Consider the following 72,089-nt stretch of genomic DNA (forward strand, 5'->3'; position numbering starts at 1 on the left):
AAATCTCGGGTTGTCACAGTTTGAGACCGCGACAACTCGACAACATGACAAGGCGACAACACAACAACACGAGATGGCCGTAATCAGCCACCATTGTCGCCTTGTCGAGTTGTCGCGGTCTCAAACTGCGACAACCCGAGATTTAACAGTTAAAATGTCGACTTGTCGCGTTTTCGAACCGCGACAAGTCGACAAGACGACAAGACGACAAGTCGACAACACGACAAGTCGACATTTCAAACACGCTAATTAGCGCGTACAGAATATCGTGTTGTCGCGGTAAAATGTCGACTTGTCGTGTTGTCGAGTTGTCGTGTTGTCGACTTGTCGTGTTGTCGAGTTGTCGACTTGTCGCCTTCCTGTTACTCATGCGCAAATCATTTGAAATAGCCACTATCTTTGAATATAGAAAACTGAAGTCAGTGCTTGTACTATAGACCATATTGGTGGCATATTTCTGCCATCGAGTTACCGACTTACGACTTAATGATGTCGACATAATTAAGGCATTAAGTCGACATCATATCGGAAGATGTCGACATAAACAGAAGAATATGTCGACTTACCACATGAACCTGCCCACATAATGATTCCAAGATAATTATGTAGAAAGTCGGTAACTCGGCGATTAATCGTGTTTATGCTCGGGTGTGACACCGACTTGTCAGTTATTGATGTCGACATCTAAACTAAAAGATGTCGACATCTGGTCATGAAAGTGGAATTCAAAGGCCATCCTTTCATAGGGCACTGTGTATATGCAGCAAGGCGCCATACTATACAGCAGAGTTCGACGTTGATTTTGTTAATTCAGAAACGTTTTTATATATTTGATTACAAAACTAAAAATTGTGATCCTGCATATCCCGGCCATGCAGCTGTAGCCTGCGTGTACGTACACATTGTAGCTGTTAATCCGAGCTGAGGAAGTTAGAGTGCAAAAGGGCTCTGCTTTGTACAACGAATTTCCATCCTCTTGGCCATAATCATTTATCAATATATACATGTATAACCGTGGGTTGAAAATTCGTTTAAAAGCTGTGTGTGTGCTTTGTGGATTAGCATTCGTATTAATTAAGTCCATGTGGTACATACCGTACTATACTATATTACAATTATTTTTTCAAGATTTCATTTTTTTGAATCACGAAAAATATCAGTTACGTAATTTAAAAGCCAAAAAGGTCACAGTACAGATACGCAATACCCATTTGGAAACCAGCTTTACTTGTTAGCTTGCCCTGTCCATATATATACATAAATATTTACATCCCTCGATACACTTATATAAAGGCACAACGAATTTTTGTTACGGTCTTAATGGCCAGATTCAACCTTTGGGCTAAAAATTCTCCCGCGGGACGCGGTTTTAGCTCCAAACTCGGGATATATCTGCATCTATTTTTTTTTTGTAGTAAAAACGTAGTAAAAATGTCACGTGTTTATACCTCATTCATGCCATTGGCCGGAATATAAAATTGTATTATGGGTAACTAGTGATCACGTGATTGTGTGTTTACTTCCAAATATGGTGATAGTTTGCTTGCCATTTCTTCGGAGAAATTGATTTATTTGAAAATATTTAGACTCCAAAATGTTATTAATATTGCATGCATATCATTTTGACTTGCACATATGTATTATTTTACTATAAATAATGATCTGAAATGAGTTATAAAACTGTCATTTTCACGTTTTGTAAATAAATGATTTAATGCGAATTGACCAATTCAATAGGTCTAACCGTCTAATCTAGGATCAGCGAAGATCGGCTACTCCCGGCTAAATTCGTAGAATTCTAAATTTATATTTATATATATTATTACCTGCTTTAGGTTTCAGAACATATACAGGTACATATAACACAGAGAAAATAAGATCTTCTTCAAAAGGCCTAATTATGTATAAATACCAGGTCAGAGAAATCACTCTATTTGGAAGTAAACACACACTCATGTGACCACTAGTTACCCACTAATACAATTCCATATTTATTTCGGCCAATGGCATGAATGATGTATAATCACGTGACTTGTTTTACTACGTTTGACTACAAAGAACGCGTGTTTTGTGCCATTATTGGGAAAATCCCCCGCGGATCGTGGTTTCATTTCCACCATTTGAAACAGAAGGCTTAGAGTAGACTTTGATTGTGAAACATTGATAAATTGAAGATTACATGTTGTGCCATGGCAGATGTCAAAGTTCATGTATATATACTCGACAATTACTTGAAATATCATCTAATAAATTTGTGTTGAAATTATAATTGATGTTGACCAGGAAATGTACCAGTCTAAATTTTGGTTGAATAATGCATGGAAAGTGAATTATTCAAACACTCTGGATATCGAATTTTTAATCATTAATTTCTTTTGAACTCGGGACTTTTTGGGTGTGTAATTAGGGGAAAGTTGATAACTTTTTTATAATATATGTACCCTAATTTTCTTTTGTTGATTTACGGACCCTGAAAGATACGGATTATGCGGCTTTAACTTTTCCACTTTGTGGAAAATCCTTCAAATCGGATTTATCTCCCTTGATTAAAATGACAAACCATGTACCTTTGCTATGTTATAAAGTTTTTTTTATTTTTTTTTTAAATTCAATAATGAATGCAGATCAAATATATTAATCAAATATGTGTATTAATTTAATTTGAAACATGTTTGTTTTGCTGAAAATTTGCAAAAAAAAAAAAAAAAAAAAAAATATCAATACAAAATATTCATGATTGTAATTTGTTGTTGTTTTTGTACTTGCTGTAAAATGAGAAAAACCGTGTTGTGGAGAAGAAGTTTGTTAAAATTTGAATTTTTTACAAATGGATGAGAGTTGAGAATGTCTAACAGTCACCTGAATTCCGATATGCACAGTTATGAATAATGTTTTGCTTTTAAACAAACAAATAAATATGTCTCCTATATAAACTACATTGTATGGTAAAGACCCTATCCCCTGGGGAAAATTCCGAGACCCCAGGGCCATGAAATTCACAATATTGGTAGAGGGCCTAGAGCCCTGCCATGTAAGCACATAAGCCCGTGTTTCTTAGTATATGTGTACATACATGTATGTATTAGATTCCCAAAAAACTAAGTGGGCTATGCGGAAGCTTATAACTATTTGTTTGGAAATAATATGGAAAATAAACTGTGTTATGATAGTATTGCTAACAATTTCAAATGGTGGAAATGAAACCACGATCCGCGGAGGATTTTCCCCATAATTGTACAAAACACGCGTTCTTTGTAGTAAAACGTAGTAAAACAAGTCACGTGATTATACCTCATTCATGCCATTGGCCGAAATAAATATGGAATTGTATTAGTGGGTAACTAGTGATCACATGAGTGTGTGTTTACTTCCAAATAGAGTGATTTCTCTGACCTGGTATTTATACATACTTTAGCCTTATTTTCTCTGTGTTATATGTATATGTTCTGAGCCCTAAAGCAGGTAATAATATATATAAATATAAATTTAGAATTCTACGAATTTAGCCGGGAGTAGCCGATCTTCGCTGATTTTAGATTAGACGGTTAGACCTATTGAATTGGTCAATTCGTATTATATCATTTATTTACAAAACGTGAAAATGGCAGTTTTACAACTCATTTCAGTTCATTATTTATAGTAAAACAGTGCATATGTGCAAGTCAAATGATAAGCATGCAATATTAATAATATTTTGGAGTCTAAATATTTTCAAATAAATCAATTTCTCCGAAGAAATGGCAAGCAAACTATCACCATATTTGGAAGTAAACACAAAATCACGTGATCACTAGTTACCCATAATACAATTGTATATTCCGGCCAATGGCATGAATGAGGTATAAGCAAGTGACTTTTTTTTACTACGTTTGACTACAAAGAACGCATGTTTTTACTACGAAAAATAGATGCAGATGTATCGCGAGTTGGGAGTTTAAAACCGCGTCCCTGGAGGATTTTTAGCCCAAAGTTTGAATCTGACCATTAAGACCGTAACAAAAATTCGTTGTGCCTTTATATAAGTGTATCGAGGCAGAGGTTTACATTTAAATCTCTGATCGAGGGATGTAAATATTTATGTAGGCCAAGCTAACAAGTAAAGCTGGTTTCCCAACGTGTATTGTGTACCTGTACTGTGACCTTTATGGCTTTTAAATTACGAAACTGGTTTTTTTCGGGATTCACAAGAAAATACAATATAATTTTATTTTTTTTTTATCTTTTTTTATTTTTATTTTCATTCATTCTTTTAATATAGTATAGTACGGTATGTACTACATGGACTTGGTACGAATGCCAATCAACAAAACACACACACAGCTTTGAAACGAATTTTCAACCCACGGTTATATATATTTATAATTCGTTGTACACTTCCTTAGCTCGGGCTAACAACTACGTACACGCAGGCTACAGTTTCATGGCCGGGATGTGCATTTTTTTGAAATCAAATGAATAAAAACTTGAAATAACAAAATCAACGTCGATCTCTGCTGTATGGCTTTTGCTGCATATACACAGTGCTCTATGAAAAGGTGGCCTTTGATTTCCACTTTCAAGACCAGATGTCGACATCTTTTAGTTTAGATGTCGACATCAATAACTGACAAGTCGGTGTCACACCCGAGCATAAACACATTAATCGCCAAGTTACCGACTGTCTACATAAATATCTTGGATTCATTATGTGGGCATGTACATAGTGTACATGTGGTAAGTCGACATATTCTTCTGTTTATGTCGACATATTCCGATATGATTTCGACTTAATGCCTTAACGATGCCAACATTATTAAGTCGTAAGTCGGCAAATCGATGGCAGACATATGCCACCATAAAATTGCAATATTTTCTAATTTTCGGATTAACGGGCCTTCGAACTATTAGGCCTTAGCGGTTCAAGTGAACTTAAAATTAACAGATGACGATTAATGCGTACTAATCAGACGGCGTGACCAGACCATTATTACACGATTATCATATGTAATAAACAAATTATTGAAATTCATAGTTCAGAGAAAAATACTTTGACTACTCTCGGTAAAGAAATTGCTATCAAATTTCTTCATCTAGGTACAAACACATGCACACAATTATTTTCATTAGCAATCCAATATGGCGAGTGATATCCATTGTTTGCGCATGTGTACAGGAAGGCGACAAGTCGACAACTCGACAACACGACAACACGATAAGGCGACAACACGACAAGTCGACAACTCGACAACACGACAAGTCGACATTTTACCGCGACAACACGATATTCTGTACGCGCTAATTGTCGTGTTGTCGACTTGTCGTCTTGTCGTGTTGTCGACTTGTCGTGTTGTCGCCTTGTCGTGTTGTCGTGTTGTCGCCTTGTCGTGTTGTCGACTTGTCGCCTTCCTGTTACACATGCGCAAATTATATGAAATAACCACTATCTTTGAATATAGAAAATATAGACATTTTAACTGTTAAATCTTGGGTTGTCGCAGTTTGAGACCGCGACAACTCGACAAGGCGACAACACGACAAGGCGACAACACAACAACACGAGATGGCCGTAATCAGCCACCATAGTGTAACAGTTGTCGTTCAAATGCAAGAGACGAAATCGAACACGTCTGCTGTTACCATGGAGACATAAGGCGAGAGGTTCAGAAAACGAGGCATGGAAATTGGGTCTTGATTATCACAGGTAAATGTGAGTATAAGGTTCAGTAATATAATGTGAGCGTCTTCCTATCTTAGCCTTATCAGGCCTAACCTTGGCAATGACAAAAGGTCTCGGAAACACCTTCAACTTTACGGAGTACAACAAATATCATCTGTCCTTTCAATCAAGTAATTTTTTTACTAAACCATTTAACATACCCAATAACTCACAATATCCTCCATGAAGATTAACCTTTATAACGGTTTTAACACAATGCGTATTTCGTATGTCCATTAACGTGTCCCAGTTAAGATGACACCAGTTTTCTTTTTATCTAACCCTTCTCAGTCGCGTGTATTGACAGTAGTCAGTTGAGATTTCTGTGGAATGGTAGACTACCAAACAGGATGAAGTTCTCCTTCACGGCTGGCCGGATACTGCTACTTGTATCGGTAGGTTGGAGCTGCGGCGAAAGCGTGATTGGTGAAAATTCTATCGGTAACAACCAATCAAAAATAACCACACGTTTTGGTGATATACTGACCAATCAGAACTATCGTTATGGACGGGGAGGATCCAGGCATGGCCGTAAGTACTCCAGTACTGTGTCATCGTCACGGTTGATCGCACTGTACGCCCCACAACAACGGTAGTGGGACTATTTCACAGGATTATGCGTCATCAGTTCATGTCTTATTTGCTACGTCACATCCTTTTTTAAAATTACATGACGTAATTCTCATCTATAGAGTTTAATACAGAGTTATTTCTTTCTTGCTTCTGCCTCTGCCAATATCTGAAGAAATTTCAACAATGACCGAACCGCAATATAAACAAATAAAATAGGAATAAGTTTAACTTAATTACATTAATGCCTGTTAACCTCAAAAAAGAATGACGATCAATATTTGAATATAAAAGAAGTGTGGTTATTCATGTCATATGATAGCTGAATGCTGAGCAGGATTATATCATACCATTTTTATAAACTTTATATGGTGTCTCAACCAGGGGAAAAGTATATCGACATATTACCACATGCTGTCGCGAGTTCGAATCCCATGTGGGGCAGTTGCCGGGTACTGATCGCTGATCGGTGGTTTTTCTTCGGGTACTCCGGCTTTCCTCCACCAACAAACCTGGCACGTCCTTAACTGACCCTGGCTGTTAATAGGACGTTAAACTAATCAAACAAATAAACAAGTATACCTTTCAAAATATGTAATTGTAACGACTATCTTTATTGCATGATCGTAAATGCAGACTAAATTTTACATCTTTCCTCTCGTTTCTAAACGATTTGATTCTTCTAACGTCTTCATTAACACCGCCTCGCGTGTGACCTTCAGTTGAGGAAGGCTCTGGAATCTGTCACTCAATGATGACCCTGTAGGTAGAGTTTATAATTGTACCTGCTGCCATATTGCATGATCGTAATGGGCGACTAAATTAAGTAAGCTTAACTTTCTATTCTTTCTAACCGAATTTCTTCTTCCTGTCGTCTCTCTTGACACCGTCTCAGGTTTGGCCTTGAGTTGAACGTTAGTACCTGTGATGAAGGCTAAGTGTTCCTTAAGGGATCCCTTAACTTAAAAAAATCGCCATATGAAAGTATTACAGATTTTAGGGAAGGCTCCTTAACTTAAGATTTTCCCTTAACTTCTGTAATGCTTTTCTAGGGGGAGATATAAGTTAAGGAATTTGTTAAAGTAAAGGAATGTTCGTGAAACTGGGCCCTGGAAGAGACACACCATATGTAGTCTATAAAAGTGGTAGTTTCTGCTCTCAATGCATCCTTTGATCTAGAAAGAGAGGGCGTGTATAAACATGTTGCCTGTTTCCCAATTCCTAATGTCTTTAACATCCGACAATAAAATATTCTGAAATGAAATCTAGACACCGCCTAATATAAACTAAGATATTTCCCTTGCAGCTTACGTTGCAACATAATTCCGGAATGATTGTTTATGTTTTGTTTTTAGAATGTCATTTATCAAAGGCCGATATCTTCTTTTTGGTGGATTCTTCCGGAAGCGTTGGATCACAAAATTTCCAACTACAGAAGGATTTCATCGTTGACTTTATCAACAAGATGACAATAAGCCTAAACGATGTAATGGTTGGAGTTTTCACTTTTTCCACGTCGCCGACTCGTGAGATCAAACTTCTTCAGAACCGCAACAAGGCGTCCCTGATAGCGGGTGTTAAAGCCATCCCGTACAGAAGCGGGTCTACACACACCGGAACAGCTATTGAAAAGGTCATACAGCAAGCGTTGACCGGAACTTCCGACAACAGAGCTGGTGTTCCGGACACTTTGATCGTGATGACCGATGGTCAGTCTAACAACAAGGCTGAGACGTTTAATGCTGCCAGGCACCTGCACGCGACAGGGACAGCCACCTACGCCATTGGTATTGGGAGCGGGGTCAATAGGGATGAAATCGTCGCCATAGCATCCGATGCAAGCAAGGTCAAGGTCATTTCCAGTTTCAACGACCTCAGGGGAATCACTAACACATTATTCAGAGACGCATGTCAATGTGAGTAATGTTCGAAAGGATTTTTTTCAATGAACAATGAACAAACCTTAGAATATAAAGCAAAGTCAATTTCACCTGTCTTGTTTCAATTTCTGTTTGCACGACAATTGAACTTAATTTGATTTTGCCCTAGCAAACAATCAGCGCATCGTAACAACTACCACTCCAACGACTACAACTACCACTCCAACAACCACTCCTACCACTCCAAAAACCACAACTACCATTCCAACAACTACAACTACCACTCCAACAACCACAACTACCACTCCAACAACTACAACCACCACTCCAACGACAACAACTACCACTCCAACGACAACAACTACCACTCCAACGACAACAACTACCACTCCAACAACTACCACTACCACTCCAACGACGACAACTTCTACTCGATTACCCACGACAACACCTACAGGTATTTGATTTCGGTTTACACAAGTTTTGCTGAACTCAAAATTAAAAAAGTCCTTCAGTATTATTGTGCGAAACCAGATAATTTCTGACAAAAATGGAAATCTTTCGAAGTACTATCTTCATTCTTAAAGAATCGCCAATCTAATCGTCTTCCTTAGTCTGTTTGATAATATCTCCTTATTGTAAGCATCTGATGGACAACAATGACTTGCCAAATCCGGATATTAATTGATTACTCCATGCAACTACCAGTTGGTGAATCTGCCTTCAAAGTTCAGAAATATGTACTATTTTTTTCTGGCTATTGGACTTTTGAAACGTTTGAAGAACAAACCGTCACTGTTACGCCATTCAACTACCAGTTAGTGAATATGCCTTGAAACTTCAAAAGATTTTACTATTTGCCTGGCTATTGGACATATACAGACCGACCTTATTGAATTTTTTCTTGTTCAGTTTGATTTGCATAAATTTCCGAGAGCGTCTTACGCAAAAAAGGTAGGTTATTGGTTTTTTAATTAAGGTATGTTTTGTAATCTATTTCTAGTGTGTAGTTTATCAAAGGCCGATATCTTCTTCCTCGTGGATTCCTCCGGAAGTGTTGGATCGTCGAATTTCCAGTTACAGAAGGATTTCATTGTTAACTTCATCAACAAGATGACAATTAGCGTCACTGATGTGTTGGTTGGTGTTGTCACGTTTTCCACCTTGCCGACCTATGTGATACCACTCATGAAAAATCGGGATAAGGCCTCACTATTAGCCAATGTTGGCGCCATCCGATACATTCGTGGATCGACTAATACCGGAATAGCTATTGAATACGTCATACAGCATGCGCTGTCCGGCACTTCCGGTAACAGACTTGACGTCCCGGACACTTTGATTGTGATGACCGATGGTCAGTCTAACAATAAGAGTTTAACGCTCACTGCTGCCAGACACCTGCACGCGACTGGGACGGATATATATGCCATCGGTATCGGGGACGGGGTCAATAAGGATGAGATCGGCGCCATAGCTTCAGATCCGACAAAGGTCAAGGTCGTATCCAGTTTCCAAGGTCTCGGGACAATTTCTGATACCTTGTTCAGAGAAACGTGTCAATGTGAGTAATATAAAATTATCAACATGTCATATAATAATTTTCAAAATGTTTCAAAGTGGAACACATGCACAGATATTTTCATTGAAGCATTTACTTTTTTTATAATTCACTTACGTTACTGTAGAATAAGTATATGAAAATAGAAGTCATCAACAATTCAACAAATATATCAAATGCAATATAAAAATACAATTCTACGTTTTGTTGGAAATATAGTTTTGAAAAAAATCTAAATCTTCTCAGCAAACAATCAACGTACTGTGAAAACTCCAACCTCAACAACTACAACAACGACTACTACAACTCCAACTCCATCCACTACTACAACAACTCCATCCACTACAACTCCAACCAACTCCATCCACTACAACTCCAACGACATCCCCCACAGGTACTGTAAACATACATATTTTAGCGGTGATCACTTTTTTCGCTCCAACAATATGCGCTAAAATATTATTGCGTTCACTGTAGTTCCTACGAAAGCCCAGTGGTGCTAAACTAGACATCAATGTGTTTCTGTAGTTTTCTGTAGACACCAATGTGTTTCTGTAGTTTTCTGTAGACCTCAATGTGTTTCCATAGATTTCTGTAGACACTTATGTGATTCTGTAGTTTTCTGTAAACACCAATGTGTCTCCGTAGTTTTCTGCGGGCACTAATGAGTTTCCGTAATTTTCTGTAGACACCAATGTGTTTCTGTAGTTTTCTGTGCATCTTTTTACTATATATAGCTATTATTGACGTCGCGAATTCATCATTGCGCTAAGATGTCCTTGATTACAGAACGATCTCAGCCTCTGGAATAACTAAAATATCTCTTCACGCAAAATAATCCAACCACGTTTGTTTTGCTGTCCTAAGTTAAAAAAACGACTAGAGTGAGGAAAAGCTACGTCACATATAACGTAATGTAAAGTCTCACGTGAACTATTCTAATCACATTTTGTACGTCGTCGTCCGCCATCCGTCCGTAAATGATTTTTATACATCGAAAAATCGAAACATTGTTTGGCGCAAGGGCAACAAAAAGCGAGGTAGCCCATGATGTTATGTGACACTTTCGGCACCTTTTGGGTGTCCTCGTTACAGCGAGAGGAAGTCAGTCTGAGAACTACAAAGATATCGTACAGTGTACTAGCCCGAGATACTCTGGCCCTGACACCAGACTTAGACATTATGATAGATAGATGTCCGGTTTAACCATCTATCTGTCATTATATCTAAGTCTGGTGTCAAACCAGACATCTATCTGTCATAATGTCAAAGTCTGGTATCAGGGCCTGAGTATCTCGGGCTAACAGTGTACTTGCAACACACAAAACTATGGCTTATGGGTCCTTCTGTCAATAGTTTTTATTTCTCATTATCTATTGAAGGAAAGACTAAAGTAAACTTTTATTTCTCATTATCTATTGAAGGAAATACTAAAGTAAACAGTAGAACTCTAATATATTTTAAGGCGATAAAAATAACCCACATCATGCTCATTTAGTAACTGTCGGTGGTTGATCTGCATACTGTATGTATTTGTAAGTTCGCTTAAATATCAAGATGAGCGAAACAAAATGTCTTTTAGTGAAAGAATGGGTCTTTTAACCATTTGATGGGATAGAAGCAAAAAGCCAACATATTAATGATGTATGTAGATCTGCAACCACCAGTCTACACGATGCATTATGATGATCTATCAGAGTTGCGTCCCTTCTTTTCACTCCGAATGAATTGAAGGGAAGTAACTCTTATAGATTGCTCTTTTTGTGTCAATATAATGTGAGACTTGTGTGCTATTTTTTCAGGATGTACAGCACCTATGGTGGATATCGTGTTTATACTGGATTCTTCGGGCAGCGTCGGAGAGACTGATTTCCGGAAGTTGCTAAATTTCGTGTCGGATTTTGCGCAATACGCTATAGTTGGTCCAAACAACATACAAATGAGTGTGCTGACGTTCGCTTCTGACGTCACTGCGAACTTTGAATTAAACACATATGACAGAAGCGATTCCATTATAAATGCAGTTCTCAACATCCCTTATGAAGATGGCGGAACACACACGGAAAAGGCCCTGCAGATGGCGCTGTATCACAGCTTCACGCGACAGACCGGGGACCGCCCTAACGCTAAGAACGTCCTGGTGATCGTTACGGATGGCTATTCATATGACCACCAGGCCACACAGTATGCGGCTGATATGTTACATCTGTACCAGATAGAGACCATCGCCGTGGGGGTGGGGGAGGGGGTGGACGATTCGGAACTACAAGGGATAGCTACAGACAGTCGACACATCCTCAAGACACCCAGCTTCGACTCTCTTAACAGTCTCAGGTCAAAAATCCAACTTTTCTTGTGCTAATAGAATTAAAGACTTGGTTTTCCTATATATTTGGCGTTTTCGTTGATAGAGGGGAGTTCGTATAGTGCTTTACCTACATGTACGACTCTTTTATTTCTTCTTTATGTGTAGCATGATCTTTTACACAGAAAAATCACGTGATCGACTGGTTTATAGACAGAGAGGTCTATGATTATCTATTATGGCCTAGGCCTAGTTGAGAGGGCACTTTTGCCTCATAGTATTGTCGAGGGATGTGCCCGAGCCGAAGGCAAGGGCACTATCTTATCACGAGACAATACTATGAGGCAATAGTGCCCTCTCAAACAGGCCATAATGGGTTTAGTACATCACCCTCACATGAGACCCGTTTTCATGTCATCGTAACAAAACCACGTCAAACGACGCCTCGCAACGCTATCTCCATTTCCACACCACGTTGTTACATTAAAAGTACAACATATGAATTGTTGCAAAAATATGTGTTTCTTTAAAACGGGATGATTCAGCTTCATGAAGATTAAAAGTAGGTTAATATTGAACATAAGTGAACTGTTTTCTGTAGAAAAGCAGCATTTGCTTCCATCCCCGCACACAACAGCCTGTCCGCCATTTTGACGTCTTGGTCGAAGCGCAACCCTATAATGACGTCATGTAATGGTGACGTCACAATACATTCGCGTTCAATTTCGCGCCACTTCAATAGTGCCCGCTTGCCCGGGCACTATTGCAAATAGTACCCATCTGTGTAGCCAATCAGAATCCAGCATTCTGTCACGTGATGTACTAATATTCTATTATGGCCCTTTTCCTCGGGAACTGTTCTGCTATAGTGTTGTCTGGCGAGGTATAGTCCCCGAGTCGAAGACGAGGGGACTATACCTCGCCAGGCAACACTATAGGAGAACTGTTTTCGAGGGAAAGGGCCATAATAGATTTAGTACATCACATGACATTCATTATGACGTCATATATTTGATCGCGTGCTCATTCCCGGGGGACTATACTTTGGTTTAGTTCCCGTAGTCAGGTATAGTCTCCCGTAGTCAAGAAAGACAGGTAACTGTCGCAAAATAGACCATGGCTGTTATCCAATCGCATTCCTAGTAATTATCATGTGATGTACTAATCTCTTCTGTACTGGTGTGAGATTTTTTTTCTATCTCACCCTAGGGTAAAGACAAGCTTCATTCAGAGATCTTTGCACGTGCTCACGTAGGGTAAGAGAAAAAGAATCATTCACCCTCTATGGGGTGTGATAGGAGATCTCAGCCCTCGGGATAAGATTATTAAGCTGCATGCAAAGCCTTGTGTTTTACAACTTATAAGAATCTTACTCCTCGAGTTGAGATTTTGAGAAAATTGAACCCCGGCCGATGGAACAAGAATTTTGAAACATACCACTACACCGCATTTCTTTTATTACTGCTTCATTTCCGGTTTTTAAATACTAAATCCCGCCCGGGCATCATTCATGTTTGAACTGTCAATGCCAGGCACTCCAAAACGTCGAACTTAACATAGCCTGATCGTGGATCGTCAGTGTCCTTTGTGTGACATTTATTTCAAAGTTATTTTTTCATGTGATAATCTTCACACATATTTATCATTTATATAAATAAAGTCATCGCTCATAATCTGTAGAAAACTTAAAGCATTGAATCCATATTTGCTATGTTTGGAGGTGTTAAAAACAAAGTTCAAATTGAATCATCATGATATAAAAGAACTACAGCTCTTTTTTTTAAATCCATCAAGTAAAAAGAGTAGAGAATTTTTTTTATTACAATTCAATTTTAGAAGCATTTGTATTTTGAGGGCAACTGATAGGTGTATATGTACATGGATTGACTGAGTGCGTGCCCAGTGGTCGGTGAGCGCGCCGGAATACAGATAGAGAGAAAAATAAAAATGGCTGACCTCGACAGGGGGATGTCTCATAAACGATTCTTGAAATACAAGTGTACTTTTTTTCTAATCTCAATCAAACATTTTTTTAACTTGCATTGTCAGCTTTAATTCCAATAATGCCACTATCAACCACGTCAACATGCACAAACATCGTGTCATATCCATTCAGTATCTGGCAATTTATGCTGGCAGTTGCATATATCTGATATTGTAGCAAAGGCTGATAAATTATTAATAATATAACAATTGTAATCTACATTATGCTATGTAGTGACCTTAAAAAAACTTCATATAAATCCACGGTAAGATCTATTCTGGAATATGGCTGTATTCTGTATCGATAATTGCAATTGCCATGAGTCTGACCTTTCTGAAAGTGTCCAGCGAAGGCTGCTAGCTCTAATATGCACAAAGTGTATAAGATATCGAATCATTTATACATCGTATAACAACAGTAAGTAGAGCTACAAACAATTTAAAAAATGTCCGTTTTTTCATGTTGTGAATTTATATCATTCCTCGAACGTGTACAATGTCTTCCAAGCGTGATTTTTTATTTTCGGATGCCATATTAGCAATTTTAAAATGTACTTTGATAAAATGAAATGTTAATAAATTGAGGAATTTCTTGTGAAAGCAGTAAGATGTAAGATAGATAAAAATTGCACAACCTTTATCGAGTGTGATTTTTTTTGTTTTTATATTGTATTTTCGCATTTTTTTAAAAATGTTTCTTTTCTTTTGCTAGAGTCTGTCATGAATTTCATTGGCTTGATAAAATAACCCACAAACTCAGACTTGTTAATTTAAGCTTTGTGTAAAAAATTGCAAGTTGTTCAAATAGAAAATAGCAGTGTGTATAAAGCATGGGCCTTTTTTTCTGAAATTTAACAAATCTACAGTACACTGCTACCGTCCTTAGACTGTTCCCTTCCCTTATTTCTCTACTCTCCGCCAGGCTGCGCTCCGCTCACTAGGGACCGGTAGCGGGTAACATGATGAATTTTTTTGTGGTCTTTCGTCCCGATCAACCAGACGCTTAGCGTAATATGCGTAGTCAATAAGAGTTTGATTGATTGAGAACATCCGGAAGTCAAAATCGGGAAATTTCTAGTTTCTGGATTCATCCGCTCACAATAATATCTGCATTTAATATGTAGGTAGCTCATTAATTTCTTGTACAGAAAAAAAAAAACAAATTAAAATTTTTAAACAAAACCAATTGACGAGTAAATTATGCTTTAAATTTTTTCCTTAATCTCTGAGATTTTTAGGATTAATTTTTAACCGGAAGTCGGATGAAATATAGCAAATGTATGTTGTTTGGCCTTTGATGGCACCAATTTCAAAGATGGTTCTCCAGATCGTTCCAAAATGCAGTTTGATGACACTTATCGATCATGAGCACAATATCTCCTGCCGGAAAAACATATGACTTTGATTAAGCTGTTGGTAGGTTGAACTATTTTGAAACTGTTTAAAATATAGAAAGCCGTTTTTGCCATTTTAATTTCCTGACATGTCCGTACTCGATCGTCGTGTATGTAAACAAACCACCTGCCATAATAACACGATAATCCGGATTTAGGTAGTTTTAAAAAAGCTTCCTAACATATTCTACAAATTATAAAATTTATATAATTTATATTGTAATAAAAACATATACAGTACAGTACGTGCATATAGATATACGATCCCATCTTATTCTTTAATTATGAAAGCTGTACATGTACTATATTCTGATATTTGTAAAATGTTCTTCTGTCCAGTCGGTATGTAGAACCTGTTTCAATTTCTGGTTAGGTTCAGTGCTTAAAATAAAACGGAAAGGTTGTCTCTACGCAAAATATGTTGACTTTTTTACACAAATACCTTAAATCACATGTGTGAGCTGAGTATAGCTTCTTTTTATAATTTAATAATATATAATACCATATCCTGGATTTTCCCATGTATTATATTAGTAATTAAATTAATCAGTTCATTAAAATAATGATATCATCACTTTTTAGATACATTTTTTGCTTCCTTCAAGTGATATCCTGTTGTAGTAGTTCACTTAGAGATCCAGATATGTTCCTTTTAAACAGTCAAAATAAGAAATTAGTCTGCCATTAAGTTGGTGTTTGTTTCCTTACTGATATCGTTTGGAACTTGATTTACGGCTTACTTTGAAGAAAGATTTTATGAAAGGCTAATCCAAATTTGTTTCTATTAAGCGCCTCTTATTTGCTTAAAATTTTTAAGCATCCGAGGTGCTTATTGGGTCGAATATGGTAGTTCATGTATACAAAATTGCATATGCAATTTTTGTGTGGGATTTTTGATACATGCTTATCTTTATGTAATTTACGATTTAACCTAATCATTTGGTGTTTCACAGATACAAGAGTTCAAAGTTATGTGTCGTTAACATCATTTAAATCTGCTAACATCTCAAATCAAATATGGAGAAGAAAAACCAATCAAAGGTGACGAAGAAGACTATTCTTTCACAGAAACCAAAGGTAATCAAACAAATAGATCAATAAAAAATGCCACACATGGTAACAAACTTTACCATCTTTGCATATTACAGAGTTAGCTCCATTGCAGGTAAGTATTCATTGTGACATCATTATTTTGTGTGCTCAATTCATGTCGTTTTCTCCGAAACATATGATGTCACAAACATAACCTACCTGTAAGGGCAGATAACTCTGTAATATGCAAATACCCAATACTTTGACTGGAAATTGTTAAAAGTACTTACAATTATTTTTGTGGTATTGTAACTAATTAAGATTTATAATTATTTATAATTTAACACAAGAGAAAATTCGGGTTAATTGTAATAAACTGAAGTCAGGAATAACATATATAACATTAAAGGTTATATCCATTTTACTAAACTGTTGTAGTAAATTGATTATCTCTGCTGGACTATATACTCCATGTTCTCAGTGATTCATAAAAGTGTACACTACAGTATATCTTATGTACAGAAAAGAATAAGATAATTACAATTGAATGATTTTATCTTCATATTTTATCTTTAAAACCTGGTGTGTGTTAAAGGTTGGCCGGCCTAAGGTAACTGGAGTGAAATCTCGTGTCAAAGCTGCTCCATTGAAGTAAGTATTTACTGTAATTATAGGATGGTCAATGTTTATGGTGTCCATAGAATTCATGATTTGCTAGACTTTGGCCTCCAACTTTTGGATATATATACGAGGGGCCCGTGTGTGTATCAAATTGTTATTTACGATAGAAGAGGAATGACAGAAACCTAATTGAAAAACGTTTTGGCAATTGAATAATCAGTGACACTCAGCCAAAATCTGGTCTACCGTGTTAAATTTACTATAAAGATGTCCACAATATTTTTTCAATCAAAAGTTAAACTAAACTGTGTAGAAATAAGGCTATAGCTATTTTGACATCATTTTCACTCATCGCAAAGTTAATATACACAATGTTATTTTAAAAAAAGTTAAACTAAACTTTGGAGAAATCACTCTATTTTCACTCATCGTAAAGGTTATGTTACCGCATGTACAGAACTCCACCAATGAACCTTAGCCTGTCCAATGACTTCCTTCTTAACACTATGATATTCAGATACACACGTCCTCGTATATTGTGACAGCCACCTGTGGAATTATATTAGGTAATGGTCTCTCCCTAATGACCTATTTACCGTAACCGCTGTTGTAAGTTCAGGTGAAATCATTGAGTCATCTCTCATTTATGCAACAAAGTTTTCAGTATTGATATTTATTTGAAATAAAAAATACATATTTTTATTTCAGACAAAAAACAGCTGTGGCTATCTTAAAAAACCAGGGGAAGACCCGACCTGCTCCGATCCCGGAGCCGGGTTTCGCCATGTACTCTACTGATTCTGAAGATGCATTTTCTTTCTGTAATGAAAAAAATACATGTGCTCAGGTTCTCACCATGCTGCGAAATAAGCATAAAGGTATTGATTGTGCTAATTCAAAATCTCACCAGAAAATTAACCGTAGTAGTGTGTAGTTCTCTCCCTTGTTATTGATTTTTATATATAACTCAAAATTTCACAAATTAATGATAGTGTGTGTAGTTTACTTTTTTGTTGGCTTAATAGCTTGTGTCCATCCTTCCATCTGGCGGTCTGCTCACGCTTCAACTGCTCAGCTATCTTGAAATTTTTTTAGTTTTTTTTTTAAAAAGTTTTTCGTGATTCTTTTATATATTATATTAAGAATATGTTTATTATCTTACAGAATTCACTTAATTGAATGTTTTTGTATCTAAATTAAATTGATAATATCAAAACTAATTACTGTAAATGTTAATATTTCAGTAGTCTCTCTACATGTATTTCCAAAATAATACTGAAAAAATGAAATGTTCCATTGTCAAAAAGCAAAAAAAAAATAAGCTACAGGTATTGGACATGCAACTTTAAGTATTTAGTAATTTCCTTAATAAAACACAAAATTAATTACAAATGTCAATTTTGCAATTTCAAAAGAATAGTTCTAAAATGTTTTCATTTTTTGTTACCTGTGTGATTACTAATATGTACACTTTGTGCCCTTTGTGTGTTTCCTTGTCACCTTCTGTTTTCTTTTCTGTCCTTCACACACTTTAGTCAACCCTAGTAACAGAAAAACTGTGACATGCTCCAGCGACGTGAAAGAGAAGTCAGCCGACTCTACTGAAGGTCCAAACCAACCAGCACCACCGCCTATAGTCATTCCTTGTGTAACTAACGATGGTGTGATTTTTTTCTTTTTTATTTTACTCATATATTTTTAAAATAACACATAACATATTTGATCATTTTATTGATACTAATGCATTTGCTATAGATAGTGCCCAAGATGTAAACAAATTGGTTCTGAAATCATAGCAAAATCTTGTAAAAAAAATTGTTTTACATTGTGAATATTTATATTGTAAAGTGTATGTGTCATGAAACATTAACAATTTCAATGTGTCAGAAGAATTCTGTCTTTACAAAATACACAGTTATCTCCCTTTTGTGATGGTATCCATTGTGATGTCATTATTTTGTGATCAAAGAGACGAAAAATATCTCCAAAAAAATATTATTGTTTGCTCAAAAACCATGATATAACAGTAGTACCTACCTAGAAGGGCAAATAACTAAAATAAATTATGTAATATGTAAATGCAGGATATGGGAAAATTGCTGAAATTAAAAAAAAAAAGGCTACCTATTTATACGATACACTAACCATCTTTTTTAATCCATTGTTGAGGTTGGTAATGCTGGCAAATATTTCAAAATAAAAAAATTATGTTTAGTGTCCACATTTTTTTTATGATTATTTCCATATCTCGGAGTTATCTGCCCTTGTGAGTAGGCATTGATTGTTAGGTCACATGTGTTCAAGTTTTATTTTTCAGAGAAAGAGACTAATTAACTAATGACATCAGGCTAACCCCTGAGATATAAGAGATCTAGATAACCAAGCTAACTGACACATATTTAATATCATTTAATTAATTAATTTAAAATAATGTAGTTTCACTTTCTTGTTGGCTTAATAGCTTGTGTCCATCCTTCCATCTGGCGGTCTGTTCACGCTTCAACTGCTCAGCTATCTTGAAATTTTTTTAGTTTTTTTTTTTAAAAAGTTTTTCGTGATTCTTTTATATATTATATTAAGAATATGTTTATTATCTTACAGAATTCACTTAATTGAATGTTTTTGTATCTAAATTAAATTGATAATATCAAAACTAATTACTGTAAATGTTAATATTTCAGTAGTCTCTCTACATGTATTTCCAAAATAGTACTGAAAAAATGAAATGTTCCATTGTCAAAAAGCAAAAAAAAAAATAAGCTACAGGTATTGGACATGCAACTTTAAGTATTTAGTAATTTCCTTAATAAAACACAAAATTAATTACAAATGTCAATTTTGCAATTTCAAAAGAATAGTTCTAAAATGTTTTCATTTTTTGTTACCTGTGTGATTACTAATATGTACACTTTGTGCCCTTTGTGTGTTTCCTTGTCACCTTCTGTTTTCTTTTCTGTCCTTCACACACTTTAGTCAACCCTAGTAACAGAAAAACTGTGACATGCTCCAGCGACGTGAAAGAGAAGTCAGCCGACTCTACTGAAGGTCCAAACCAACCAGCACCACCGCCTATAGTCATTCCTTGTGTAACTAACGATGGTGTGATTTTTTTCTTTTTTATTTTACTCATATATTTTTAAAATAACACATAACATATATTTGATCATTTTATTGATACTAATGCATTTGCTATAGATAGTGCCCAAGATGTTAACAAATTGGTTCCGAAATCATAGCAAAATCTTGTAAAAAAAAATTGTTTTACATTGTGAATATTTATATTGTAAAGTGTATGTGTCATGAAACATTAACAATTTCAATGTGTCAGAAGAATTCTGTCTTTACAAAATACACAGTTATCTCCCTTTTGTGATGGTATCCATTGTGATGTCATTATTTTGTGATCAAAGAGACGAAAAATATCTCCAAAAAAATATTATTGTTTGCTCAAAAACCATGATATAACAGTAGTACCTACCTAGAAGGGCAAATAACTAAAATAAATTATGTAATATGTAAATGCAGGATATGGGAAAATTGCTGAAATTTAAAAAAAAAAGGCTACCTATTTATACGATACACTAACCATCTTTTTTAATCCATTGTTGAGGTTGGTAATGCTGGCAAATATTTCAAAATAAAAAAATTATGTTTAGTGTCCACATTTTTTTTATGATTATTTCCATATCTCGGAGTTATCTGCCCTTGTGAGTAGGCATTGATTGTTAGGTCACATGTGTTCAAGTTTTATTTTTCAGAGAAAGAGACTAATTAACTAATGACATCAGGCTAACCCCTGAGATATAAGAGATCTAGATAACCAAGCTAACTGACACATATTTAATATCATTTAATTAATTAATTTAAAATAGATGTTTTTGTACTTGGTAATAAAGTAAAGGTTGTCATTTTCAATATATCCTATCAGAAATGACTTCAGGAAATATTGACAGTTATACTTCATATACTTATGCATATAATAATGAAGTTATACTTATGTTATGATTTTGTCGTTTTTCCCACCCAGACACCGATAGCCATCCTGGTCCAGTGTCAGCTTTCTCTGTGCTGAGTGGTGGAAACACTCCCTTTAATGACCGACTGGCGTCCTCCACACCCGACCCTGATCGACCCCAGATTATCCCTGAGAGGGACACTAATTCTGCCCACAAAATTCCCTTTAGGGGCTACACAATGGGCATTCAGAAGGAGCAGTATTTTCCAGCTACAAACAGCCATTTAATTAGTAACCATGGATATAGATCAGCAGTGCCCTCTGGTGGTGAAGGATTTAGATCACTAGTGCCCCCTGGTGGTGAGGGATATAGGTCAGCACTGCCCTCTGGTGGTGAGGGATTCTCTCCAGGTCAAGGTTTTGTATGTACTAATGACGGACAGAATAACAGTTGGGAGAAACGTGATAGTGACATTGGTGCCTTCCAGGCGTATATAGCGAGGGAGTCGACAGGATTTACGACGGTGCCTGTCAGTGCCGTTAGACAAGTAACAGAGCAAGTAGGGGCTCCACAAGCAAAAAATCAGTCTGGAAGCTCCGGCGAGAAGAGTTCAGTTCTCCAAAGTTCCCAGAATACCGGCAATAGTAGTGGTACCGAGTACATATATTTACCTCAGCCCGTCGGTACAGCAGATTCACAGGACCGTCACATCCCGGCGGGATTCCAGTACCAAAATGGTCTATACCAGATCCGGCCACACGGGCCTTTGACAGCAGGAGCTCCTGGTGAGGAGAGACAGATACATGATGCTCAGCTCATTCCAGTGTACTCCACACAGATACCAGACCATTCCAATTTTGTGTGGGAAATACCAGAGAGAGACAATGCACCAATGAAATCCCCCAGACATGGTCATGTGATGAGAGAGTCGGTACCCGACACCATATCGACCATTGACGGGTCTGTATCGGGTACATTTGAACCCCTGACTCCCCGTAGTACAGTTACTGAGAGCACCAATACGTTTAATTCAGCAAGTGAGTCAAAATCTGTCAAAAAGAAACCAAAAGTGACAAGTTCAAAGCCTAAACAGACTATCAAAGGAAAAAAGCAGAACCCTACATTAAATGATTGCACTGAAAGCAAAACTGTTTCGTTTCAAACGCAGACTTCAAAAGTCAGTGGTGAAAACACGACAGGGTCACAGAATGTGCAAACAACAGTTTCTTTTCAAACTCAGACTTCACAAATCAGCTCTGAAAATACAACAGGATCACACAGTGTGCACTCAACTGGGACTCTCTACCACCTTATACATACAGACAAGGGCAAAGAGCTTGTACCAGTGTCCCTTGTACACTACCCAAGTTTTGTTAATATCCCAGGAGGGGTACATCAGGATGGCAAAGGTCAAGGTCACATTAGTCAAGGTCAAGGTGAGACAAATATCGGGAGACCAGTCACTGTGGCTACCAATGACTCTGAGTTGGCTGGCCTCAAACATCAAAGTCTAGATTTGGCCGTGACAAACCAAGAACAGACAATACCGAACCCTTGGAGCGGTGTGAGGTTGGACGCTGGCATGAAGAGGGTCCGGTACCTTTTAGGAGAGATGAAGGAATGTGGAAAAATTAACAGTATGTTCTAGATTGTTATACTCATAATTGACAATCATGATTTAACTATAACATTAAAAGATTTGTATAATCGGGTGATTATTAAAATTTATCGTAAATAAGGAAAATTCACTATATAAAATGGTAAAATATAGCATTACTTGTCTTTGAATTAGTAGTATATTTAGGCTACATGTCAAATACATTTACAGTTAAAAGCAGATATTCATAAAATATTATATGACAAGACAGTATAGTTTCATTTTCATTGAGGGCTCTGTAGAATTATAGTACTACTGTTTATTTGATAATTTGATACAGAGGATGTGGAGATTGGTCGCCTGGCAAAAGAAGTTGAGAAGTCGCTGGACTCCATTCCCCAACTCAGTGCTACATTCAGTCTTCAGGCCGAACTAGATTTAGCTTTACAGCCATTACGTAATGAGAATGCACAACTTCGCAGGTACGTTTAAAAAAGCAACCATTAATGTACATATAATCCTCCAGATATCAAGTGATTTTGTCCGTGTTATTTTTTGCATATGTCAGTAGTGTAATCTAACCTAGAGCACCTTTCATTGGCTGGAAATCTTTTGTGATGTCATGACTTGACGCCAGTTAACAGTGAAACGTAGTCAGAATTTGAGGAGGTTGTGACAAAACGCTAAAATTTTGAAACACATTTTGACATTGAGATTCTTTGAAATTCAAGTTGTTGTAGTTATGTGATAAAAAGTAGCTTATTTGTGTTCATTTCATATATATGAGATTTTATGAAACTCATATGAAATGAACACTCATATAAGATCTTATATTCATAAACCAGATATGTTTCAAAGTAAGATACAGGTTCACTTGACCTTTTCTTTATTCCAATAGGCACTGCATGAGATATTTCAGTATATATCCATGAATTTTTATGAAGGAGCTAATATACACTGAGGGTCAATATATATACAACCCATATAGCACATTTTTTACTTGAAACAAATTCATGATTATAACAAATTATGCCTAATAATGATTAAGTAATACTAATGATGTTGATCCCCAGAAGTTTGTTATAACCATATAATGATAAAAGATTTTCATATATGTTTCAGGAAACTCCGACTAGCCAATCAAAATATGAGAGATCATGAGCAAGAAAAGGAGAAGGGTACAGGTGTGGATTTTGATGGTGAGTCACAGAACTTTGATGGTCCTAGGATTTGTAGGGTGTTGATGGTGAATCACATGATGTTGATGGTAAATCACATGATGTTGATGGTGAATCACATGATGTTGATGGTAAATCACATGATGTTGATGGTAAATCACATGATGTTGATGGTAAATCACATGACGCTGATGGTAAATCACATGACACTGATGGTAAATCACATGACGCTGATGGTAAATCACATGACGCTGATGGTAAATCACATGACGTTGATGGTAAATCACATGATGTTGATGGTGAATCACATGATGTTGATGGTGAATCACATGATGTTGATGGTAAATCACATGATGTTGATGGTAAATCACATGATGTTGATGGTAAATCACATGACGTTGATGGTAAATCACATGACGCTGATGGTAAATCACATGACACTGATGGTAAATCACATGATGTAATGGTAAATCACATGATGTAATGGTAAATCACATGACGTTTATGGTAAATCACATGATGTAATGGTAAATCACATGATGTAATGGTAAATCATATGACGTTGATGGTAAATCACATGACGTTGATGGTAAATCACATGACGTTGATGACAACTCTGATTTTCTGGTGATTCTCAGGTTTAGATATTTCGTTGTTTTAATCCAGTACATATTATAAAGGTGTAAGTTTTCTATTGTAGTGCTACACCTGCAGGCTAGTAACACTGGCTTACAACGACAAGTAAAAGAAGAAATGGAGGACAAAGTTAAGCTTGCAGCAGAGGTCGCAAATCAACACAATGAAATACAGAGAATGAAAGTGGAGAGAAACAAACTTCTGGCTGCTCTTAGTGAAAAGGTAAGAATTATAGAGAATTAACAAACAACAAACTTTGTAATCTTTGAACCGTGAATGTATCAAGATGCCATCCATACTGTGACGATATGTCATGTTCAGTAGATTTAGCTATTTAAACTTCAGTTACAGGTGGTATAAAGGTCACCAGAACACGACCCCTAATGGGATGTTGTCAGATCCACTATGAACAAAGTGATTATAAGGATCTGTATTTTAATCAGATTAAAAAAAAATTGAGGTCATGACAGAAATCTTGGCTATACAAGTCGATCATAATCTTCCATTTATTGGACAACAGAGTGAGAAAAATGATCTGTATTTTTTAAGGTTGTCTTGATTTGTGCAACTATGTAATGTGGAATAGTGCTCCAACTGTCAAACACTTATGAGTCACGAGTTTGATTCTAAATTATTGTAGCATTGAGAATAGGTATAGGACTTTATTCCAGGTACTCTGACTTTCTTCCTTGTCCAAAACAGGAATCACCTTTAATGATATCAAACAACTTATTTAAAATGAAAAACAAGGAATAAACCATCAGACAAGTCTATACCGTATTCGACCCAATAAACCTGTAGAGCACTTAAATATTGAAACAAATAAGGGGGCACATTATAGACCCAAATTTTGTTTATATTAGCCTTTTATACATTATTGTACAAAGTAGTATAAATCAATTTGCAAAAGAAATCAAATAGAGCTTAAGACACCAAGAGTTTTCATATTTTCAGTCTGAATTTTGTTTTGAGGTTAAGTGAAATTGAGGCCTAAAAAATGGTTGGGCTCTTACAAGGATAGGGTTCTTATTGGGTCAAATATGGTATTTGTTTTTCTCCTTAGATTAAAGTACTTTCAGAACTTTGATTATATCCTATAGGAAACGGATGAGCTGAAAGTCAAGCAGGAGTGTCTAATGGACGCCCAGAAGTTTCGAAAGGAGGTGGAGACAATGAATCGCCAGATAGAGGCTATCCAACTCCAACAGGAGGCTTCCGACCAGGAGAATCACATCCTCCAGGTTTCGCTACAACAGAGGGATGCAGAGATCGACCGCCTTCAGGAAATGGTCCAGTAAGTATAATTACACAGAGATATTTAATTCATTTATCCCTGAACATTGATAATGAACTGGTCCAGCCTTTGAATCAGCACAGTTCAAACTCATTTTTAGGTGTGGATGGGTTATACAAATGTTGACACATATAAAACATGAAGCAAATTATTACATAAAACGATTGTTCTACATTCTTTATAAAAACTAAAGCAAAATATATTGACATTGTTGTAATGTTGTCATCAGCTGAAGCTGACTACCGTGCGGTTCACAAATGCAATAAAAAGCTACCTGTGAGTTGCTAACTTCCTCTTTTATAAAAGAAAAATACTTTTCATACATGACTATACATCTAAAAAGGTAAATACATGTACACTGTAGACAAAAGTCGCTTTACTTGACTGGTGCAGGTTTGGAGTCGGCCTACAAAAAGTAGCCCATGACCACCCATGTGTAATGTGAGAATCTAGCTACATGTAGCACAAACTGACCACATAGTGGACATTTATGGGCGGATAACAGCTATATACCAACTACTCCAACTTCAGGTTTATTTCCTAAGTAGTAAATTCAAATCTCACTGCAATACTCGACTAAATTGTGCCTTACAGTCTGACTGAAAATTTTTGGGTAAAAACATAGATGACGTTTTGGCATCTGAATCACATGTTGTTATTTTGTTATTTGGTTTCATGTGAATGTCATAGTTGGCCGTTAATCCTGTTTCTCTGACCTTGTCGTCAGACATCCTAGTGAAGGACAAGTTAGATGTACTAATCACAAGGTTGCTATGGATACTATCACATTATATGAAAAATATTAATATGTACATTTATATACTTTTAGCATTTTCATGAAACTAGAGATATGAAATATGTTAAAATAAGGTAAAAAAGTGGAGATATGGAATCTGTTAAAAAATAACCAGAAACTAGAATTCTCAATCTGTTATTTTAATGTTACCAGGGATATGAAGAGCTGTGTGAACGAGTTGATGGAAGAGCTGGATGAGGCTGGAGATAACGCAATACTTAGTACCAACTGCTACGGACTTCAAAAAAATACTGAACGTTATCGGCAGCAATCAACCAAAATCAAGGTATGTAATCTTATATAATCATCTTGATACTCCAGGGGTTCCAATCACTTATGATCTCTTCACCTCTGGACTATCTCATAGTAAAACTGGAGGCAACAGAACAGATAATTTAGTCATTTGATGCACATCAAAAGAGCCGTATAACGGTACACTGTGGTTGACTGTGTGGCTTTGAAGTTGAGCATCGCTCTCTCTGTAGTCTTCAAAGAAAATTATTGCTTGCCAGTGATTGGTTTAGATTTTTTCCTCTGAGCTGCCTCCAGTTTTACTTTGTGATAGTCCAGGGGTGTAGAGATCATTATATTAGTGATTGGAACCCCTAGAGTATCGAGGATGTGAATTATATGATCAGTTTGTTTCTAAGCTTTATATCATAATAGGTCAAGTATTGCATTAATATGATACAGATTTGTTTCTTAGACCCATTGTCAATCAACTGCTACATTTGCCCTTTTTAAATTATAAAATAAAAGTTTTTCAGTTGAATAAACTTTTTACCAGAAAAGGACAAATTTGAAATTTTTGTGATGGTGGTAATATGTCAAGACTGAAGGTCAGAGGTTGCTTGGCTACTGTCAGAAATGCTGAATAATTGAAGATTAATACGATTTAAATTTATTTTTGTATTCAAGTGTCTTTTTCTAGGTATGAAAATTTCAATAAATTACAATTGACATGAAAAGAAAAAAATTAATGAGAAAATTTATAATTCCTTCACAGACCTTCAAAAAGTATCCTGTCACCAGCTCGACCGACCCATACTAAGACATTCACTGGAGCAGCAGCAGGGTCAGCAACGACATCGCGTGGTCAAGTGTCCGGATCACACGGTCCAGTGACCGGGTCACGTGATCCAGTGTCCGGATCACACGGTCCAGTGACCGGGTCCCGTGGTCCAGTGGCCGGGTCCCGTGGTCCAGTGACCGGATCACGCGGTCCAGTGACCGGATCACGTGGCCCTGTGAAGAACCTAAGGTTTGACCCCAGAGAAATGAACCGAGATGATGATTATCATCCCCCTGCTAAACTTACAGAGCAAGCATTGGCCAGTCACAACAGGTCATTAGGAAGGGAGGAAAAGGGACGCAACTCTGATGATACCAGGAGGGAGTTCACTAGGAATGACTATATTGGAGCTCAAGGGAGAGTGTTACCACGGCAACGCAGACGGAGTAGTTCTCCTCATGGGCGCCGAGAGTCGCACGAAGGCCGCCACAGGAGAGCTTTGAGTTCTTCTCCACGTCAAATTGAACGGATGTCTCTAATTGAGTCAGAGATAGTTGACAGGTCGTTAGTAGATGTTGGACAAGAACGGGTAAATATTCTACATGACAACATAAGACCAGTCGGACATGACAATAGAGTTGGTTACCTCAGAGACAGTGCTGGAATCAAAGCCTGGGGACAGCAAGTGAACTTTGAATCAAATCGTTCTGACGCTGAACAATCACGATACAGTGTTACAGATTACTTCAGGAAGTATAAAGCTAACGATGATAGCTACAAAGGTCCGTCAAGTCATCCGTGGTCCACGCATCAGCGAACGCGAAGTCAACCAGCTGGTCTGGTGTTAGGGACAGCTCCCTCTGACTACAGCGATTCTAGATTCGCTCCAAATACAGACTCAAACTATAAACATTCCCATGTAAATACATACAGCACGCGTCCACAGCTAGACGACCTGTCGCAGGAGAAGTCTCGATCAGCGCGGGGGGAGTACCCAGTGTTAGATAATTCTATTAGTGCTATTGATGATGATAACATATCTAGTGTTTCTGGGTCGGGTAAAGCTTCATCTACGACCGTCACAGACAAAACATTCCGTAAAGGTATAGCTACGCTGGACGCCAACATCCTCAAATTACAGCTAGCTCTTCAAAGGACGAAGAGTATGTTGTCATAGTAACGTAGAAGTGTGCGAGTCAAAACCGACTGCGGACTTATCAATATACTATATCGGCATCAATATACTATATCAGTATTGAAGAATGGTTTATGATAAATATATCTCAAGTATATATAGAATTATAAAAGAATAATTTTTATAGCTTTAAGTTTGTTTGTTTTTATATCTTATTAGATAAATAAGATGCTGTTCAGGGTCATGATGGCCTAGCTAGTGGTAAAGATGTTTCAATACAACTTGTACTCCACCTCTAGGTTTCAATTTCTATTTCTAAATGGGGCATTTGCAAAGCACTAATTGCAGGTCGATGGTTTTTCTCCAGGTACTCTGGCTCTCATCCATTTCCTAAACCTACCATGTCCTTTTTGTGTTAAAAGGACATAAAACAAACAAATTAATACTGTTAACATGGCAACAGAATCAGTTAGATTTGTAAGGGGTTTTATTTTCTCTTATTATCAGCTATGGTCAGTAAGGGTATGTCAGGATTTGTTTGTGATTAACGTAAGACAGGAGATTAAAGAGAAAAAATACGATAACAGCTGGTACCATGGTAACTGTTTTATGTGAAAGGGGCAAGCTAAAGATGGAAAGGCAGGGAAAGAATGGTGTACAACTTTATTAGCATTGATGCAGCCCAATATCACAGGGGGCCAACTCAATGAAAAAGGATGTTGTCATACATTTTTTGTATTTGATGGATGGACTGTTGAATATATATAACAGTCATGTGATTTTTTTTTCAGAAAATACAAGATTTTAATTTTTTTTTTTAAATCAGGTTTATAGTAAATATCCTGTTTTTTAAATAATTTTTAAAATCTTGTATTTTTAATTTTTACCAAAAACAAAAAAATATACGAGAACATCCATTTTCATTGAGTTGGCCCCCTGTTCCCAATATATAAATCATGTCTATCCGTTCTAATAGAAATTAGGTCATTACTATACTACACTTGTGGAAGATCATCCAGTAACACCTATAATTGAGAAATTTCAAATTTGATATTTCTTGTTAATCTGTTTTGATATTTCTTGTTAATCTGTTTGAATTTGAACAAATTTTCCAATACTGATTACAATGTATAGCATTTCTGATGTGATTATCCAACACATGAACAGTGCTTAATAAAATGATAACATTTAAAGATGCTCCACTGCTGACAAATGGTATTTTTCCACTATCAAAAACAGCAGCAGACGATTTAGTATTTTTCTTCAGTTACATAAGTTACTAACTTTACACCTTTACCACCATTGGAAAGTTTCAGCGTCTAATTTTAAGTTAAAAATATAATAAATAATTAATTGCATCCTGAAAAAATTCCGTGGCACTATATCCTCTATGGAATGAAGTACAGATTGCGCATGCACCAAAGGCAAAAGAAATTGTTTTCTATTATTTTTGTTCTAATTAGACATATATATACTCGATTAAACACCAATTATTGTTCAAATTATGAATATCATTTATGCTCTGTCGGCGGTGGAGCTTCCTTAATAAAAAGATAACATTTAAGATAACATACTGTTACCAAAATCGAGATATGCATTTGTAAATGTATTCCATGACTAAAAATATTGGCACCTTAATATCTTATCATTCCTTTAAAGTTAAGGATTTCACAAAAGTAGTTAAGTAATGTTTTTTATTGTAAATACAGAAATCCCTTAATAAGGATCTATTCTTTGACCTTTTCTTGACTAGTGTTTATACAGTATATTAATGAAATACCTGATAATAACAACAAGATCATCGCTGATGTATTTATAGACAATAATCCAATGCAGGCCACAGAAAAATTATCAAATGACTTACAAAACACGTCAAGGTCAAGGCAAAAAAGTGGGATATGGAATTAAATGCATCTACATCTGAAACTAAAACCAGAATTTTAGATAGTACATGATGTATATACCATCTAAAGCTTTGCTGATTTTTTAAATGAACCATGAATACATAGTTTTACATAATACACCTTCATATCATCCCGCTCTTAAGATCCCTGGCATGCTTTTGTCCGTTGAGTTGGAAATGATTTATATGCAGTGTTCTCCCTTAAGGATTTTTCTTGCTGATCCTAAGGAACAGCTGACCCTAAAAGTTACTGGTCCTTACAAATATAAATGTTGTAGTTTATATATTATAATACTATGTAGGTTATTACTAGCAAAGTAATTGTTTTATTTACAAAATATATCTGCATATCTGGATTAGTATCGTAGGCTCTCAACAAAGTTGAATGAAAACCAGAATATTATGAAAATTTGTTTTGTACAATTTGAATTTCGAACTTGTTACAATTCAACTGCCATCTTTGTTGCCGGTCAAAGGACCAGCTACATAGTAAAAATTGTCTGCCCAAATATAAAGTTGCCAGTCACGGGCAGACGGACAGGCGTGAATTTCGAACACTGTTTATATGCATGTAATTATATTGAGTTAAGTTTGACCCTAAATCCCGGATGACAGTACATCCCAATCCTGCATTTATCTATCATTTATATATCAAAATATTCAATTCATGTTTTCATAGATCGACTCATGATTCTTAGTTCCTGTTTCAAACGAAGATGTGTCATCGTAAACCAGATAGACAAGAGAGTTACTACAGTAACCAGATAGACCAGGTCGTCACCATAGAAACCAGAGAGACCAGTGATTCACCACACAGAAAACAGATAGACCACAGAGTTACTACAGAAACCAGATAGATCAGAGTCTCTACAGTAACAAGATAGACCAGAGTCATTACAGAAACCAGATAGACTAGAGAGTCACTGCAGAAACCAGATAGACCAGAGTCACCACAGAAACCAGATAGACCAGAGAGTCACCACAGAAACCAGATAGATCAGAGAGTCACCACAGAAACCAGATAGACCAGAGAGTCACCACAGAAACCAGACAGACCAGAGACTTACTACAGAAACCAGATAGAACAGGGAGTAACCACTGAATCAGATAGACCAGAGAGTTACTACAAAAACCAGATAGACCAGAGAGTCACCACAAAAACCAGATAGATCAGAGAGTTACTACAGAAACCAGATAGACCAGAGAGTCACTACAGAAACAAGATAGACCAGAGAGTCACCACAAAAACCAGAAACACCAGAGAGTCACCACAAAAACCAGATACACCAGAGAGTCACCACAAAAACCAGATACACCAGAGAGTCACCACAAAAACCAGATAGACCAGAGTCACCACCAAAACCAGATACACCAGAGAGTCACCACCAAAACCAGATACACCAGAGAGTCACCACAAAAACCAGATACACCAGAGAGTCACCACAAAAAGCAGATAGACCAGAGAGTCACCACAAAAACCAGATACACCAGAGAGTCACCACAAAAACCAGATACACCAGAGAGTCACCACAAAAACCAGATAGACCAGAGAGTCACCACAAAAACCAGATAGACCAGAGAGTCACCACAAAAACCAGATAGACCAGAGAGTTACTACAGAAACCAGATAGACCAGAGAGTCACCACAAAAGCCAGATAGACCAGAGAGTCACCACAAAAACCAGATAGACCAGAGAGTTACTACAGAAACCAGATACACCAGAGAGTCACCACAAAAACCAGATACACCAGAGAGTCACCACAAAAACCAGATACACCAGAGAGTCACCACAAAAACCAGATCACCAGAGAGTCACCACAAAAACCAGATGGACCAGAGAGTCACCACAAAAACCAGATACACCAGAGAGTCACCACAAAAACCTGATACACCAGAGAGTCACCACAAAAACCAGATAGACCAGAGAGTCACCACAAAAACCAATTACACCAGAGAGTCACCACAAAAACCAGAGAGTCACCACAAAAACCAGATAGACCAGAGAGTCACCACAAATACCAGATACACCAGAGAGTCACCACAAAAACAAGATACACCAGAGAGTCACCACAAAAACAAGATACACCAGAGAGTCACCACAAAAACCAGATACACCAGAGAGTCACCACAAAAACCAGATACACCAGAGAGTCACCACAAAAACCAGATACACCAGAGAGTCACCACAAAAACCAGATACACCAGAGAGTCACCACAAAAACCAGATACACCAGAGAGTCACCACAAAAACCAGATACACCAGAGAGTCACCACAAAAACCAGATAGACCAGAGAGTCACCACAAAAACCAGATAGACCAGAGAGTCACCACAAAAACCAGATACACCAGAGAGTCACCACAAAAACCAGATACACCAGAGAGTCACCACAAAAACCTAATACACCAGAGAGTCACCACAAAAACCAGATAGACCAGAGAGTCACCACAAAAAACAGATAGACTAGAGAGTCACCACAAAAACCAGATAGACCAGAGAGTTACTACAGAAACCAGATAGACCAGAGAGTCACCACAAAAGCCAGATAAGACCAGAGAGTCACCACAAAAACCAGATAGACCAGAGAGTCACCACAAAAACCAGATAGACCAGAGAGTCACCACAAAAACCAGATAGACCAGAGAGTTACTACAGAAACAAGATAGACAATAGAGTCACCACAAAAACCAGATAGACCAGAGAGTTACTTCAGAAACCAGATAGACGAGGGAGCCACCACAGAATTCAGATAGATCAGAGAGTCACCACAGAAACCAGATAGACCAGAGTCATCACAGAAACCAGCTTGACCACGTGGTCGTCCATAAATAATTTTTGTTCTCGTTATTTCGCAGTTTAGAAACGATAACTTCTCAATTTTATATGTAGGTTCCTCTTAGTGCCTAGTAATGCATAATACAGTTTAGGACTGATCCGAAAATAAGATAGCTGACAGGCAGCCATCTTGATTTTTGACATTTTAACTTTGTTGTCGCTATTTCTCAGAAATTAAGATAACTGACAGGCAACCATCTTGATTTTTGACATTTTAACTTTGTTGTCGCTATTTCTCAGAAATTAAGATAACTGACAGGCAACCATCTTGATTTTTGACATTTTAACTTTGTTGTCGCTATTTCTCAGAAATTAAGATAACTGACAGGCAACCATCTTGATTTTTGACATTTTAACTTTGTTGTCGCTATTTCTCAGAAATTAAGATAACTGACAGGCAACCATCTTGATTTTTGACATTTTAACTTTGTTGTCGCTATTTCTCAGAAATTAAGATAACTGACAGGCAACCATCTTGATTTTTGACATTTTAACTTTGTTGTCGCTATTTCTCAGAAATTAAGATAACTGACAGGCAACCATCTTGATTTTTGACATTTTAACTTTGTTGTCGCTATTTCTCAGAAATTAAGATAACTGACAGGCAACCATCTTGATTTTTGACATTTTAACTTTGTTGTCGCTATTTCTCAGAAATTAAGATAACTGACAGGCAACCATCTTGATTTTTGACATTTTAACTTTGTTGTCGCTATTTCTCAGAAATTAAGATAACTGACAGGCAACCATCTTGATTTTTGACATTTTAACTTTTGTTGTCGCTATTTCTCAGAAATTAAGATAACTGACAGGCAACCATCTTGATTTTTGACATTTTAACTTTGTTGTCGCTATTTCTCAGAAATTAAGATAACTGACAGGCAACCATCTTGATTTTTGACATTTTAACTTTGTTGTCGCTATTTCTCAGAAAGTACCGAAGGGATATAATTCACGTTTTATCTGTAGATTCTCATAAGGTACTGAAATTTTGTTTTCTGAAACTTGATATCATTATTTCTTAGAATTTTAAAATGTTAATCGGTCTTTATACAGAGGTGATTGATAGGGAAAGTTCGCTGTTTATAGTTATGTATACCGTTATATCTGGGACTTATTAGAAGAGGACACGGTGTGGACTTTCCCATCCTCGATATTCCAGGGGTTCCTATCACATACGATCTCTACAACCCTGGACTCTCTCATAGTAAAACTTGAGGTAACAGAATAGGTAATTTATTCCTACGAAAGAGCCGCATGACAGTACACTATGGTTGACTGTGTGACGTTTGAAACGACGACATATCTTTCAACGATAACATATATGATTTTTTAACGAATGAAAATTTGATATATATAAGATACAACCACTGATGATTCCGTGGGAGATCATCCTCGATAGTCCAGGAGTTCCGATCACATACGATCTTTACACCCCTGGACTATCTCATAGTAAAACTTGAGGTAACAGAATAGGTAATTTATTCCTACGAAAGAGCCGCATGACAGTACACTATGGTTGACTGTGTGACGTTTCAAACGACGACATATCTTTCAACGATAACGTATATGATTTTTTAACGAATGAAAATTTGATATATATAAGATACAACCACTGATGATTCCATGGGAGATCATCCTCGATAGTCCAGGAGTTCCGATCACATACGATCTTTACACCCCTGGACTATCTCATAGTAAAACTTGAGGTAACAGAATAGGTAATTTATTCCTACGAAAGAGCCGCATGACAGTACACTATGGTTGACTGTGAGGTTTGAAACGACGACATATCTTTCAACGATAACATATATGATTTTTTAACGAATGAAAATTTGATATATATAAGATACAACCACTGATGATTCCATGGGAGATCATCCTCGATAGTCCAGGGGTTCCGATCACATACGATCTTTACACCCCTGGGCTATCTCATAGTAAAACTGGAGGTAACAGAATAGGTAATTTATTCCTACGAAAGAGCCGCATGACAGTACACTATGGTTGACTGTGTGACGTTTGAAACGACGACATATCTTTCAACGATAACATATATGATTTTTTAACGAATGAAAATTTGATATATATAAGATACAACCACTGATGATTCCATGGGAGATCATCCTCGATAGTCCAGGGGTTCCGATCACATACGATCTCTACACCCCTGGACTCTCTTATAGTAAAAATGAAGGCAGTTCAGGGGAACAAATCTGAACCAATCAAAGGCCTGCAAAAATTTTCTTTGAAGGCTACAGAGAGAGCGATGACCAACTTCAAGGCCACACAGTCAACTACAGTGAACCGTTATATGGCTCTTTTGATGTATTTTGAGATAGTCCAGGGGTGTAGAGATCGTAAGTGATTGGCACCCCTGGAGTTTTGAAGTATTGTTCTGCTATGTTGACTTCGTATGGAGTCTCAATGCCTTAATAGAAGACAGAAAGAAAGGAAAATCAGAGAAAAGATCCCTCTTTCCGTTTGCTAACTTAGATCAGTAAATGGTGTGGTCCAATACCCCAGCCAAGGTCCCTTTTTGTAGCTTTTGTTAGTCTATGACATCAAGATTAAATATGATCATTAATATTGGCCAAAGACTTAATATTAATGGTAAATGTACTTGGTAACACAGGATCATACAAATGTATGAGTAATGATATGTATACATGTGCCGCTCGTGTGAAAAATTGATGAGCCAATTGAAAGATTATAATATTGGACGTTTTATATTTATTCTTGTGGCCTTGAAAATTGATATTTTTTTTTACTATTTCACTACAAGTGTCATGTGTGACCTTTTACCTAGACATGCCATATATAACGTATGAAGAAAAGTTCACGAAACGTTCAATCCATAAACCGTTAGAGCCCTGAGGGATAAATTAGAGTTCAAGATACAAGTGAATGGTATTTATCATGGCGTGTATCTATACGTAGATGTTTGTGGTCTGGCATGGACATAAAATGACCTCGGTAATGTAATTTAAGTGCGTGGAGCTGACTTTTGCGGTTAATTCTCGGAGATTAATACGGGGGATAGGACAAACCAAACGCTTGGTAAGAATATTGTTTTTACGAAATGTTTTATATGCTGTAAAATATTTGACACTATAATTAACTGATTGATTAATTGATAGACTGATTTCTCGCAATATTATAAGGAGTCACAAATCTTCGATACATACAACATTTTATGCAATTTGATGACCTCCGATCACGATAATGTAATTTAGATTGAATTTCACGACAGTCATACTGTGGCGTCGCGATTGTTGTACACAGTTAAGATCATCCGAACCGCACTTTATCCATCTGCATAAACCTTACACATATGATCAGCGTGAAGGGCTATGTGTTTTTTTGTTTTGTTTACTTATATGAGGAAGTTTGGGAAATAATGTATTCATGCCCATGTTAAAAAGAGATAAGCTCGTGAAAAAAAAGTAATTTTAAAAAGGTATTCACAGCTGATCTGCAGTAAGTCTGGTTAGTTTAACGAAGGAATTATTTCGACATTGAGGGACTGCATTCCAATCTCTTCCCATGTTTTATTGCGGTCCCCACATTCACCTTCGGCAACGGCTCACACTACAGCAGGCTTGTTGGCATCCTCGATACTGCAGGGGTTCCGATAACGTATACGATCTCTACACACCTGGACTATCTCATAGTAAAATCGGAGGCAGCTCAGCGGAAAACATTTGACCAATCACAGACCATTTAAACGACTCTTTTGATGTACATCAAAGGACTGTATTACCTATTCTGTTGTGTTGCCTCCAGTTTTACTATGAGATAGTCCAAGGGTGTAGATATAGTAAGTGATAGGAACCCCTGGAGTATCGAGGATGGCTTCATGGTGTCATCACTTTTAACTCGTTAAATCCGCTATCTTGCAGGCCTGTAAATGTTCTATAAAATGCTTTAACCCGCACTATTTCATGAAATGTCGATTTTTTTTCCATAAAAGAATATATGCTTATAATACAAAACAATATATTTAAGCAAGACTAATTAATGCCAATCACAATTTAATGGTAGCCGAAACATGCCTAAGACTGTCGTCACGAGACATCGTGTTTGGGTTATGACATTTTTCAAAATAATTCGAGGTTTCCGTACTAGTTACTTTCTTAGTTTCTTATTGACAGATCACCAGCTGTCAATCAAACCGTCCGGGTACCGCACGTGACTTTGCATTTTTTGTTGTGTATGCTACGGCATTTGCTGCGACAGTGAATATGTACGCGTGCGTTTGCGAGCACGAGGCATAGCTACGTAATGCCTGATGATCGGTTAATTTAATCCTCTGCTACGTTTAATGTTGTAATCCATGAAAATTGAGCCCAAGTAAATAAACGATTTCACAGTACACAGAATATATGTCCACGTAATTTCATGTAGAGGATTTGGTCAATGCACAAACAGATTCGGTTGGTATTTCACACTATTTCATGATTGCTTATTACTTTTTCAGCGGGTTGACAAGTATGGCGGAGCTAAGCTTCATCGACAGGCCGCTTGGCCGTCCGATCAAGTACAAATCCATTGTTGACGTCTTCAATGAGAATGTCTGTAAGGAACCAGAAAAGGATCTATTTATCCAGCGCTTCCCTGACGGATCTCGCCGTGCCATAACTCTAAGTGATCTCAAACTGCGAGCAACCCGCACCGCCTCGTATCTGTTGGATCAAGGTATCCAGACAGGAGAGAGGGTAGGGATAACCGGACCGAACTCGATGGAATGGATCATTGGAGAACTAGCTATCCTTATGACTGGTGCGGTTTGCACCCATCTGCCAATAATACAAGGGAACTTTAAGAAAACCCTCGACGAAGTAAAGATTTCAGGATGTAAGCTGGTTCTATTTGACCCGGAGGATGACGCGTCGTTCTTAAAAGACGCAGAGGCGTATATTAGTGACAACTCACCTCAAGAAGAAGGTAACCCGAGTTTAGTTCTACTACGAAAGACTATGAACTCTACTTTGGCTGACGTGGAATCACTAGCGATTGAGTATCCGACAGATCGGGAACTCCCTCAAATCTTTCCAGAGTCCGCTGCCGTTGTTTTTATGACATCTGGCTCCACAGGGAAGCCTAAAATGGTGGAATTCACTCATTTGGCTTTAGTTAACACGGAATCAGCTTACATGTTGTATCGCGGAGAAAATGAAAGTGGAGGTATATGCTTTAGCGACCGCCCTTTCTCCTGGATAGGCGGTAATATTATATACTGTCTATTAGAGGCCGAAACGAGAGTGTTTCGGGATGGACGGATAACTGCTAAGGGAGGCGACATCATGGAACTTTGGGATATCATAATGAAGGAAAAATGCACCAGTGGCCTTCTTCTCCCGTTCAGTATATACGATATAATGCAGAACAAAGATAAAATCGTTCAGACGGGATACAGGATGAAATCGATCATCACCGGCGGCCAGATTATCAAACACAAAGACACAGGGATCATCGGAGAGGTCTGTGAACGGATGTACATGATATATGGCTCCACAGAGGTGGGCTTAGTGACATACTGCGAGTTAGACAGCGACATGGAAGTCGGACATCTTGGCTCTACATTCCCTGGAGTTCAAATAAAGGTTTGTGGGGAAGATTTGAACCCGGTGGTTCATGGAGAAATGGGCACATTTTTCATAAAAGTTCCTTGGATGTTAAAAGGATACATCAATGCAACAGAAGATCAAAACAAGTCGATCGTGGACGGCTGGCTAAACATGGGGGATGTGGGAATTCTGAGGTCTGATGGAGGACTGATTATCAAGGGAAGGAGGAGCAACATCATCAAACGAGGTACACTGAAGGTGGTATCAGGTGACGTAGAGGAATGCATCACTTCTATTGCTGGTGTGAACGATGTTGTCGTCTTAGCTGTGCCTGATGCACGTGTGTATGAGGAAGTCTGCGCGTGCGTGGTGCTAGATAAAAACGCGCCAATCACCATGCAGGATGTTCGTCAACGCTGTTCAGAAATCCTCGGCGACAATGTTATAGGGCAAGCTCCTTCGTTTTATCTTGAGTTCGATTCTCTGCCACAACTTGCCACAGGAAAACCTGACAAAGTGAAAATCAAACAAGAAGCGATGGTCAGGTTGGACTTAAAAAACTGATTTGTTAACAGTTGATGGCTTTTAGCATTGAAAAAATTTGATGGATAGATGTGTGTAACGTATATATCTTGAAAAGAACCGTTATCAACTTAGAATGTTTTTTATTTTTGTAGAAATACTGCTTACAATAAAATAGCCACAAACAATGCATTGAGAACCAAACTGTTATCGTACAGTCATATCTCGTCATATGAACATCTTTCTACTTAAACTTGGATTGAAGGACAATTATCGAGTGTTGCTCGGTGTCTTCCGTGGCATGCTTCAGTGATACTATAAAAAGGGCAAAAGTTCCACTATAAAAGACGACATACGAATATACCGCAGTCTCCAATAACACGCACCACGCACTTCAAGCACGCAATGCACGACATGGGAGGCCATACATGGGAGGCCGTCCTTACATGACCCTGGCTGTTAATAGGACGTGGATATAACAAACCAAACATAATTGTTACTATGCTGATAGGTCTAGCAAGTGACATCACGTTGTACTCTGCCTTTCATACCGATTGTAATGCTGAATTTTTTGTCTCGTGTCGTCGTTGTGAAATTATGTAGAACTCAAACGCAGAATGGTAAATGGTACGTAGTATTGAGTCCCTAAGAGTCGACTGACATACATGGGTTCAATGGGGTATATATAGTAAAAGATGACACCATTATCTGTATAGCAGTCTGTAGAGCTACAGCATTGCAACTAATATAGCAAATACCCAGGTTACCAACATTTTGTATTAATGAATATATATGTATATCCCTTTATGTAAGAGAGATGATCGGGGTTAAAACCATATGATCATTTCAAAATAAACGAAAATATGTGAGTAACCTAAATTTTTAGCGGGTACACACCATGTATCTTCACAGATTATTCAATAAAGACACATTAAAATTCCACAAGTTTTACATTTGATTTAATTCGAATGTGTTCTGAAACGACGAGACCAGGATACAGTCTGCATAATTGTGCTGTATAATTAAAAACAATGACTGAATTATTCCCTGTCATGTTGTATTTTTGAGCTGTCGCTTCGAGTGTTGCTATTTCCGGTGTACCGATTATAGACGGTGGAGATATTAGACGTCAATAGTGTAGTAAACGTATATAATACCCAGTGAACTAGAACCACGGTTAGTCACGGGAAAACACCTGTACGGCCTTTCCTGCATGGTAATCGTATATAATATAAGACTCTTTCATATATGGTTTGTTTGTTTGTTTGTTTGATTTATTAACGTCCTATTAACAGCTATGGTCATGTAAGGACGGCCTCCCATGTATGTGGTGTGTTGCGTGTATGTTGTGCGAGGTGAGTGTACTGGGAGACTGCGGTATGCTCATGTTGTGTCTTCTTGTATAGTGGAACTGTTGCCCTTTTTATAGTGCTATATCACTGAAGCATGCCGCCGAAGACACCAAGCAACACACCCCACCCGGTCACATTATACTGACAACGGGCGAACCAGTCGTCCCACTCCCTGTATGCTGAGCGCCAAGCAGGAGCAGAAACTACCACTTTTATAGAATTTGGTGTGTCTCGGCCAGGGGACAGAACCCAGAGCCTTCCTCACAGGGGCGAACGCTCAATTCAAGACCAAAAGTGAGGCGGTGCCAAGGGAGGCATTAGGAAAGATATGAAGGATAGGGATATTCTACACGAGGGTCACACAATGTCGTAAAACTCGAGGCTTGCCGAGGTTTTATAACATTTTGTGATCCCGAGGGTAGATTAATAGAATCTTTTCCTACCTAGAGGGTGTGACAACAAAATCACAATCAGAGGGGTAATTCATGAACGTCTAACCCGAGGCCTGCCGAAGGTTGGACATGCAGGAAATTCCCCGAGGGCTAAGATTTTGTTGTCACACTCTCATAGGTAGGAAATGATTCTTTTTCTCCTACATACAAAAGAAAAAGAGGAGATAATAGCCTATACAAAAACATTTTCACCGCAACATGAACATGGTTCCATCGTCTGTACGTCAATATTGATGACGTCATCGACAATGCACGCCACGGTCACACCGCATGAAGTCAGGACGTCACGTAATTGTCTTTAGGTTCAAAAGGTAAGCGCGCGCAATCTGTTATACCCCAGGGGTTGACAGAGAAATCTCCCACGGCTAAAACCGGTGACAAGTCAGTGAATGGTGAGAGAATATCCCTATCCTATATATCCATATATGGAAGAGTATTTTTCTGTAGTACCTCGACGTTTTATTTCAATTTTACTACTATGATTATCCGCCATTTTAAAATAAATTCAAGATAAAAAAAAAACACAAAAAAAACCGTGACTGAAAGTGGTGATGGAACGTAACTCTTCGTAATTTCCCGCTGAAATGACGTTATCCTGCGATAACGTCATTTGACGTCATTTCATCACCAATAGAAACAATAGTCCCGCACAAACGTTATCGGGTATCACGTGGTACGTGAATGAGTCCCATTCTCCATACATGAAAATTGCGTGATATTTTCAACGAAAATCGCATTGTCTGTTTCTTTTAAAGTTAACCCAGTCTAGTTTCTGAAACAAAAATGTTAAAATTGTACGGAGAAAATAGTAATTTTGTTGACGTCACGAGGCTTTTTATTGCATGGGTAGCCATGTAATACGTATACAGCCTCGGGCGACACGAGTGTATTTACCGAGACCAGCCAGTATTACTCGTGTAGGTATGAGAGAATACTTAAATTACACTACTAATAACTATTGTCGGATAAACTTGTATATCGACATACCACATCTTAAATCATCAAAATTTATAAGCAAATTATATAACAATTGTATGTAAATATTAAGATGATCGCAAGCCAGCAAATACACGGATATGTTGGATACAATGGTATTGTAATGCAGCTCTTTCAACTTCAGACTCATGCTGAGAAAACTTCTCTTCATTCTGTCATACTTTTCAAAAGCTTTGTCTTTTCTTTTTCATTTCAGGATTTTTTCGTGCAACAGCTCTTGGAGTTGTTTTATTATTTTTCTTTGCTTCATGCTGGTTTAGTTAACTTTTAATCGCATATTTTGGATTATATTTGTTTGTTTGTTTGTTTGTTTGATTGATTAACGTCCTATTAACAGCTATGGTCATTTAAGGACGGGCTCCCATGTATGCGATGTGTTGCGTGTATGTTGTGCGAGGTGCGTGTTTTGGGAAAATTTGATATATTCATGTTGTGTCTTCTTGTATTGTGGAACTGTTGCCCTTTTTATATTGCTATTTCACTGAAGCATGCCGCCGAAGACACCAAGCAACACACCCCACCCGGTCACATTATACGGACAACGGGATTATATTCCCACTTCGTTGTTTTAAGTAACTGCTATTAACTCTGTAAATAAACCTTTCATTAACAAACGTGTTAGCGTTTTATCCCAGCATATTACAGTTCCATATCAGGTCTCTAAGCCTCTGTAGATCAAAAAATCAGTCTATTTTATCTCTGTGACCTTGAATGAAGATCAAGGTCACTCATTTACAAAACCTGTATAAGATGGTTTACAATTTCTAGAAACGAGACTGATGTTTTTTCTGACACATGCCAGATACATGTTGCTGCAATTAATTCATGACTTTTCTAAAAATTCGAAAATTATCTAATTTACAAGAAAGATGTGATATTTGACGCCTTCATTTTCCAGGTGACCAATAGTATTTTATATGGCTCCCTATATTCTTTTATTGATTACAATATAATTACCCTGTGGTGTATAGCTACATGGATTTGGTTGTATATTCAGCCTGTTTCTTTCTTGATTGATAAGGAATCAATTTCCAATCTGAGCACAAAGCAGGAGCAGAAACCGCTCTATGGTGCGTCTCGACCCGGTTTCAGTACCCATGGTACACAGGGGCGAGCGCTCAACTAAAACAACCGATTATCCCCTCTCTCTATGACAACAAGTCAATCTTTCGTCCCACTATACCGTGCTGTAAAAGTGGTTATACATTTTAAAAGTTTCCATTCTTAGGTAAAAACAGTGGATTCTTATTGACAACAGGACAATCTGTCGTTCCACTCTCTTTGTGATGTGAGAGTGGTTATACTTTTCATGAGTTTTAATTCTTAGGTAAGAACAATGGATGCTTTACTAAGAATAATGAATGTTTAAAAGCTTATTTAAGAACAGTAATATAATAATTATGTCCCGACAACGAAGCTGGAGTCACTGTTATAATCCTGTCTGTCTGTGTCTGTCGTCTTTCGTCTGAACAACTAATTCTAAACTACTGGATCAATCCTGATGAAACTTGTGTGTGGGATCTTGTATAGTCCTATTTTTGATAATGGTTACCATGGAAACATAACGGAAGCTTCTGGTTGATACAATAGACTATGCTGAAAATGACTACATGGTATACAGGAATGTTTTAGAGATATATATAATATATATCATGGTTGTAGTTTTCAAGGCAACAGTTTTCATATAGATTTTAGCCAATTAGCTAATGAAAATAGCGATGTGTAAGGTCATCAGAAACAGTTTTATCCCCGATACCATGTAATGACATTCGTTGTATAAAGCGGTTATCAATCAGTTTGTCCATCCGTAAACTACAGCGGAAGAAAATGTAAATGTAATGCGAGTGTTTAATTGTGGGAACCTAATCTAACCATCGCAGCTTCTTTCATTTTCTTCTTGTCAGGTTTACCGGTTGGGATAAGTGAGAGAGAATCAAATTCGAGGAAAAACGTAGGAGCTTGCCCTAAAACATTGTCACCGAGAATTTCTACGCACCGTTGACGAACATCCTACATGGTGATTGGTGCATTCCTATCTAGTACCACGCATGCACAGACCTCCTCATACATACGTTCATCAGGTATAGCTATGACGACGGCATCTTTCACACCAGCAATCGAAGTAATACATTCCTCAACCTCACCCGATACAACGATAAGCGTACCCCGTTTAATTATGCTGTTCAGTTTTCCTTTCAAAAGAAGTCTACCGTCAGACTTGAAAATTCCTACACCTCCCATATTCATCCAACCGTCAACGATAGACTTTTTGTGGTCTTCTGTTGCGTTCAGGTATCCTTGTAACATCCAAGGCGCTTTTATGAAAAACCTGCCCATTTCCCCACGGACCAGTGGGTACATGTCTTCCCCACATACTTTTATTTGAACTCCAGGGAAAATGGATCCAAGATGTCCGACTTCCATGTTACTGTCTAATCTACAATAGGTCACTAAGCCAACCTCTGTGGAGCCATACACCATGTACATACTCTCGCAAATATCCCCAATGATCCCAGTTTCTTTGTGTTTGATAATATGTCCGCCAGTGAGGACTGACTTCATTCTGTATCCCGTCTTGACGATTTTTTCCTTATTCTGTAGTATATCGTATATTGTGAATGGAAGAAGGAGGCCACTGGTGCATTTTTCGTTCATTATGATATCCGACAGTTCCATGATGTCGCCTCCCTTAGCGGATATCCGTCCGTCCCGAAACACTCGCGTGTCGGCTTGTATCAAAGCGTATATGATATTACTTCCAATCCAGGAGAAAGGCCAATCGCTAAAGTACGAACCTCCTCTCTCTTCTGCTACGCGAGTTAACATGTAGGCTGATTTCGTATTCATTAGAGCTAAATGAGTGAATTCAGCCATTTTAGGATTCCCTGTTGAGCCGGATGTCGTAAAGACGATTGCCGAGGACTCCGGAAACACTCGAGGAAGATCGTCAGTTGCTGGATACTATTTCCCAAGTGATTCAACGTCAGGAAGATTAGATTTTTCAGTGTTTCGGAGGAGGACAAATAACGGGCTACTTGGCCTATTTTTGTCAGTTGATGGATTGAAACTTGCATATTCCTCAATGTCTTTTATAAATGTTCTATCATTCTCGGGATCCAGAAGAACCGACTTACATCCTGAAATCTTTATATCGTCGAGTGTCTTTTTGAAGTTCCCTTGTATTATTGGCTGATGAATGCTAACTGCACCAGTCAGGAGGATAGCTAGTTCTCCAATGATCCATTCTATCGAGTTCGGACCGGTTATCCCTACCCTATCTCCTGCCTGAATACCTTGATCAAACAGAAACGAGGCGGTACGAGTTGCGCGCAGTTTCAAATCCCAAAATGTAATCGGACTTCGGGATCCGTCAGGGAAGCGTTGGATAAAGATTTCTTTTTCTGGAAACTCACAGACATTCTCATTGAAGACGTCAACAATGGATTTGTACGTGATTGGATGACCCAGAGGTTTGTCGATATAACTTAACTCCGCCATGATGCCAGAAAGGTCTGGAAAATCAAGCACAAGTCAAAATTGAACATGCTTTTAAAGATTGCTGATGGACACTTATGGCAGTGAAGTGGTATCGACAAATGTTTTTTCTCTAGCGTTTCTATCTGAAATACACAAATAACACAAAGCATCGAATACCAGAACTGAATTTTGACACCATCACTTTTACAACATAGGTTGTTAAACGAGATAAAACGATTTGGTTCTGTCCTTCTGGATGAGACACACCAAAGTCAATAAAAGTGTGTTAGTTTCTGACACTGGCTGTCGATAGGGCGTTATACAAAAACAAGCAAAGCAAGAGAAAAAGGAACAAACCCTGATACTCCTGTAAAGTCACTTTAAAGTATAACTGTATCACTATTCCTTTATTAATTGATATACTACAAACTTTCTTTCGCATGTTTTTATTTTCGTGAATTTCGCGGACGTTTATTTTTAATCAGCGAATTGATATCTACTATACTAAAAGTGATATGAATTTTCATTCAATTTTTAAATCCACCAAAATTAAATTGCCAAATTTAGTAGCCGCGAAAGAGGTTATGACACAGCCTTGCTCGTGGATCCTTCAAACCGATATTTCGCATAAAAAACTCTGTCAAATTGTAGAACACAGAATACCATTACAATCTAGATTACAGATCGATTTATATTGTATATGCTCGTGAATCCTTCAAACCGATATTTCGCATAAAAAAACTGTAAAATTGTAGAACACAGAATACCATTACAATCTAGATTACAGATCGATTTATATTGTATATATAGTAATTAATATATATGGGGCCGCGGTGGCCGAGTGGTTAAAATGTCCCGACATATTACCACAAGCCCTCCACCTCTGGGATGCGGGTTCGAATCCCATGTGGGGCAGTTGCCAGGTACTGACCGCTGGTCGGTGGTTTTTCTCCGGGTACTCCGGTTTTCCTCCACCAACAAACCTGGCACGTCCTTACATGACCCTGGCTGTTAATAGGACGTAAAAATGAATAAACCAAAAATTAATATATATAGTATTACATTGTAATATGTAAATATAGACATTGTAAAAGAGAGGAAACTTACGTCTCGTCCTGTACTGACGTTCCCCTGAATAACGATGTCTGTTACAGCCTGCTACACAAGATTGTTCATCAGATAAAGCAACAGGTGACATTGGTACTTTACCCTTGTAACACCCTCATTCTAGTCGTTGCATGTATTTCGCATTTTGCTGTTACATAGAGCATGAGAATGAATCAGCTGTGAAAATCATTCAAAGGGGCGCAGGCAAACCTGTATGTTACAACACAGAATATTTGTACTGTAAAAGTACATGTTATATGCTCTATGCATATTTGGATGAAAACAACTTTGCTTCATAGTCATTTCACTGCACTCTAGATGCAAATAAAATTATTTTGGCAGTGCTGTCAAAATTCATTTCATTTTGAGCTCTTATTTTTCTGTAAAATATAATCTTTAACTAAATTTGAAATATTGCACTTTAGAAAATGTCGGTTGTGAATAACATATCAAAACAGCTTCTTGATTCCTCAGTAGGAAAATTATGGCACATATACTTTTTAATAACTTTCTGATGATGTTTTGTGTAACAAAACGAAACATCAGATTCACTGGTATTAGAGTGGAAAACATTTGGGGCTATATGTAAATTAGATGGGGTCAAAAGGTTAAGTTTTTACTTGACGCACACGTGTGTAACAACTCCCAATACACAGATAGAGAGAAAGTAAATAACATTAAAATTACGAATTCAACACGTACGCTTTGACAAGAAGAGTTTCACTAAAAATGGTCTTAACAGTCGATGTTTAAGATGTGTGTGTACACGACTATGAACATTAACACATCTCGGAATTACTTACAGTTTAGGGTGATCTACAAAGACTACACTTCTTAGATTTAACAACAACAAAGTTTGTTTGTTTATTTGTTTGAGTTTTATGGCCCATCGACAACTAAGGTCATTTAGGGCCAAACTAAAAGGCAGGCATTATTATCAGGATATAAACAATGACTGTATCTAAAAGATCAGGATAAGAATAAAGTAAAAATAAAATATAAATTGTAAATGTTGATTCAAAAACAAGAGTTGCATAGGATAAAATAGTTTTGGCTAAAACACATGAGAAAACTCATGCACAATGTTGATGAAACGATGAGTGTTGCGTTGATATGAAGGTCATACATCTAGTATGTCTTCATAACAACAATTACTACTGATGAAAAGAGCGATACTTTTCCTTTTACACTCATCCTACACAACTATCCATGAGTGTAATATCTAAGATTTGTTTGTGTGTTTGTTTGATTTATTAACGTCATATTAACAGCTATGGTCATGTAAGGACGGACAATAGCGCCCCGTTTTAACAATATTGTCCTCAGTAGGTTTTGGAAATCGATGGTGGCACATTTGCAAAGATTATGTCACATATTATATATTGTAGTATAAAATGACTAAAAACCTGTATAAAGTGCCCTTTCTTATTACTATCAATGAAGATGTTGTCTGTATGTATTCACAGCTTTCTGTATGTACTCACAACTGTATGTATGTATTAAAAGCTGTCTGTATGTATTCACAACTGTCTGTATGTATTCACAACTGTCTGTATGTATTCACAATTGTCTGTATGTATTCACAACTGTCTGTATGTATTCAAAGCTGTCTGTATGTATTCACAACTGTATGTATGTATTCAAAGCTGTCTGTATGTACTCACAACTGTATGTATGTATTCAAAGCTGTCTGTATGTATTCACAACTGTCTGTATGTATTCACAACTGTCTGTATGTATTCACAGCTGTCTGTATGTATTCAAAGCTGTCTGTATGTATTCACAACTGTCTGTATGTATTCACATGTCTTATGTCACAACTGTCTGTATGTATTCAAAGCTGTCTATGTATTAAAAGCTGTATGTATTCACAATTGTCTGTATGTATTCACAACTGTCTGTATGTATTCAACGCTTTCTGTATGTACTCACAACTGATGTATGTATTCAAATTGTCTGTATGTATTCACAACTGTCTGTATGTATTCAACCTTCTTAACAAATGTATGTATGTATTCACAACTGTCTGTATGTATTCAAACTGTCTGTATGTATTCAAAGCTGTTGTATGTATTCACAACTGTCTGATGTATTCACAACTGTCTGTATGTATTCAAAGCTGTCTGTATGTATTCACAATTGTCTGTATGTATTCACAACTGTCTGTATGTATTCAACGCTTTCTGTATGTACTCACAACTGTATGTATGTATTCAAAGCGTTCTGTATGTACTCACAACTGTATGTATGTATTCACAACTGTCTGTATGTATTCAAAGCTGTCTGTATGTATTCACAACTGTCTGTATGTATTCACAACTGTCTGTATGTATTCAAAGCTGTCTGTATGTATTCACAATTGTCTGTATGTATTCAAAACTGTCTGTATGTATTCAACGCTTTCTGTATGTACTCACAACTGTATGTATGTATTCAAAGCTTTCTGTATGAACTCACAACTCTATGTATGTATTCAAAGCTGTCTGTATGTATTCACAACTATCTGTATGTATTCACAACTGTCTGTATGTATTCAAAGCTGTCTGTATGTATTCACAACTGTCTGTATGTATTCAAAGCTGTCTGTATGTATTCACAATTGTCTGTATGTATTCAAAACTGTCTGTATGTATTCAACGCTTTCTGTATGTACTCACAACTGTATGTATGTATTCAAAGCGTTCTGTATGTATTCACAACTGTATGTATGTATTAAAAGCTGTCTGTATGTATTCACAACTGTCTGTATGTACTCACAACTGTTGTATGTATGTACTCACAACTGTCTGTATGTATTCACAACTGTATGTATGTATTCAAAGCTGTCTGTATGTATTCACAACTGTCTGTATGTATTCAAAGCTGTCTGTATGTATTCACAACTGTCTGTATGTACTCACAACTGTATGTATGTATTCAAAGCTTTCTGTATGTATTCACAACTGTCTGTATGTATTCAAAGCTGTCTGTATGTATTCACAACTGTCTGTATGTATTCACAACTGTCTGTATGTATTCAAAGCTGTCTGTATGTATTCACAATTGTCTGTATGTATTCACAACTGTCTGTATGTATTCACAACTGTCTGTATGTATTCACAACTGTCTGTATGTATTCACAACTGTCTGTATGTATTCACAATTGTCTGTATGTATTCACAACTGTCTGTATGTATTCACAACTGTATGGTATGCATGTATTCAAAGCTTTCTCTATGTACTCACAACTGTATGTATGTATTCAAAGCTGTCTGTATGTATTCACAACTGTCTGTATGTATTCACAACTGTCTGTATGTATTCACAACTGTCTGTATGTATTCACAACTGTCTGTATGTATTCACAACTGTATGTATGTATTCAAAGCTGTCTGTATGTATTCACAACTGTCTGTATGTATTCAAAGCTGTCTGTATGTATTCACAACTGTCTGTATGTATTCACAACTGTATGGTATGCATGTATTCACAACTGTCTGTATGTATTCACAACTGTGTATGTATGTATTCAAAGCTGTCTGTATGTACTCACAACTGTATGTATGTATTCACAACTGTCTGTATGTATTCAAAGCTGTCTGTATGTATTCACAACTGTCTGTATGTATTCAAAGCTGTCTGTATGTACTCACAACTGTATGTATGTATTCACAATTGTCTGTATGTATTCACAACTGTCTGTATGTATTCAACGCTTTCTGTATGTACTCACAACTGTATGTATGTATTCAAAGCTTTCTCTATGTACTCACAACTGTATGTATGTATTCAAAGCTGTCTGTATGTATTCACAACTGTCTGTATGTATTCACAACTGTCTGTATGTATTCAAAGCTGTCTGTATGTTTTAGGAGGCTGGAATGTATTCGTTTGGTGTCTCCTTGTAATGATGAAACTCTTGGCGTTTAATGGTGCGACTGAAACAGAGAACAAACACTCCACTCGGTCACATTATACTGACAAACTAGTCGCCCATTCTCTTTATGCCGAGCGCTAAGCAGGAGCAGAAACCACTCTTTAGACTATTGTGTGTTCCAGTCAGTTTCATTTGACAATGACAATGCCAGTTAAAAAGCACGCATTTTAGATTTAAAAAAAATACATTTATTTTTTTCCTTCAAAAATCGTTTCTGAGACACTCCGCAGTTAGGACAGTATCGAATCAAAGGAAGTTAACCAATTTTCTTTTACCCTGCTTAGTAACCTTCCACTGGCCAATTCCCTATATACAAAAAACACGGGACTAGACACATTAAACCACAGGTTTACGACATTTTTGTCTGTCGTCTCCGATTTGATACAAGCTCTCTGGTTGACTCCTAGGAGCGAGTGGACCAATCAGGCAGCTTATAACAAATCGGAGACGACAGACAAAAAATGGCCGAGATCGATGATCATCTGTTCTGCATGACAATAAATGGAGCGTGGGGATCGCTAAGGGATACCAATGTGTAATTTTTATAAGTAAGTGAGTTTATATTGAGGATCTGCACTTCAGGAATGCATTCGTTGAATAGATGGCGATTTTATTCGGTCTGTGCTCATTAGGGAATCGTGACCTGGGGATGTAGCGTGTACTTTTCCGACTACCGATTTTTACACGAATCTTCGTAATTCAAGTTTCGATATGAAATAAAATTCGCCCATAATCCCATCATATCATATACCATAGTGACCAGTAAGGAATTGTCTTCAATGTAAGCTAAAAAATATTCTGATCGGATGATTTTTGTGGTGTTCAGAGCATTTTAAAATTAATTACCCCATTTTTCTGGAAATGGGATACAGGGCTAAGTAAACAACCTTTCAGTATTTTTAGTATTTTATTTGCGCGTCGTAAACCTGTGATTAAACATATCTTGTCTCGAATACATATATCGATAATGAAGATAACATTACCAAACTGAAAACAAACACTGCATTCACCTGATAAAGGTTCATTGAAGTAATATTGTCAGCTAGGTCCCAATATATGTCAAGTACGAGCTAATGAAACACTTCAATATACACTTAGTTATACACGTACATGTACACGTGTGTGTCCTTGGTAGTTTATGTATGGAAAGGTCGGCTCACTCAGGACAGGTGTTCAAGTGCACGTGACCAATCGAGTACATCGAGTACGATGATATACGTCAGCTGTACGTGCGGATATGTTGACAGATTATTATTTTGATTTCACCTCGCTTGTATGAAAATTTTATTTTGAGAAACATCTTAATTACACCTGAGAGGAGGTGACATGTTTTCTTGCTAAAACAAGCCCTACACGGGTAAGGGCTTCATTTAGGTATTAGTAGGTGATACACATTGGACAACTCTGTACATGTATAGACTGAGCGCACGTGCGTCGATTCACGCGCTTTATATAGCGATCGGTGAGTGGGTCGATATACTGGTAGAGAGAAAAACAAAAAATAGCTGTCATCGACATGGGAATGTCTCATAAATGATTGTAATACCGCGTCCCCACTCCCGGGACCAGCGTCGAGGGGACGCCAGTTCCCAAATGTTGTGATCGTATAGTTTTGATTTACAATCCCCACGACACCGGTCAGCAGACGAATCCCGAGAGTAGAGACACGCACACAAGCTGAGCTGATTACAGGCAGCTCAATCCAAGTTCATAAGGATGTGGCGGAGCAATTTAATTACATGTCAACAAACACATTGTATAAGGTTAAATGGAGATTTATTATACTAAGTAATAGATAATATACAGGTAAACAATAACAAAGTAATAATAGAGAACAGAAGTATTTACAGAGAGTACCTAACGATAACACTAGCCCTCACAAGTTCCTGCCGAGACAATAGCTAATGACCAACACCCCTTCCTATTCCCTCCCTCCTCCCAGCTAACTCCACAACAATCCCACTCCCTAAACTACGTTTAACACCCTAAGTGTCCTAACGTATACGTGTGCTGTGCACTGTGACAACTGTTTTCAGCGTCTGGTAGGGGAGGTATCTCCCCTCGGGTGTTGGCCGGTTATCCGGCCATTCAAGTCGTCCAATTTAGCTGTGCAGCCCCTTTTATGATCCCTTCCCCATGGTACTACATGCGACGTCGCACACACATTCTGATTGGTCCAACCCTATTGCATATGCGCAGTGAGCTCGGAAACTCTTCCGGCAACTCCCCAATACCCTGTAGTCTCGAGGGTAAACACCAAGCCCAAGGACAAAACCATAGCCGCTATAATAATACTCAACCGGAAACGCACGTGGAATGTTTATATACATAGCCCTACCCTACCGGTGTCATATCAAACAGATGGAAACAATGAAAGGGACCACAGCAATTATGGCACACACACTAAAATAATTACCATCAAATATAATGCGAGTGATCTATATTCCCACACGATTCTTGAAATACATGTGTACTTATGTAAAAGAAATCTCATATAAATTTTTTTAACTTGCTTTGTCAGCTTTAAGTAAGAACATATGATGCTTCTTATTGAGAACAATAAATATTTATTTCAGAACAGTAAATGTTTATTTAAGAACAGTTTATAATCATTATACCCCGGTAATGATGTTGAGGAATACTGGGATAATCCTGTCTGTCTGTGTCGTCTGAACAATTCATTCTACACCAATCTGATTGAAATACAGATCCTTATAACCCCTCCGTTCAATAGAGGATCTGACAACATCCCAGAAGGGGTCACGTTTGGATGAACTTTGTACCACGTGCACTTCAGAGCCAAAGCATTTTCTACACATACATGTAGCTACATCAATTGACAACGCCATTTCGTCCCAGTATACATATACAATTAGCTTTGTTGAGCTGTTTGGGCGAGATGACTTACTGCACGGAAAATAATTCTGAGAGCTTTTTCAAACTATTTCGTCCCCTTAAGTCACATTCACGATTCTGCAGCAATTTAATTGGCCATTTTCAAAGGTCATCTGGACATGACCCTTAATGGGATGTTGTCTGTGATAATATGAATATGTATTTTAATCAGATTGATTCTAAACTGGACCAATTCTGATGAAACATATGTTTGGGATCTTATATAGTTTTAATTTGATACTGGATACCATGGCAACATAAAGGAAGCTCCTGATTCATATAATAGATATTTTAACCGATTATGCTGAAAAGTGATACAGGGTATATCGGCTTTTATAGAGATGAAAAGGATAATGGTTATAGGTTTCATAACGTCCTTCTGATTATAGCCAATTAGCCAATGAAAATATCGGAAAATCAAAACATATTAATGGATAAAATTTTGTTAAATTCAAAGTTTATCCCCGACCTTCATTTTATAGAGCGTTTATCGCCGATACCATGACCTTATTTGGTTGTATGACGCGTTTATCACCGATACCATGACCTTATTTGGTTGTATGACGCGTTTATCACCGATACCATGACTTTCGTTGTATTATCCCTGATGCCATGAACTTTGTTGTATTATCCCTGATACCATGAACTTCGTTGTATTATCCCTGATACCATGACCTTCGTTGTATTATCCCTGATACCATGAACTTCGTTGTATTATCCCTGATACCATGACCTTCGTTGTATTATCCCTGATACCATGAACTTCGTTGTATTATCCCTGATACCATGAACTTCGTTGTATTATCCCTGATACCATGAACTTCGTTGTATTATCCCTGATACCATAACCTTCGTTGTTTATCCCCCACACCACGACCTTTGTTGTATGAAGTGAACATCGCTTAGTTTGTCAATCCGTAAACTACAACGGAAGAGAACAGCAATGTAAGATGTGAGTGTTTAATTGTTAGAATTCAATTTGGCCATCGCAGCTTCTGTCATTTTCTTCTTGTCCGGCTTTCCCGTTGGGAGAATTGAGAGAGAATCAAATTCGAGATAAAATGTAGGAGCTTGCCCAATAATATTGTCACCGAGAATTTCTCTGCAGCGTTGACGAACATTTTCCATGGTGATTGGTGCATTCTTATCTAGTACCACGCATGCGCATACCTCCTCATACACACGTTCATCAGGTATAGCTATGACGACGGCATCTTTCACACCAGCAATCGAAGTAATACATTCCTCAACCTCACCCGATACAACGATAAGCGTACCCCGTTTAATTATGCTGTTCAGTTTTCCTTTCAAAAGAAGTCTACCGTCAGACTTGAGAATTCCTACATCTCCCATATTCATCCAACCGTCAACGATAGCCTTTTTGTGGTCTTCTGTTGCGTTCAGGTATCCTTGTAACATCCAAGGCGTTTTTATGAAAAACCTGCCCATTTCCCCACGGACCAGTGGGTTCATGTCTTCCCCACATACTTTTATTTGAACTCCAGGGAAAATGGATCCAAGATGTCCGACTTCCATGTTACTGTCTAATCTACAATAGGTCACTAAGCCAACCTCTGTGGAGCCATACACCATGTACATACTCTCGCAAATATCCCCAATGATCCCAGTTTCTTTGTGTTTGATAATCTGTCCGCCAGTGAGGACTGACTTCATTCTGTATCCCGTCTTGACGATTTTTTCCTTATTCTGTAGTATATCGTATATTGTGAATGGAAGAAGAAGGCCACTGGTGCATTGTTCCTCCATTATGATATTCCACAGTTCCATGATGTCGCCTCTCTGAGCGGATATCCTTCCGTCCCGAAACACTCGCGTGTCGACTTGTATCAGAGCGTATATGATATTACCTCCAATCCAGGAAAAAGGCCAGTCGCTAAAGTACGAACCTCCTCTCTCTTCTGCAACGCGAGTTAACATGTAGGCTGATTTTGTATTCACTAGAGCTAAATGAGTGAATTCAGCCATTTTAGGATTCCCTGTTGAGCCGGATGTCGTAAAGACGATTGCCGAGGACTCAGGAAACACTCGAGGAAGATCGTCAGTTGCTGGATACTCTTTTCCAAGTGATTCAACGTCAGGAAGATTAGATTTTTCAATCTTTCGGAGAAGGACAAAGAACGGGCTACTTGACCTATTTTTGTCAGTTGGTGGATTGAAACTTACATAATCCTCAATGTCTTCTATAAATGTTCTATCATTCTCGGGATCCAGAAGAACCGACTTACATCCTGAAATCTTTATATCGTCGAGGGTCTTTTTGAAGGTCCCCTGTATTATTGGCAGATGGATGCTAACAGCACCAGTCATTAGGATAGCTAGTTCTCCAATGATCCATTCTATCGAGTTCGGTCCGGTTATCCCTACCCTATCTCCTGCCTGAATACCTTGATCCAACAGAAACGAGGCGGTACGGGTTGCGCGCAGTTTCAGATCCCTAAATGTAATCGGACGTCGAGATCCGTCAGGGAAAAGCTGGATAAAAATTTCCTTTTCTGGAAACTCGCAGACATTCTCATTAAAGACGTCAACAATGGATTTGTACTTAATCGGATGATCCAAGGGTTTGTCTACGAAACTTAGTTCACCCATAATGTAAAAAAAACTCTGGAAAATCAAAGAATGAAAAGTAAGCATGATTTTTTTTAAAGATTATGAAAAGACGTTTTTTTATAATTAAGTGTTATCTTCACTAAAATAGAGTGGCATTCATGAAAATTCTAAATTATAAGAATTTATTTGGTTTATTAGATTAACGCCTTGTTAACAGCAAAGGTTTGAAGATTCTGTTTCTAAATATTTTCCTCAATTGTCAAAGTATCGAGACGGACGCCATCCTCTCTAAGGAAGACTATTTAAAATTTTGTTTAAGCAAAATAAATCTTTAAAATGTCGGGAGACTCGTTTGTGTGTTGATTAACATCTTGTTAACAGCGAGGGTCATGTAAGAACCGCCTCCCACGTATACGGTATGTTGCGTGTTTGGTGTGTGTGATTTATGGTTTGGGAGACATTCGTTTTGTGCCTTCGTTAGACTCAATGCTATATTGTTGTACCTAAAAGAAATCGGATTGTTTCCAAAGCTTTGTATCTTAATACAGTTGTGTGACCGCACAACGTTACACGATGTGCGCACGATGTATACACCGCACAACGTTACACGATGTGCGCACGATGTATACACGATGTGCGCACGATGTATGCACGATGTGCGCACGATGTACAGTCTGGACGGTAGGAACGGTGTCTGGGCGATAGTTATCGTGGTCGATATAAATATAGGAATTCAATTTTATTGAGTAAACATGCGGAACGATGATGGGGTTTTATTGCAACTGTATTGAAGACACGGTAAATCAAAATGTGATATACACACATGTATAAAGGATATCCATAATTTAGAAAATATGTATTTTGTTTTATTTTGTTTTGTTTATCTGATTATTTATGTACTTGAGGCTGCTAAACAGTCTACTGTACCGGCTAATTAAACATTTACAAGGTTGACATACTACGTATTAAATTAACATCTTCAAACTCTTTTTTTTTTGTAATGTTAACATGAACAATGTTTTAGTTTTGAAATTTAATTGTATATAAATATTTACAGCAAATCATATAAATCTTTTAAATCGGGACAGCTTTATTGGTTATATAGGTTTTACCAGAAATTTATATAGTATATTATCTAAATATCATGTTTTACGTACGTTCATTCAGGTACATGTATTCATATACTCTTTATACCAGATCTGTTAGACAAGTATGTATACCTTTACCAGGATATAACTTAAATTGAAGGTAAAACAATTCATGACCTGAGGGCAGAATTAGTGACAGAGCGCGCGGCGAAATACACTTACAATAGCTAGCTACAAATGTATATACATGGACAACGTAAAGCACATGTATATAATTTATTATTATATATATCAGTGTATGCAACAGACTTTTGTAACAATTACACTTTTGTATAATACACATGTACATATATCTACCACATGTACATATATCTACGTACATGTAATATGATAAAATATAGCATTTCATGGGTATGTGTAAACACTAATTAAACAAATCTACACGTATGATTGATATAACACTTCACATTATTTTAATGTGCATGTTATCACTTTTAGCTAATAATCTTCTAATAAATGTGCATAACTTGTGCTTTATTTCAATATATAATTCATGTTTATATATAATATATAGAGATGTCACTCAAACTGAAAATACAATGAATAAATCAAAATTAAATGTATATCAATCAAACTATATTTCAAATATTATGATAAAATATTACTTGTGTAGAAACATATGTTTAAACAGAAATTAAGTATTAGATTTCGATATCATTAAAATGACATTACAAGCAAATTAGAGTCTTCAACACGATCCGTTTATGGAATGATTTCGAAAATTTGATTTGACCGATCGTCCCGATCGCATAGCTGTGCGGTATGGACCGAATAATCACCGAATTCATTTTGAGAATGCAACGTGTTTTTTTTTTAATGTGTTTTAAACGTTTTTTAAAGTTGGACCACCCTACATGACCGAGCCTGTCGACAGGCCGATACACTTAAAAACACAAACAAAGCAGGATAGAGCCAAACCAGCCGTGATGCCCATATAAGGTATATTAGCATCCTCTTTTAATTAATGAATGTTATTCATAAATAAACGTAAGTTATAAATAAATGCAAACTTTTATTCGTGTGCGATTGATTTTCGCAAATTTCGCGAATGTTTATCTCCGCGAAATGATATCTACAACACTAATATGCTGATTTGAATTTCCATATAATTTTTTAATTCACGAATGTAAAATCGGGCAATTAAGTAGCCACGGCAGAACGCGGTATAGCCTTGCTTTTGAAATCTTTAAACCAAATTTTCTCAGAAAAATGAACTTTCAAAAATGAAGAGCACCGAATACCAATGCAATCTAGATTACAGACCGATTTATATGGTACAGTTAACATTGTAATATATAATAAAACAAAATATTTAGAAAGTGTAAAACATAGAAAAACTCTGATACTTACGTCTCGTTCTGTGCTGACGTTTTTTCTGAATGGCGGTTTTTATCTGTCACAGTCTGCTTCACAAGGTTGTGTATCAGATAATAGGGCCGGTTATATTGACATTTTACCCTTGACACACCTGTACTTATTAGGTGCATTAAGGTTGTAAAAACACAATATGTCTATTTTTTCTCACACCTACATGTATATTACTCTCGAGAAATACACCCATGTCGCCCAGGCTGTATTTCGTGGCTACCCATGCAATACAGCATCGTGACATCCCAGCATCAACACAATGTACAGTGGATCCGCGATAATCCGGACGCCGATAGTCCGGAAAACTCACAATCCGGACGGAAATGTCAGGGAACGGATTTCCGTAACGTTATTTATACTCACTAGTCCGGAAATTCGTATCCCGAATCCGGAACTCCATTGGCGGACATTTTCAATAGTCAAATTCATATAACAGTCATAAGGTCTTGTTGTTTGTGGATGTTGCCCTGTTCTTCTGTTTCATCGAGTAAGTTAGGGCTTAGAAAATAGGTTTTTAGTAGAAGATGAAACCCGGTTATAGGATGTCGACGGGTAGCAAAATATGCTGAATATATAGAGATTGAACAGTGTTTTAATTACGTTAAAGGTGGTATGAATGCAATGGGATACAGACATATTCAATCTAGCGCTCTATAGCTACAAAAATAAGTCTATTTTAACATGTTCATGATAAAAAAACGATGTTGGTTGCTAAGCTGAGTAACCACGGTAGTCAGTATGGCCGTTGATATAGTTCCGATTGTTGAATGTTATAGCTGCAGTTTGATATGAAATATAACAAAGACAGCTTTCAATTATTTTCAAAATGTTAATTTTTTCAATTTGATCATAATTATATCAATAATGTCCATTTCGAATAAAAATTGAGATAACCGAGGCGGAACGACTACCGGTATGTATCGTTGTCAGGGAAGTGATGCGGTCCGAAGTTGAGGAGCCGCCATATTTGATTTTCAACCGAGGAAAGTTACTGGGATAGAGCCTATAATTAGTTCTTTTTTAATCTATTTCCGATCACAATCATGTCGTCCATTTTAACACAGGTGTACGGAGTTACGGCCCTTGGCGGAACTATCGAGTCTTGTCTGCTGGAATACAGGGCGAGTTCGGGAGCAAGCTATAGCGACCGTAGTGGACTATATAGTGTGATCGTACTTACTTTAGGTACATGTTGTGCGCATGTTCACAGAAACAAGACATTATAATGCGCACTTCTTATCGGCAAGAGCTCAACCGTCAATTTCCTTTTGCCATTTCATGGTAACTAAACTTCCTTTGCACATGCGTCAGTTTTCGAAAACATGACAGTGATTGGCTGTTGATTATACGTATGTGTAATATCAATAACTAGAACAGCATGATTTTATTCATCAGACTCGAACTCGCCCACAATATGGTGAACACGCTGCCGTCGGTTTGGTTTTCATTCGCCGTTCTTGAACGTATCTAATGATGTTACCAGTGTCAACATCAACTTAAAATATTACACATACGGCTATCCATCTTTGTTTGTTTGTTTGCTATCCATCTAATGTTTAAGATTAAAGATGCTCCACCGCCGACAGAGCATAAATGATATTCATCATTTGAACAATAATTGGTGTTAAATCGTGTACATATATGTCTAATTAACACGAAAAATAATACAAAATAATTTATTTTGCCTTTAGTGCATGAACAATCAGTACTTCATTCCATATAGGATATAGTGCCACGGTATTTTTTTCGGGATGCAATTATATATATTTTTATATTTCAACTTGAAGTAAAATTAGAAGCTCAAACTTTTCGATGTCGGTAATGGTGTAAATTAAACTTTTGTAACTGACGAAAAATACTAAATCGTCTGCTCCTGTTTTTTATAGTGAAAAAATACCATTTGTCAGCGGTGGAGCATCTTTAATATAAAATTAGTTTTTTATGTTCAACCGGATCATCGCTTCTTGTTTTATTTTCACTTTGTCGGGTTTTCCCGTTGCGAGTCGTGGAAGAGAATCAAATTCGAGGAAATATGTTGGATCTTGCCCTATAACATTGTCACCGAGGATTTCAGTGCAGCGTTGTTGAACATCCAGCATTGTGATTGGTGTGGTTTTATCTAGCACCACGCATGCGCAAACCTCCTCATACACACGTTCATCAGGCACAGCTAAGACTACAACATCGTTCACACCAGCAATAGAAGTGATGCATTCCTCTACGTCACCCGATACCACCTTCAGTGTCCCTCGTTTAATGATGTTGCTCCTCCTTCCCTTGATAATCAGTCCTCCATCAGACCTCGAATTCCCACATCCCCCATGTTTAGCCAGCCGTCCACGATCGACTTGTTTTGATCTTCTGTTGCATTGATGTATCCTTTTAACATCCAAGGAACTTTTATAAAAAATGTGCCCATTTCTCCATGAACCACCGGGTTCAAATCTTCCCCACAAACCTTTATTTGAACTCCAGGGAATGTAGAGCCAAGATGTCCGACTTCCATGTCGCTGTCTAACTCACAGTATGTCACTAAGCCCACCTCTGTGGAGCCATATATCATGTACATCCGTTCACATACCTCTCCGATGATCCCCGTGTCTTTGTGTTTGATAATCTGGCCGCCGGTGATGATCGATTTCATTCTGTATCCCGTCTGAACGATTTTATCTTTGTTCTGCATTATATCGTATATACAGAACGGGAGAAAAAGGCCACTAGTGCATTTTTCCTTCATTATGATATCCCAGAGTTCCATGATGTCGCCTCCCTTAGCAGTTATCCGTCCATCCCGAAACACTCTCGTGTCGGCCTCTAATAGACAGTATATAATATTACCGCCGATCCAGGAGAAAGGGCGGTCGCTAAAGCATATACCTCCACTATCATTTTCTCCGCGATACATCATGAAAGCCGAATCCGTGTTAACTAAAGCCAAGTGAGTGAATTCCACCATTTTAGGCTTCCCTGTGGAGCCAGATGTCATAAAAACAACGGCAGTAGACTCCGGGAAGATTCGCGGGAGTTCCCGATCTGTCGGATACTCAATCGCTAGTGATTCCACGTCAGTCAAAGTAGAGTTCCCAGTCTTTCGCAGTAAAACAAAACTTGGGTTACCTTCCCTTTGAGGTGGGTTGTTAGTGAGGAAATTCTCGGTGTCTTTTAAGAATGACTTATCATCCTCCGGGTCAAATAGAACCAACTTGCATCCTGAAATCTTTACTTCTTCGAGGGTTTTCTTAAAGTTCCCTTGTATTATTGGCAGATGGATGCTAACCGCACCAGTCATAAGGATAGCTAGTTCTCCAATGATCCATTCCATCGAGTTCGGTCCGGTTATCCCTACCCTATCTCCTGTCTGGATACCTTGGTCCAACAGAAACGAGGCGGTGCGGGTTGCCCGCAGTTTGAGATCACTGAGAGTTATGGCACGGCGAGTTCCGTCAGGGAAGCGCTGGATAAATAGTTCCTTTTCTGGTTCCTTACAGACATTCTCATTGAAGACGTCAACAATGGATTTGTACTTGATCGGATGGCCAAGCGGCCTGTCGATGAAGCTTAGCTCCGCCATGCTTGTCAATCCACTGGAAAAAGTAATGTACACTCATTAAATACAGTGAAATATCAACCTAATACCATTTTTGTTTGTTTAATTACCTAACAGCGGGGGTCAAGTAAGGACGGTTCCCTTGTATGTGGTATGAGCGTGTATGTAGTAAGTGCATATTTTGGAAGACTGTGGTATAGAACTCTTGCCCTTTTTATAGTGCTATATCACTGTATTGTTTCTTTGTTTGATTCATTAATGTCCTATCAACAGCTATGGTCATGTAAGGACGGCCTCCCATGTATGCGGTGTGTTGCGTGTATGTTGTGCGAGGTGAGTGGACTGGGAGACTGCGGTATGTTCGTGTTATGTCTTCTTGTATAGTGGAACTGTTGCCCTTTTTATAGTGCTATATCACTGAAGCATGCCGCCGAAGACACCAAGCAACACACCCCACCCGGTCACATTATACTGACAACGGGCGAACCAGTCGTCCCACTCCCTGTATGCGAAAGTTTCAAAGCGAAAAAAGTCACATTTTCAAGACAAAATGACCGCCTAATGGGTAATTTCTTAAAATCACTATATAATAAAAAACTACTAGGATTTTTTTGACAAAATTTGTAACGGTCAATTTGCTTCAAATATTGATATTTTTTTTTTTTAAATCTCATAACTTCTTATGTCGAAACGAGACTTCAACGGGACTGAAACCTCGGATGTGTGGATCCTTAATAGGCCGTTAAACACAATCAGCCAAACCAAACAAAGTAACCCAAACCTTTATATTTTGTCATATTATACAGGTGAACTCAAACAGTCAGATCTAACAATTTTGTATGAAAAAAATCTTAAGAAAAATATAGCGTTATCGAAGACTGTAAAACCCCAGAGTTACTTCGAGTGCAAAAAAGTCAAGGTTGCAGGTGAAAAGGTAACTGCGGAGAGTTAAAGATGCTCCACCGCTGACAAATGGTATATTTTCACTATCAAAAAAATAGAAGCAGGACGATTTAGTACTTTTTCTTCATTTACAAAAGTTAATTACTTAACACCATTACCACCACTGAAAAGTTTGAGCTTCTAATTTTACTTCAAGTAAAAATATGAAAAATAATTAATTGCATCCCGACAAAATTCCGTGGCACTATATCCTATATGGAATGAAGATTTACTGATTGCGCATACACCAAAGAGGCGAAATGAATCATTTTATATTATTTTTTGTGTTAACTAGACATCTATATATACATGATTAAACACCAATAATTGTTCAAATGATGAATACAATTTTATACCCTGTCGGCGGTGGAGCGTCTTTAACGATAAAAAAGAATATACAGTTATTCTGACATCAACATCTGTTTAGCAACAAGATATCAACCATAATTGAGAATGTTAAAACCCAAAGTTACTTCGAGTGCACAAAGTTCTGTCAAGGTTGCAGGTGGGAAAGAAACCGCGGAGTTAACAATAAAAGGAATATTCTAAGATATCAATAATGGTTTAACCACTAGGTATATAACACATATGAGAATATAACGAGTAGCACAATGTGATACTGAACTGACAATACGGTACCCAGTTGTCCCACTGAAAGAATTTCATATCCACTGTAATGTTCACAACGCAATAGGAAACACGACACCTTTTCGTCAAAATAAAAAGTGTTTAGAAAATTCGCTTTACGTCAGCTACCACAAAAAAACTCGTGTATTCTGTATGACCTGCACATCAACAAAAGTTATATTTTCAACTTGTAATATGATATGTCCACGACGACCTGTATATGTTCACTTCTTGTGGATATAATTACCCAGTGGAGATAATGCTTGCTGTGTAGATAGATCAGAACAGGAAGATAGACAAGAGGAAATGCAATATTGTGTCACAATCTTTCAAACAAATACATGTCACAGGCAATAAAAATGGTGATATCAGAGGAAGAAAATGTGTAGTGGGTGTGATGTCATATCCAATCAACCAAATCGAAATTTTCAATCAATATTTGAATTTTGATATCAGAAAAAGTGTGTGATCAATAAACCATCTTACATCGTTATAATAGTGTGAAAAAAACAGTTCGTTAAAAAATAATTTCTTACCAAGCGTTAGGTATGTCCTATCCCTTGTATGACTTCCGTCCCTGTGAATAAAAAAAATCAGTTCTATATACGTATTCAAATCACGCTATCATATTTATGTCAGAGACGTATGTCTACTCATACTGGGGTGAGATAGCACACGAACGTCTACACATCTACACATTTTAAAAATATTATAATGTATATGATGTGTGTATGTGTGTAGTCGCCTCCGTTTACTTATCGGCTGTTCACCCGCTGTGTAGAAGTACTGCTGGTGTCACCGACGTCAAGTAATTCCCGTGGAGGTAACTGGGTGAGGTATGCTTACATGGCATTGATTTACAATTAAGAACACGATGCTATGCTTTCAACCGCCCTCAGGCCCCGGGGGGTAAAAGAATATTTAAATCCCCACCCTATTTCATACTACCAATTATCATTTTGTCAATCTAATTAAATTAAGATCCTTATAACCACTCTTATCAAACGTAGTGATAATAAGGATCTGTATTTTAATCAGATTGTCATTTTGTATTTGTGTATCCTTCTGAATATATAGTACGTAAGTCAAAATTATACCCCTTGTGCTGCACACGGGTTTAACCGATTGCAATTTTGTGTGAAATTGTCTTCGTAACATAAAGTTTGTTTGTTTGATTAATTAACCAGCGGTCCTATTATAACGGAACGTCCTATTAACAGCTATGGTCATGTAAGGACGGCCTCCCATGTATGCCATGTTGCGTGTATGTTGTGAGAGGTGCGTGTTTTGGGAGACTGCGTTATATTCATGTAGTTCTTCGTGTATATGTAAAACTGTATGCCATTTTGTTTTTCTTTCATTTATAACTGGAACTGTTGCCCTTTTTACCTCTATCATCACTGGGCAAGCATGCCCCCACTTTCAAGACAAAAAAGTACGTTCAATTAACAATGGCACCTCTCAATTAAATAGGATTTAAACTTGCCCCATAAAAGTCATCAGACCCCCAAATAGGTATAAAATTTTCCCTTCCAAACTGCCACCAATTTTTCAATATTATTATATTCAAATGGGCTGAGCCACTTAGGTTGACTAGTACACAAATTTTAACAACGGTTTCCATAGATTCAAACTGTTTTTGGGTTCAGTAAAGGTACTTCAAAACCCCATAAAATTTAATATAACGTTCTGTTGGAATCCCCCCAATGGCATATAGCCTTATTTTCGGTACGGTGTCCAAATGGCCGCCATAACTGTACGATTTTAGGATATTCCTATATTATACTATTGGAACTGACGCCCCAACTGTAAAAAAAGTGCCAAAATTAAAACTCAGTTCTTAGGTGTCAAAATATTACCAAATTTGTAGAATACTTCATGCATATTTGATACCATTTTTTTGTATTTAATGTATACCTCTATGCTTTGGGTTGCCCTGTCCCCTGGGGGATTAACACCACCAAATTCTAAAAAAGTGGTATGTTCACTGTGTGTTGCGTCCTTAGCGCTCAGCAAAACGGGTTCGAAGTGGGACGACTGTTCTGATTCGCCCGTTGTCACGATTCATGTACCGGGTGGGGTGTGTTGCTTGGTGTATTAGGTGGCATGTATTCAGGATTTACATCTATTTACTATAAAAAGGGCATAACCCTATACCCTAGAAACACAAGCCATGAATTTATTGAAGTTCCAAAATTATCACGAGTAACCTCGTTCAAATACAGGGAGACCAAGGAACTTTTGTGACCCATAGTTACAATAGGACGTTAATTAATCAAACAAACAATAATTTAAAAGTCATAGTACCTCCCTATTTGATTATAGGCTCTGGGTAAGTCTGTCCCCTGGCGGGACAAGGTTGTTTATAAAGTGGTATGTTTCTGCTCCTGCTTAGCGCTCAGCAAATTGGGAGTGGGACGAAATTTGGTTAATTGTCAATAAATAATGTGACCGGGTGACAAGTAGCGATTGTTGGATTTACCTCATCAACTTCGGCGGCATGCTTCAGTGATGCGTGTATGTATGCCCCTGAGAGGTAGTGTTCTAAGAAAATTTATACAAGTTCGTTCATCCTACCCCAAGGATGTGTAATGGCCAAATTTGTGTTTATATCCACATGTAGAACTCACAACAAGTAATCGATTTAAAGAATTTACCTCTATTTCCCCTATTTATATCATGCATGCCCCCGGCATCGAAGACACCAAAAACACTCCACCCGTTCCGTTACAAATACTGACAATGTCGAATCCAGTCGTCCCACTCCCTGTATTCATGTAGAACTCTATGCAGGAATGATTTAATGGATTTTCACTTTTTTAGATTTGGTGTGTCTCGGCCAGGGGGACAGAACCAAAAATAATGCCTTCCTCACATGTTCGAACGCTCAACTCAAGGCCAAAAGAGATTTTTGTGGCCAAGGGAGGTTTACAAAGATAAAGTCATTTAGGAACTCTATGGATAAGTATCCTAAATTTAGTTTACCTTTATTTCCCAATATTGGCACCCCGCAGGTACAAACTCTAACGCTCCTGGGTCAGGGCCATGTTTATACGAAGTAGTAAACTGTTTCCCTGTCAACCGATGTATGTTTAACTTTAAAATTTAAAATTGAGCTTAATTAACATGCAAAATTAGTACAACAAAAAAGTATTTACCTCTAATAACCACTAGTGTTTTTTTAACGTCCTTTTAACAGCCAGGCCCCTGGGTTTGTGAGCAGATTGTGGAGACTCGGCATAACGGTATGCTCCAAAATTTATGCACACGTACTCGATGTTTGTTCTGAAGTTTGTGGCTAAGGTTGAATGTGTACTTTGGAGAACTCGGTATGTTCGTGTTGTGAAAGAATTTTACCGTTTTTGAATCCCTTTTTATAGTGCTATATCACTGAAGCAATGCATTCTTGGGGGGGGGGGGGGGGGGGGGGGGTGGGGTATATGGTAAAATAGTTAAATTAAGTGCTGTGGGTATGGTTTGCATGTGCATTTTGTATATATAAATTGTTAGTTATTTGTGTTAGTAGAGTTGGACACTGAAAGTTGGATGCCATAGACACTAAACCCTGTAATCCCTTGTGGAGGCCCCGTCCTCTGACTTCGTTCAGTTGCCGCCATTTAGGCTGTTGCTCCGAAAAAAAACTGAGGAATTTACGTATTTGTTACAATCCATGCAGAAGTGACACTATGCACACACTACAAGTTTCTCAATCCATCACGATCATTTAAAGGAAATGTTGACTGACAACGGGCGGACGGACGACGTCCCACGGACCCCGCATGACATAAGCTCACCGGTAAGGGCCAGGTGAGCTAGAAACTACCACTATCATGTGTAGACTTTATGACCTGCACTCAACCAGAAGTTATATTTTTAACTTGAGTCTATCACATGTGCAAACACGACCTGTTCACACAAAGCCAAATGTGAGGTCGTTCAGAAGTGCATTAGGGGTAAATAAAGTCAGTTAGGACCCAGGGAGATATGTTGGGAGAAATCACAAACAGTCGCCTAATAACAATTGAACGTTTAATTGTAACGCCAGTATTTTAAATGCTCAATGTAAGAAATCTAGTACTTGCACATCCAACAAATACAAAGACATATTCACGTTTGCGTTATTATGTTCAAACACACGAGATTAGTTGATGGTGGATGAGAATATCTATAACCAGAAAATGTGTTCATCGCTTTCGAAATCAATCCTCATCAAACTAACCAGACTGCAATAAATGGTGATATCATGAGAGGAACATGACTACAGTATGTGTAGTATGTCAATCAATCAACCAAATTAAAATCAATCAATTAGATTGAATAGTGTGAAACATCTTACATCGTATAAAACAGTTCGTTAAAAATAATATTCTTACCAAGCGTTAGGTATGTCCTATCCCTTGTATGACTTCCGTGAAATTAAAAAAATCAGTTCTATATACGTATTCAAATCACGCTATCATATTTATGTCAGAGACGCATGTCTACTCATACTGGGGTGCGATAGCACACGAACGTCTACACTTACACATCAATTTTAAAAATATATGTTATATGATGTGTGTATGTGTGTAGTTGCCTCCGTTACTTATCGGCTGTTCACGGCCCCGCTGTGTAGAAGTACTGGTGTCACCCGACGTCAAGTAATTTCCTTGGAGGTAACTGGGTGAGGTACATGGCATTGCTACAAAGAACACGATGCCTAACTTTTCAATAGATAAAAGAAGAATTGACTACTAATTATCATTTTGTCAATATAATTAAAAATTAAGATCCTTATAACCACTCTTATCAAACGTAGTGATAATAAGGATCTGTATTTTAATCAGATTGTCATTTTGTATTTGTGTATCCCTTCTTGAATAAGATCACATCGCTAATCGTAAGTCTAATTTAACCCTTGACGGCTGCACATTCGGGTTAATCGATTAGCACATTGTGTGAAATTGTCTTCGTAACATTAAAGTTTGTTTGTTTGATTAATTAACGTCCTATTAACAGCTATGGTCATGTAAGGACGGGGCCTCCCATGTGGGATGCTGTGTGTTGCGTGTATGTTGTGAGGAGGTGCGTGTTTTGGGAGACTGCATTATATTCATGTAGTGTCTTCGTGTATAGTGGAACTGTTTGCCCTTTTTTATAGTGCTATATCACTGAAGCATGCCGTCGTAGACACCAAGTACGTCTACACACAAGGGCACCTCTCAATTAAATATATTTAAACCTTTCAAGGACAAACAAATAGGTATAAATTGTTCAATATTATTATATTCAAATGGGCTGAGCCACTTTAGGTTGGACACAAGTGTTAACAACGGTTTTCTCAACTGTTTTGGGTTCAGTAAAGGTACTTCAAAACCCCATAAAAAGGCCATTGGAATCCCCCATGGCAAAGCCATATTTTTCGGTATAAATCCAGGAATTGAGCCGCCATAACTGTACGTTGTCAATTTCTAATATAGATATACTTTTTGGAACTGACCTGAACCATAAAATAAGATCCCAGTGTCCTTCAAAATCTAACCAAAGTTTCAGAATAAGCACAATCCAAAATTTTTATAAAAATTTTTTTTCATGTAATCATCTAACCTTTTTGTAGGTTAGTGGCTTTGGGCACCCTGTCCCCTGGCCGAGACACACCAAAGTCCTATATAAAAGTGGTAGTTTATCTGGCTCCTGCTTAATTTCAGCAAACGGGGAGTTGGGAAGACTGGTTGGCTCCGTTGTCAGTTATACATGTGACAAGGTCTGGTGTGTTTCCTTGGTGACATTCTAAACGGCATGCAAACAGTGATATAGCACTGTATCAAAAGGGCAATCAACCCCACTATAACAAGAAATTCACATAACATTTTCTAATCTTAAGACCGTCTATTTATGAAAAATTTTATTGCCATCGCATAAATACAAGAAGATTTATACATGGAGAGTTTTCCTATTTGACCATGAGCTTTTGACTAGGATGCACCGAAAAATGAACAAACAAACAAAGTTATGGATAGTAAATTTGTTAAAAGTTTTGTAAATGCGATCTCATTTGAGATGAAACTGATAACATTTAAATTAAGAAAGTTAATGACACATTTGCGCAACAATATAATGTTTTCTCCAATTGCTTAAAACTTAATACAATGCAAAAAACGTCTCCCCACTGTGGAGGAAATTTAACAGCCCATGTAAGGACGGCCTCCCATTCAATAGCAGCCCCCTGGGGGGGTGGGGACCACATAATTCACAATTTTGATTGGCCTTATGCCTTAGAAGGTTTGTGCAAAATTTCATTGAAATTGCTTAAGCAGTTTTGGAGAAGAAGTCGAAAATGTAAATTGTTTACGGACATACGACGCACGACGACGGACAAAAGGCGATTAGAATAGGTCACTTGAGACTTCGTCTCAGGTTAAGTGACTTTGTCTCAGGTGACCTAAAAAGACAAGTAAAAACTAAAACAAAATTGTAAATTTTGAGATTTAATAAAAGGAGTTGCATTTGATAAAATAGCTTTGGCTAAAACACATGAGAAAACTCATGCACATTGTTGATGAAACGATGAGTGTTGCGTTGAAATAAATATAAGATACGATGAGAGAACGTTTTGTTAATTTTGTTAAAAATGCCGATCTCTTTGAGATAGTTGAAAATACGATTATGTCTCACGGCATGTAAGAAAATGTACATGTTGGAGACAATATAATACTTATCTCGTATGTGCTTAAACTCAATACAATGCAATAAAACATGCTCCACTGTGAGAGGAAAATCACATGCATGGCATGTAGGAGAATCCTCCCCTCTCAATAGATAGGAATGTGTAAAATATGTGTGTTCAATTCGGAGCCGCGGGAGAACAACTTCCTCTCTGCGGTCTCTCCGACTGGACAGATTAGGATTAAGTGTAGGTTGTATTTTAAGATAGTTTATTGTTTGTTTCGGTAGAACACATTTGTTGCCAATGGTGTTTAATGGCTGACTGAATGTAAGGTTTGATGTAATGTAAGGTTTGATGTCGGTGTAAGGTAGTTTCAAATGTGTTTGTGCTAGGCGAAGAGCAGTCTTAGCTGCTTTATCGGTCTTTTCATTTCCCTTTATACCAACATGGCTGGAAATCCAGAGATAAGAAATTTGAGTTTTAGAAGACAATCGAAATGTTCGGATCAAAAGATTTTGGATTAATGCGTTTCTAGGGTGTCTTGATTTCAAAGCCTGAAGAACCGAAAGAGAGTCGGAACAGATTATTGCCTTTTCAATGCGGTGTTCTTCGATATGGTCAAGCGCCAGACTGATAGCACATGCTTCCGCAGAGAAAATGGAGGCAACATCCGGGAGTCGGATAGAGGAGCAGTGATTAGATGTACAGCATGCTGCCGCAACATTATCACCATCTTTTGATCCGTTAGTGAAGATCTGAACATGGTCAGGGAAAGCCCTAATGAACTCCCGAAAGGAGGATTTGTGTTCTTCGGGTAATACACTGGATTTTGCCCTCTCATGTAGAGATAAATTGATATCATGTGTTTGAATGAGCCATGGTGGTACATCCGATACGGTGTACTCGTCAATGGTGTCGAAATTTATATTTAGTTCCAGCAAAAATTTTGAAATTCTGATGCCAAATGTTGGTATGAGCTTTAGATTTTGTGATTGAATACAAGGTTAAATGCGGGATTTTTGGGGTTGAATTTCAGTTGAGCAGCATACTGTAAGGATAATTTCTTTCGTCGATCGTCTAGAGATGGCTCACTAGCTTCCACATGGAGACTCTTCACAGGTGTTGTTCGAAAAGCTCCAAATGCAAGACGCAGTCCCTGATTCTGTATTGGGTCAAGCATCTGTAGATAGGAGCTGCGAGCCGATCCATAGACAATAGAGCCGTAGTCAAGTTTTGATCTAATAAGTGCCCGATAGATACGTAGAAGCGTTTCACGGTCTGCACCCCAATCAGAATGGGAAAGAACTCGTAGAATGTTCAGCGCCTTCGAGCACTTATCCTTCAGATGTTTGATATGTGGAACAAAGGACAGTTTCGAATCAAATATTAGTCCAAGAAATTTAGTTTGTTCAACTACTGGAATTTTAATTCCATTGAGTGTGAGGTCAGGATCATTGCGTGGTTTTCGTTTTTGACAGAAGTGCATACAGTTTTTGATCTTGAAAATCTAAAGCCATTTTCGTCAGCCCAATTTTGTAATTTGCCTAAACATTGTTGGAGTTGTCGTTCT

General features: G+C 37.6%; 4 protein-coding genes and 2 pseudogenes across 4 annotated transcripts; 3 read left to right on the forward strand and 3 right to left on the reverse strand.

Annotated features, from left to right (window-relative positions):
* Positions 1 to 6,003: 6,003 nt before the first annotated feature.
* LOC138311082 (cartilage matrix protein-like) lies at positions 6,004 to 12,095 on the forward strand. Its single transcript, XM_069252522.1, is given in 7 exon segments — positions 6,004 to 6,226; positions 7,621 to 8,181; positions 8,315 to 8,602; positions 9,149 to 9,709; positions 9,953 to 10,065; positions 10,067 to 10,100; positions 11,509 to 12,095. Coding segments are annotated over 7 exon segments (2,298 nt in total). The 5' UTR covers positions 6,004 to 6,045; the 3' UTR covers positions 12,069 to 12,095.
* Positions 12,096 to 15,251: 3,156 nt separating this feature from the next.
* On the forward strand, positions 15,252 to 28,937 carry LOC138310874 (uncharacterized). The gene is made up of 14 exons (XM_069252204.1): positions 15,252 to 15,410; positions 16,342 to 16,465; positions 17,016 to 17,071; positions 17,750 to 17,919; positions 18,577 to 18,713; positions 19,951 to 20,140; positions 21,069 to 22,634; positions 22,935 to 23,076; positions 23,717 to 23,793; positions 24,473 to 24,630; positions 25,509 to 25,702; positions 26,652 to 26,784; positions 27,165 to 27,169; positions 27,505 to 28,937. Exons 2-14 carry the CDS (start codon positions 16,406 to 16,408, stop codon positions 28,685 to 28,687), a joined length of 4,071 nt encoding a protein of 1,356 aa, XP_069108305.1. The 5' UTR covers positions 15,252 to 15,410; positions 16,342 to 16,405; the 3' UTR covers positions 28,688 to 28,937.
* Positions 28,938 to 37,868: 8,931 nt separating this feature from the next.
* On the forward strand, positions 37,869 to 39,885 carry LOC138310534 (putative acyl--CoA ligase YdaB). Its single transcript, XM_069251788.1, has one exon. The coding sequence runs from the start codon at positions 37,877 to 37,879 to the stop codon at positions 39,515 to 39,517; it is 1,641 nt and encodes a 546-aa protein (XP_069107889.1). The 5' UTR covers positions 37,869 to 37,876; the 3' UTR covers positions 39,518 to 39,885.
* A 4,158-nt stretch (positions 39,886 to 44,043) lies between these two features.
* On the reverse strand, positions 44,044 to 45,781 carry LOC138310972 (putative acyl--CoA ligase YdaB; annotated as a pseudogene).
* Positions 45,782 to 52,554: 6,773 nt separating this feature from the next.
* LOC138311045 (putative acyl--CoA ligase YdaB) lies at positions 52,555 to 56,374 on the reverse strand. The gene is made up of 2 exons (XM_069252472.1): positions 54,218 to 56,374; positions 52,555 to 54,176 (listed from the first exon to the last, which is right to left on the reverse strand). Exon 1 carries the CDS (start codon positions 56,323 to 56,325, stop codon positions 54,631 to 54,633), a length of 1,695 nt encoding a protein of 564 aa, XP_069108573.1. The 5' UTR covers positions 56,326 to 56,374; the 3' UTR covers positions 52,555 to 54,176; positions 54,218 to 54,630.
* Positions 56,375 to 57,329: 955 nt separating this feature from the next.
* On the reverse strand, positions 57,330 to 64,447 carry LOC138310584 (putative acyl--CoA ligase YdaB; annotated as a pseudogene).
* Positions 64,448 to 72,089: the final 7,642 nt, after the last annotated feature.

This window comes from Argopecten irradians, chromosome 16 (genome assembly GCF_041381155.1).
Source record: "Argopecten irradians isolate NY chromosome 16, Ai_NY, whole genome shotgun sequence".
Classification (NCBI taxonomy): domain Eukaryota; kingdom Metazoa; phylum Mollusca; class Bivalvia; order Pectinida; family Pectinidae; genus Argopecten; species Argopecten irradians.

Excerpts from the sequence above, each read along its gene's own strand:
- LOC138310874 (XM_069252204.1), top strand. The coding sequence starts at position 16,406 with ATGGAGAAGAAAAACCAATCAAAGGTGACGAAGAAGACTATTCTTTCA. Across the intron at positions 16,466-17,015 it reads TTCTTTCACAGAAACCAAAG|GTTGGCCGGCCTAAGGTAAC; the intron begins GTAATCAAACAA and ends TGTGTGTTAAAG. Across the intron at positions 23,794-24,472 it reads TACAGGTGTGGATTTTGATG|TGCTACACCTGCAGGCTAGT; the intron begins GTGAGTCACAGA and ends TTTCTATTGTAG.
- LOC138310534 (XM_069251788.1), top strand. The coding sequence starts at position 37,877 with ATGGCGGAGCTAAGCTTCATCGACAGGCCGCTTGGCCGTCCGATCAAG.
- LOC138311045 (XM_069252472.1), bottom strand. The coding sequence starts at position 56,325 with ATGCTTACTTTTCATTCTTTGATTTTCCAGAGTTTTTTTTACATTATG.